Below are 72,089 nucleotides of genomic sequence, written 5' to 3' on the forward strand. Positions count from 1 at the left end.
TTTATGCAATTGCAACAGAAATTCTAAATTTTATTTTTCAGGTTGTTCACTGCAAGTGTATAAAAATACAATTATGTGTATTCATCATGTATCCTGCAAAAAAAAGAAGTATATAAAATCCAAATTCTAGTACCTAGAAGTAAAGTTTTATTGGAACACAGCCATGCTCATTCATTTACATATCATAGTTACTTCATGCTATAACATCAAAACTCAATGGTTGTTTGAAGTTCATACATTAGTGACTCTTTCATCTTCCTCTTGGGCATTAAAAATCATGGGGATGCACAAGAACAAAGTTGTAAATATTTGAAACGATATATAAACTAAACTTATTGTGGTAATCATTTTGAAATGTGTACATGTATTAAATTATTATGCTGTACACCTTAAACTTATATGTTATATGTCAATTATATCTCAGTAAAACTGGAAAAAAATTTCCAGGAGCTGGGAGGTGAACATAGGAGGGAAATGGTCACAGCTTAATTGGTCAGTTCTTTTTGTAGCTGTTTTCAAGTTATAAGAGTATGTTCACGGCCCTGTTTGCTGCTAAGAGTGGATTACTCTTGCAAAAAATAATTATGAGTTTAAAGGAAAAGCACATTGATGAGGTTACTGCTTGACATCTTGAGTGCCATGTGTATTTCTATACTGTAACATTTATTTTGTTACCAGTGCATAGACATCAAGTTAGAATGAGAAAAAAAGTTATCTCACATGTCACATTTTAAAGAGCAGAGGAGTGTAGAATATTCTGACATCAAATTAGATGGTAAATCATTGTATTTATAAGTAATAATATTCAGGCTTTGCCAAGCATAGACAATACATGTAGACACTACTACACCAAGTATTCACTGGAATATTCCCAACTTACAGAAAGCAACAGTCAGAGAAATTTGAAAACTCAGTGGAATATCTTATGGCAGAATGTCTTTACGAAAAAGAAAAAATTAAAGTGGGGCTTCAAGCAAAGCTTCCAAGTGGCTCATTTGTTAGCCAAACTAGGAAAGCCTTTTACCAATGATGAGTTGATTAAATTAAATTTGGGACAACCAAAGCAAACGTGTATAGAGAAAATAAACTTGCTTAAAACAATTATCATCTTGGTGAGAACTGATCCTTGAGGAATTGAAGACCTTGGGAGCAGTATCAGTACCAGTCAATTAAAAAGTAAAGCAAGTGATTATGAGTGGTTTCCTGTGGCTTTTGATGAATTCACTGATATTACTGGGACTGCTCATTTGTTGTTATTTATTCAGAGTTAATAATGAATTTAAACTGATTGAAGAATTAACATTTTCCCCCATTCTTCTTCTTTTTTATTTTATTTTTAAAAATTATTTATTTTTAAACTGAAGGATAATTGCTTTACAGAATTTTGTTGTTTTCTGTCAAACCTCAGCATGAATCAGCTATAGGTATATATATATATATCCCATCCCTTTTGAACCTCCCCCCATCCCACCCCTCTAGGTTGATATAGAGCCCCTTTTTGAGTTTCCTGAGCCATACAGCAAATTCCCATTGGCTATCTATTTTACATATGGTAATGGAAAAGGCAATGGCACCCCACTACAGTACTTCTGCCTGGAAAATCCCATGGACGGAGGAGCCTGGTAGGCTGCAGTCCATGGGGTTGCTAGAGTCGGAAACGACTGAGCGACTTCACTTTCACTTTTCACTTTCATGCATTGGAGAAGGAAATGGCAACCCACTCCAGCGTTCTTGCCTGGAGAATCCCAGGGACGGGGAAGCCTGGTGGGCTGCCGTCTATGGGGTCACACAGAGTCAGACATGACTGAAGCCACTCAGCAGCAGCAGCAATGTAAGTTTACATGTTACTCTTTCCATACATCTCACCCTCTCTTCCCTTCTCCCCATGTCCATGTCTATTCTCTACGTCTGTTTATCCATTGCTGCCCTGTAAATTCTTCAGTACCATTTTTCTAGATTCTGTATATATTCGTTGATGCTGCTGCTGCTGCTAAGTCGCTTCAGTCGTGTCCGACTCTGTGCGACCCCGGAGATGGCAGCCCACTAGGCTCCTCTGTCCCTGGGATTCTCCAGGCAAGAACACTGGAGTGGGTTGTCATTTTCTTTTCCAATGCATGAAAGTGAAAAGTGAAAGTGAAATCGCTCAGTCGTGGCCGACTCTTCGCGACCCCTTGGACTGCAGCCTACCAGGCTCCTCCGTCCATGGGATTTTCCAGGCAAGAGTACTGGAATGGTGTGCCATTGCCTTCCCCAGTACATATACATTAGAATATGATATTTATCTTTCTCTTTCTGACTTACTTCACTCTGTATAATAGGCTCTAGATTCATCCACTTCATTAGAACTGACTCAAATGCACTCCTTTTAATGGCTGAATGATATTCCATTGTGTATATGCACCACAACTTTTTTATCCATTCATCTGTTGATGAACATCTAGGTTGCTTCCATGTTCTAGCTATTGTAAATAAGGCTGCAATGAACAATGGGATACATGTGTCTTTTTGAATTTTGGTTTCCTCAGGGTATATGCCTAGGAGTGGGATTGCTGGGTCATATGGTGGTTTTATTCCTAGTTTTTTAAGGAATCTCCATACTGCCTTCCATAGTGGCTGTGTCAGCTTACATTCCTACCAACAGTGCAAGAGCATTCCCTTTTCCCCACATCCTCTCCAACATTTATTGTTTGTAGACTTTTTGATGATGGCCATTCTGACTGGTGTGAGGTGATATCTCATTGTAGTTTTGATTTGCATTTCTCTAATAATGAGCAATGTTGAGCATCTTTTCATGTGTTTCTTAGCCATTTGTATGCCTTCTTTGGAGAAATGTCTGTTTAGGTCTTTTTCCCACTTTTTGATTGGATTGTTTGTTTTTCTGGTATTGAATTGTATGAGGTGCTTGTATACTTTGGAAATTAATCATTTGTCAGTTGTTTCATTTGCTATTATTTTCTCCCATTCTGAGGGTTGTCTTCACCTTGCTTATAGTTTCCTTTGCTGTGCAAAAGATTTTAAGTTTAATCAGGTCCCACTTGTTTACTTTTGTTTTTATTTTCATTACTCTAGGAGGTAGGTCCTAGAGGATCTTGGTTTGATTTATGTCATCGAGTATTCTGCCTATGCTTTCCTCCAAGAGTTTTATAGTTTTTGGTCTTACATTTAGGTCTTTAATCCATTTTGAGTTTATCTTTGTGTATGGTGTTAAGAAGTGTTTTAATTGCATTCTTTTACATGTAGCTGTCCAGTTTCCCCAGCACCATTTATTGAAGAGGCTTTCTTTGCCCCATTGTATATTCTTGTCTCCTTTGTCAAAAATAAGGTACCCATAGGTGCATGGGTTTATTTTTGGGCTTTCTATCTTGTTCCATTGGTCTATATTTCTGTTTTTGTGCCAGTACCATACTGTCTTGATGACTGTAGCTTTGTAATATAATCTGAAGTCAGGAAGGGTGATTCCTCCAGCTCCATTCTTTTTTCTCAAGACTGCTTTGGCTATTCAGGGTCTTTTGTGTTTCCATATGAATTGTGAATTTTTTTGTTCTAGTTCTGTGAAAACTGCCATTGGTAATTTGATAGGGATCACACTGAATCTGTAGATTGCATTTGGGAGTATAGTCTTTTTCACAATATTGATTCTTCCTACTCAGGAACATGGAATATCTCTCCACCTGTTTATGTCATCTTTGATTTCTTTCATTAGTGTCTTAAAATTTTCTGTGTACAGTTCTTTTGTCTCCTTAGGTAAGTTTATTTCTAGATATTTAATTCTTTTTGTGGAGTGGTGCATGGGATTGATGCCTTAATTTCTCTTTCTGAGTTTTCTTTGTTAGTATATAGAAATGCAAGTGATTTCTGTGTATTGGTTTTGTATCCTGCAACTTTGCTAAATTTATTGATTAGCTTTAGTAATTTTCTGATACTATCTTTAGGGTTTTCTATGTACAGTATCATGTCATCTGCAAACAGTGAGAGCTTTACTTCTTCTTTTCTGATCTGGATTCCTTTTATTTCTTGTTCTTCTCTGATTGCTGTAGCTAGAACTTCCAGAACTATGTTGAATAATAGTGGTGAAACTGGACCCCTTGTCTTGTTCCTGATCTTAGGGGAATGCTTTTAATTTTTCACCATTGAGAATAATGCTTGCTGTAGGCTTATCATATATGGCCTTTACTATATTGAGGCAGGTTTTTTCTATGACAATTTTTTGAAGAGTTTTAATATAAATGGGTGCTGAATTTTGTTAAAGGCTTTTTCTGCTTCTATTGAGATAATCATATGGTTTTTATCTTTCAGTTTGTTAATATGGTGTATCACATTGATTGATTTGCATGTATTGAAGAACCCTTGCATTCCTGGAATAAAGCCAACTTGATCATGGTGTATGAGCTTTTTGATGTGCTGCTGACTTCTGTTTGCTAAAATTTTGTTGAGGATTTTTGCATCTATGTTCATCAGTGATATTGGCCTCTAGTTTTCTTTTAGTGTGTGTGTTGTCTTTGTCTGGCTTTAAAAATATGGAATGCTTCACGAATTTTCATGTCATCCTTGTGCAGTGGCCATGCTAATCTCTGTATCATTCTAATATTATTATATGTGCTGCCGAAGTGAGCACCCATTCTTATTTTTTAAAGTTTTCTTTTACTTTGAATCTGAGTTAATTACTTGCTTAATTAGCTATTCAGTGGTGGCAGTGGTTTAGTCTCTAAGTCATGTCTGACTCTTGTGACCCCATGGACTATAGCTCACAGGGCATGGTACTGAAAAAAAAGAGAGAATTGAGATTCAAGGCATCTGAATTTTGTTTAAACATATGTAATAAAATATCTCTGAACCTTGCTTTCCTTAGCTATAAGATGAGGGACTCAGATAAGGTACTTGCTAAGAGTAAATACCTAAATTTGGATCTACAATATGCTTGCTGCTGCTGCTAAGTCACTTCAGTCGTGTCCGACTCTGTGCGACCCCATAGATGGCAGCCCACCAGGCTCCCCTGTCCCTGGGATTCTCCAGGCAAGGACACTGGAGTGAGGAGCCATTTCCTTTTCCAATGCATGAAAGTGAAAAGTGAAAAGTGAAATCGCTCAGTCGTGTCTGACTCTTCATGACCCCATGGACTGCAGCCTACCAGGCTCCTCCGTCCATGGGATTTTCCAGGCAAGAGTACTGGAGTGGGGTGCCATTGCCTTCTCTGACAATATACTTAGTGCTATCATAAATGCTTTATATGTAATATTTACTCTTAAAAACACACCTATCATATAGACACTATTACTAAATGCATCATTTTACAGATGAGGAAAGAGGCATAAAGAATTTGATTTACTTTCCCATGGTCACCAACCTAGTAAATGACAGAATACGATATAGGCCCCTTTATGTAAAGTAATATTCCCTTATTTTAGCGATTTATGGTTTTTCTTTTATAATTTCTATTGTTGATTAAATTATAAAGTTCTGAAGGCAGAAATTATGTTTTATGGTCTTTCGTATTTTTACATAAACAAACACAAATTTTTAAAATTGAAAAGCACTAGGCAAAACATAGGGGATTCCCTGGGGGTTCAGGCAGTAAAGTATCTGCCTGCAATCCAGGAGACCTGGGTTTGATCCCTGGGTTGTGAAGGTCCCATGGACAAGGGAATGGCTATCCACTCCAGTATTCTTGCCTGGAGAATTCCATGGGCAGAGGAGCCTGGCAAGCTACAGTCCATGGGATTGCAAAGAGTTGGACAAGACTGAATAAATAACACTTTCACTTTTCAGGCAAAACATAACAATTGTTAATAAGGCCTATATTGGAGTAGGTAGGATCCATTATAAGCCTTGAAGAAAAAAGCATCATGATTGAAATTATGTTTGTGAAAATTTGAAATTACTTCAACAATGCCTATAAACTTGGAAAAGAACTCAGAGAGAAAATCGGAAATTCCAATCATTCTACCTGGGAAAAATAGCCTGAAAAGGGTTGGTTAAGGATATTGGGGTTATAAAGGAAAAGTCATTGGAAAGATTGATACTGAAGCTGAAACTCCAATACTTTGGCCACCTGATGCAAAGAACTGACTCAGGAAAAGACCCGATGCTAGGAAAGATTGAAGGCTGGAGGAGAAGGGGACAACAGAGGATAAGATGGTTGGATGGCATCACCGACTCGATGGTCATGAGTTTGAGCAAGGTCCAGGAGTTGGTGATGGACAAGGAAGCCTGGTGTACTGCAGTCCATGGGGTCGCAAAGAGTTGGATACAACTGAGTGGCTGAACAGAACTGAAAGGCATAGTTACATGGATTAGTGATACACTTTTCTCTGTCCATGCTAAATACCAACAAATTTAGGAGCCAATACTGCCTTTGGGGCGTGCAAAATGAAGTGAATGAATGAGAAGCATTTTGTACTTAAGGGATCATAGACTTTTTTTTTCTATTAAATGGAGTTAGATTTGTCTTAACACAATAAATGCCAAGAGAACTTCCTGTCTACAAGTTCACATTTCAAACAGTTTCATACCGTTCCCAAAGTCAGTCACTTAGGCGCAAATTTACAGAGTAAATACGCCATGTATTTTACTCTTGAATGTATTGGCCACAGAAATGTCAAATGAGAAAAAAAATAAGTGCATAACAAGCAAGCAGAGGAATTTGATAAGTGTGATGATAGGACTAATCTATTTCTATATTGCTTTCTCTTTACTGTGCTTTTTAACAGCCCTTTCAATAGCTGGTTTTTGGCCTAATCGAGATGTGAATAGATGCAGAGAGGAATCCCAAACATGGAACTGATTGTTCCTCGCTTAATAAATTTAGTTATACCTCAAAATGTCTACAGAATGCAGTTCTGACACCCATAGCCTTGTGGAAGGTCCGACTAAGGGCATTCTTCATCTCATTATTTCTCAAGCTGTAGATGATGGGGTTCAACATGGGAGTTACAACTGTGTAGCACAGTGATAGCACTTTTTTGCTCTCAGGAGAATTATTGGACTTGGGCCGAAAGTAGGTGAGGCTTAAAGATACATAGAAGAGGGAGACAACAAGTAGGTGGGATGAGCAGGTAGAGAAGGCTTTATGCTTCCCCTTTGCCGATGGAATCTTCAGGATGGCAGCAGCGATGCGAGTGTAGGAACATAGGATCAGCAAGCAGGGTATCATGACAACCAGAATGGTTCCAATGATGGCATAGATCTCAAACAGTGCTGTGTCTGCACAGACCAGCCTCAGCACAGGAGGGCTGTCACAGAAGAAGTGGTTCACCTTGTTGATGCCACAGAATGGAAAGCTGAAGAGCCACGTGGTCTGCACAGTAGCCATGGCAATGCCTGGAAACCAGGAGACAGCTGCCAGTTTGGCACGTGTCCTTGGGTTCATGATGACTGGGTAGTGCAAGGGACTGCATATGGCTACATAGCGGTCATAGGCCATGGTGGCCAGGAGGAAGCATTCAGAAACCCCAAAGAAGAAGAGGAAATACATCTGAGTGGCACAGCCAAGAAAGGAGATGGTTGTGTCCTGGGCAATCAGGGTCCCCAGCATCTTGGGCACAATGACTAGGTTGAAGCCAATCTCTAAGAAGGACAAGTTCCTGAGGAAGAAGTACATGGGGCTGTGCAGCATGGGGTCAGCCAAGGTAACCAGAATGATGAGGCTGTTTCCCAGCAGAGTGACCAGGTAGATGACTAGAAATGTCAGGAAGAGCAGTGATTGTATTTCAGTAGGTAAGGAAGAGAAACTGATGAGGATAAACTCACTTACTCTTGTCCAGTTTCCTTCAACCATTGATATAGGGATGAACCCCCAGCTGTGGTCACAGAGAGAGGCTCTTGATTGGAAGAGTCAGATTCTAGATTTGTTGTTGGGATTCCTTTTAGTGTCAGGGAAATAAGCACAATCAGGATCTGAGTTATAAGAGAAAAGGCCTTGTGTTATCTGAGAATAAAGACACAAGGAAGAAAGACCAGAGCCTGGGTTCTGAAATGGGTGATGTCTCATCTTTCCCGTCTTACTCTTTATGATTCATTTCCCACTTTGTTACTGTATTTGCTAAAACAATTTGGATCATATCCACACACACTCATTTTCTGATGCACACTTAATACCCTCATAGTGTTGTTAAGTGAGAGGGGTCCGGAGGCAATTAGGTGGAGTCAGATGGAGAAACAGTAGAAAATTTCTATTTATACCTATTATGTCTCCCCCTTCTTCAAAGATTCATGATGTTTGACTTCTCCACCTATTACTAGAAATAATGCTAACTTTAAAAAAATTATTTATTTGTTTATTCATTTATTTGGTTGTGCTAGGTCTTATTTTCAGCATGAAGATGTAGTTCCCTGATCAGGGATCTAACTTGGCTGCCTGCATTGCGAGGGCAGATTCTTAGCCACTGGACCACCAGGAAGTCCCAGTAATTACTTTTTTGTACATATTTAAAGACTGTAATCCTAAAACAACTTGAGAGGGTATATAAATAGAAAAACTCAACTGTTTTATCATGTTTTGTTTTGAGGTGACTCAAAGGAGTAGAAAAAGTGGCAAGGAGATGCAAAGAAAGGATGTAGCAGTTTTAATGCAAGTTTCCCCCTTTTCAATGTACATAGAGTACCTGATGTCATACAATGCTTATTCTTTCTTGCCTAATCAGATTATGAGGTGACCCTCTTAGGATATTTCTCCTCAGTCCAGCAAAGTTATAATTGACAATTGATTGTCAGGACCCAGAATATCCACTGGCTTTCAAAATTAAAATCTGAGAGGAGTATTTTAATATACCTAAGTAGGTAGTGAGTGTGTCCCAAGAGTTCCAACTACTTCTCTTTCCAGACTGGACAAATCAAAAAAAGAAAAACAGATTCTCACAAAAATTCTGTAAAAATTATGAGGAACATTAGGGTCAATGTGCAAAGAAAAACTGTTCTGAGTAAACAACCTGGTTTATATGAATAAGAGACAGAGCCTTAAACGATATGAAAAAATTCAATGTATATTCTACTTCTTTTGAGGCACTGGTGATATGATGATTGATTGTCTCCTTTAACTTTAGAATCTAATGAAGGAGATATTCAAATAATCAATTATTAAATCACAATGAAGGGCATGATACAGGAAATACATGGTACCTTGGGTGGGATGTATGAGAAATAGGAGTACCTACTGCAGTCTATGAAGGCTTTTCTAGGCAACAGGCAACAGGCGTGAATATGAAGTTTGCTAAAAGACAGGCAAAATGTCTAGGGTGCTGTAGGAAATTATGAAGTTTAATCAAGAGTAAGTGACTAGGGAAAATATCAAAATAGCTAAGCTAACACTTGAACTGAAAGTATTCCTCAGTATACAACAAAATAAATGGAAATATACTCATACCAGTATGTCCTTATCTTTGTGCTATTTTTCTTTTAAGTTTGAGGATAGGGAAATTTTTCTTTAACCATTCAGATAGAAAACAAATAAAAATGAAAAAGTCAAATCACAAAAGCCACAACAAAAAGACCTTTTCCGCTACACACAAAAACACAAAACTATCTTACACAAATCAAAAAGTTAAATCTAAATGGATTAAGATTTAAATGTAAAGCCTGAAACTGTAAGAGTAGAATATTGACATCCAGGGAACTGAAGGAAGAAAAAAAGGGGCGTTTCTGTGTAAAGGGTATAAAGTTTCAGTTTTGTCAGATGAATTACTTTTAGAAATCTAATGTGCCTATAGTTAACAAATTGTATTGTATAAGTAAAATGTTTTAACAAGTTCTCATGTTAAGTGTTCTCACCACAATAAAAAAAATTCTTAAAAAAAAAAGACATTGGGAAAAGAAAAAAATCATGCAAAGACTATAATCATACATTTGAAATCAAAATGGCTATAAAACATGGGAAGATGTTCAAAGTTACTAAAAAGTAAGTACAAATTAAAAATAAGATTAGACAATTGTAGTACTCAGTTATCTTAAAAGTTAAGGGAAATAAACATGTTAAGTAAGAAATGACAAATAAATCTCCCAATACAAATCAAAGAAACTTTGAACTAACAATATCTTATCTGCAATTTTAGACTAAATTTGGGTGAAAATTATGTTTACCTGAATGTTTTTCTCAACCTTATTTGTGATAGTGTACTGCTAAGTCACTTCAGTTGTGTCCAACTCTGTGTGACCCCATAGACGTCAGCCCACCAGGCTCTCCTGCCCCGGGATTGTCCAGGGAAGAACACTGGAGTGGGGTGCCATTGCCTTCTCCGTATGATAGTGTAGTTGCAAACAAATAAACCAAAAGAACAAAAACAGCAAGTCGGTTAAATAAATTGTTATATCTCTGCTATGAATTTCTAAGCTGAAATTTAGAATTATGATATAAAAGAATATTTAAAATAACATGAAGGCATATACGTGAATGGAGTATGTTACAAAATAATATGTTTATTGTAAAGATACTTATTTTAAAATATAAACTAAATCCATAAATGTGTGCTCTGTGTATATGTGCTCAGTTGTGTCTGACTCTTTGCAACCCTTTGGACTATAACCTGCTAGGCTCCTCTGTCCATGTGCTTTTTCAGGCAAGAATACTGGAGTGGGTTATCAACTCCTTCTCTGGGGGATCTTTCCGACCAGGAATTGAACCCACATCTGTGTCTCCTGGATTGCAAGCAGGTTCTTTAGTGCCATCAGGGAAGTCGATATCCATAAATAGAAAAACTCAATTGCACTCATTTAAATGTTAAAATATTAATGCAGTGGTTATAAGTGTTAACTTTTTTCTTTTTGTTTCATGTATCTATATTATTTATCTTGATGTTGTAATCTTTGTATTTGAATAAACACAAATATTATAATGAAATATTCATGCTACCCAAAACAACACTTAACATTTTATTTTTTTTTTTTTTTTTTTTTTTTTAATTTTATTTTATTTTTAAACTTTACATAACTGTATTAGATTTGCCAAATATCAAAATGAATCCGCCACAGGTATACATGTGTTCCCCATCCTGAACCCTCCTCCCTCCTCCCTCCCCATTCCATCCCTCTGGGTCGTCCCAGTGCACCAGCCCCAAGCATCCAGTATCGTGCATCGAACCTGGACTGGCAACTCATTTCATACATGATATTTACATGTTTCAATGCCATTCTCACAAATCTTCCCACCCTCTCCCTCTCCCACAGAGTCCATAAGACTGTTCTATACATCAGTGTCTCTTTTGCTGTCTCGTACACAGGGTTATTGTTACCATCTTTCTAAATTCCATATATATGCGTTAGTATACTGTATTGGTGTTTTTCTTTCTGGCTTACTTCACTCTGTATAATAGGCTCCAGTTTCATCCACCTCATTAGAACTGATTCAAATGTATTCTTTTTAATGGCTGAATAATACTCCATTGTGTATATGTACCACAGCTTTCTTATCCATTCATCTGCTGATGGACATCTAGGTTGCTTCCATGTCCTGGCTATTATAAACAGTGCTGCGATGAACATTGGGGTACTCGTGTCTCTTTCCCTTCTGGTTTTCTCAGTGTGTATGCCCAGCAGTGGGATTGCTGGATCATAAGGCATGTCTATTTCCAGTTTTTTAAGGAATCTCCACACTGTTCTCCATAGTGGCTGCACTAGTTTGCATTCCCACCAACAGTGGAAGAGGGTTCCCTTTTCTCCACACCCTCTCCAGCATTTATTACTTGTAGACTTTTGGATCGCAGCCATTCTGACTGGTGTGAAATGGTACCTCATAGTGGTTTTGATTTGCATTTCTCTGATAATGAGTGATGTTGAGCATCTTTTCATGTGTTTGTTAGCCATCTTTATGTCTTCTTTGGAGAAATGTCTATTTAGTTCTTTGGCCCATTTTTTGATTGGGTCATTTATTTTTCTGGAGTTGAGCTGTAGGAGTTGCTTGTATATTCTCGAGATTAGTTGTTTGTCAGTTGCTTCATTTGCTATTATCTTCTCCCATTCTGAAGGCTGTCTTTTCACCTTGCTAATAGTTTCCTTTGATGTGCAGAAGCTTTTAAGGTTAATTAGGTCCCATTTGTTTATTTTTGCTTTTATTTCCAATATTCTGGGAGGTGGGTCATAGAGGATCCTGCTGTGATGTATGTCAGAGAGTGTTTTGCCTATGTTCTCCTCTAGGAGTTTTATAGTTTCTGGTCTTACGTTTAGATCTTTAATCCATTTTGAGTTTATTTTTGTGTATGGTGTTAGAAAGTGTTCTAGTTTCATTCTTTTACAAGTGGTTGACCAGAGTTCCCAGCACCACTTGTTAAAGAGATTGTCTTTAATCCATTGTATATTCTTGCCTCCTTTGTCGAAGATAAGGTGTCCATATGTGCGTGGATTTATCTCTGGGCTTTCTATTTTGTTCCATTGATCTATATTTCTGTCTTTGTGCCAGTACCATACTGTCTTGATAACTGTGGCTTTGTAGTAGAGCCTGAAGTCAGGTAGGTTGATTCCTCCAGTTCCATTCTTCTTTCTCAAGATCGCTTTGGCTATTCGAGGTTTTTTGTTTTTCCATACAAATTGTGAAATTATTTGTTCTAGCTCTGTGAAGAATGCTGTTGGTAGCTTGATAGGGATTGCATTGAATCTATAGATTGCTTTGGGTAGTATACTCATTTTCACTATATTGATTCTTCCAATCCATGAACATGGTATATTTCTCCATCTGTTAGTGTCCTCTTTGATTTCTTTCACCAGTGTTTTATAGTTTTCTATATATAGGTCTTTAGATTCTTTAGGTAGATATATTCCTAAGTATTTTATTCTTTCCGTTGCAATGGTGAATGGAATTGTTTCCTTAATTTCTCTTTCTGTTTTCTCATTATTAGTGTATAGGAATGCAAGGGATTTCTGTGTGTTGATTTTATATCCTGCAACTTTACTATAGTCATTGATTAGTTCTAGTAATTTTCTGGTGGAGTCTTTAGGGTTTTCTATGTAGAGGATCATGTCATCTGCAAACAGTGAGAGCTTTACTTCTTCTTTTCCAATTTGGATTCCTTTTATTTCTTTTTCTGCTCTGATTGCTGTGGCCAAAACTTCCAAAACTATGTTGAATAGTAATGGTGAAAGTGGGCACCCTTGTCTTGTTCCTGACTTTAGAGGAAATGCTTTCAATTTTTCACCATTGAGGATAATGTTTGCTGTGGGTTTGTCATATATAGCTTTGATTATGTTGAGGTAGGTTCCTTCTATTCCTGCTTTCTGGAGAGTTTTGATCATAAATGGATGTTGAATTTTGTCAAAGGCTTTCTCTGCATCTATTGAGATAATCATATGGTTTTTATTTTTCAATTTGTTAATGTGGTGTATTACATTGATTGATTTGCGGATATTGAAGAATCCTTGCATCCCTGGGATAAAGCCCACTTGGTCATGGTGTATGATCTTTTTAATGTGTTGTTGGATTCTGATTGCTAGAATTTTGTTAAGGATTTTTGCATCTATGTTCATCAGTGATATTGGCCTGTAGTTTTCTTTTTTTGTGGGATCTTTGTCAGGTTTTGGTATTAGGGTGATGGTGGCCTCATAGAATGAGTTTGGAAGTTTACCATCCTCTGCAATTTTCTGGAAGAGTTTGAGCAGGATAGGTGTTAGCTCTTCTCTAAATTTTTGGTAGAATTCAGCTGTGAAGCCGTCTGGACCTGGGCTTTTGTTTGCTGAAAGATTTTTGATTACAGTTTCAATTTCCGTGCTTGTGATGGGTCTGTTAAGATTTTCTATTTCTTCCTGATCGAGTTTTGGAAAGTTGTACTTTTCTAAGAATTTGTCCATTTCTTCCACGTTGTCCATTTTATTGGCATATAATTGTTGATAGTAGTCTCTTATGATCCTTTGTATTTCTGTGTTGTCTGTTGTGATCTCTCCATTTTCATTTCTAATTTTATTGATTTGATTTTTCTCCCTTTGTTTCTTGATGAGTCTGGCTAATGGTTTGTCAATTTTATTTATCCTTTCAAAGAACCAGCTTTTGGTTTTGTTGATTTTTGCTATGGTCTCTTTTGTTTCTTTTGCATTTATTTCTGCTCTAATTTTTAAGATTTCTTTCCTTCTACTAACCCTGGGGTTCTTCATTTCTTCCTTTTCTAGTTGCTTTAGGTGTAGAGTTAGGTTATTTATTTGACTTTTTTCTTGTTTCTTGAGGTGTGCCTGTATTGCTATGAACTTTCCCCTTAGGACTGCTTTTACCGTGTCCCACAGGTTTTGGGTTGTTGTGTTTTCATTTTCATTCGTTTCTATGCAAATTTTGATTTCTTTTTTGATTTCTTCTGTGATTTGTTGGTTATTCAGCAGCGTGTTGTTCAGCCTCCATATGTTGGATTTTTTAATAGTTTTTCTCCTGTAATTGAGATCTAATCTTACTGCATTGTGGTCAGAAAAGATGCTTGGAATGATTTCTATTTTTTTGAATTTACCAAGGCTAGCTTTATGGCCCAGGATGTGATCTATCCTGGAGAAGGTTCCATGTGCGCTTGAGAAGAAGGTGAAATTCATTGTTTTGGGATGAAATGTCCTATAGATATCAATTAGGTCTAACTGGTCTATTGTATCGTTTAAAGTTTGTGTTTCCTTGTTAATTTTCTGTTTAGTTGATCTATCCATAGGTGTGAGTGGGGTATTAAAGTCTCCCACTATTATTGTGTTATTGTTAATTTCTTCTTTCATACTTGTTAGCATTTGTCTTACATACTGCGGTGCTCCCGTGTTGGGTGCATATATATTTATAATTGTTATATCTTCTTCTTGGATTGATCCTTTGATCATTATGTAGTGACCATCTTTGTCTCTTTTCACAGTCTTTGTTTTAAAGTCTATTTTATCTGATATGAGTATTGCTACTCCTGCTTTCTTTTGGTCCCTATTCGCATGGAAAATCTTTTTCCAGCCCTTCACTTTCAGTCTGTATGTGTCCCCTGTTTTGAGGTGGGTCTCTTGTAGACAACATATGCAGGGGTCTTGTTTTTGTATCCATTCAGCCAGTCTTTGTCTTTTGGTTGGGGCATTCAACCCATTTACGTTTAAGGTAATTACTGATAAGTATGACCCCGTTGCCATTTACTTTATTGTTTTGGGTTCGAATTTATACACAATTTTTGTGTTTCCTGTCTGGAGAATATCCTTTAGTATTTGTTGGAGAGCTGGTTTGGTGGTGCAGAATTCTCTCAGCTTTTGCTTGTCTGAAAAGCTTTTGATTTCTCCTTCATACTTGAATGAGATCCTTGCTGGGTACAATAATCTGGGCTGTAGATTATTTTCTTTCATCATTTTAAGTATGTCTTGCCATTCCCTCCTGGCTTGAAGAGTTTCTATTGAAAGATCAGCTGTTATCCTTATGGGAATTCCCTTGTGTGTTATTTGTTGTTTTTCCCTTGCTGCTTTTAATATTTGTTCTTTGTGTTTGATCTTTGTTAATTTGATTACTATGTGTCTTGGGGTGTTTCGCCTTGGGTTTATCTTATTTGGGACTCTCTGGGTTTCTTGGACTTGGGTGATTATTTCCTTCCCCATTTTAGGGAAGTTTTCAACTATTATCTCCTCAAGTATTTTCTCATGGTCTTTCTTTTTGTCTTCTTCTTCTGGGACCCCTATGATTCGAATGTTGTAGCGTTTAATATTGTCCTGGAGGTCTCTGAGATTGTCCTCATTTCTTTTAATTCGTTTTTCTTTTATCCTCTCTGATTCATTTATTTCTACCATTCTATCTTCTAATTCACTAATCCTATCTTCTGCCTCTGTTATTCTACTATTTGTTGCCTCCAGAGTGTTTTTAATTTCACTTATTGCATTATTCATTATATATTGACTCTTTTTTATTTCTTCTAAGTCCTTGTTAAACCTTTCTTGCATCTTCTCAATCCTTGCCTCCAGGCTATTTATCTGTGATTCCATTTTAATTTCAAGATTTTGGATCAATTTCACTATCATTATTCGGAATTCTTTATCAGGTAGATTCCCTATCTCTTCCTCTTTGGTTTGGTTTGGTGGGCATTTATCCTGTTCCTTTATCTGCTGGCTATTCCTCTGTCTCTTCATCTTGTTTAAATTGCTGAGTTTGGGGTGTCCTTTCTGTATTCTGGCAGTTTGTGGAGTTCTCTTTATTGTGGCGTTTCCTCGCTGTGTGTGGGTTTGTACAGGTGGCTTGTCAAGGTTTCCTGGTTAGGGAAGCTTGTGTCGATGTTCTGGTGGATGGAGCTGTATTTCTTCTCTCTGGAGTGTAATGAAATGTCCAGTAATGAGTTATGAGATGTCTATGGTTTTGGGGTGACTTTGGGCAGCCTGTATCTTGAAGCTCAGGGCTGTGTTCCTTTGTTGCTGGAGAATTTGCTTGTTATGTCTTTCCCTGGAACTTGTTGGCCCTTGTGTGGTGCTTGGTTTCAGTGTTGGTATGGAGGCGTTTGATGAGCTCCTGTCAATTAATGTTCCTTGGAGTCAGGAGTTCCCTGGAGTCAGGGATTGGACTTAAGCCTCCTACTTCCAGTTATCGGTCTTAATTTTACAGTAGTTTCAAAACTTCTCCTTCTATACAGCACCACTGATAAAACATCTACGTTAAAGATGAAAAGTTTCTCTACTGTGAGGGTCACTCAGAGAGGTTCACAGCGTTACATGGAGAAGAGAAGAGGGAGGAGGGAGTTAGAGGTGACCCAAATGAGATGAGGTGGAATCAATAGTGGAGAGAGTGGGCTAGCCAGTAGTCACTTCCTTATGTGCACTCCACAACTGGACCACTCAGAGATGTTCACGGAGTTATACAGGGAAGAGAAGAAGGAGGCAGGAGACAGAGGTGGCCAGAAGGATAAAAGGGGGAAATGAAAAGGCGGGAGACAGATCCAGCCAGTAATCAGTTCCTTAAGTGTTCTCCACCGTCTGGAACACACAGAAATTCACAGAGTTGGGTAGAGTAGAGAGGGGTTAGGGAGGAGATACAGGTGACCTGGTGGAGAAAATGGAGAGTCCAAAGGGAGAGAGAGCAGTCAAGCCAGTAATCTCGTACACTAGTGAAAAATGGGTCCTGAAGATTGGGTTCTTAAAGGTACAAAATTGGTAACAAATACATAAAAACAAAAATTAGAAATTAGAGTAGAGTTTGGAATTTCAAAAATGCGATGTTAATGAAAAGGAGAAGGAAAAGAAAGAGAGAAAAAACGAACAAAGAAAAACAAACAAGGTCGTGAAAGTAATAAAGAAACTACAGGTACAAAATTGATAACTAATACCAAACAGCAAAAATTAAAAATCCAGAGTAGAGTTTGGAATTTCAAAAATACAACGTTAAAAAAAAAAAAAAAAAAAAAAAAAAAAAAAAAAGAAGAAGAAGAAGAAAAATAAAGAGAGAAAACAAACAAACCAACAAAAACAATGTCGCAAAAATTATAAAGAAAATACAGGTACAAAATTGATATCAAATACCAAAAAGCATAAATTAAAAATCTTGAGTAGAGTTTGGAATTGCAGATATACGATGTTATATAAAAGAAGAAGAGAAAGAAACAGAGGAAAAAAAAAAAAGTCACAGCAATTATGAAAAAAACTATAGGTACAAAATTGATAACATATATCAAAAGGCTAAAATTAAAAATCTAGAGTAGAGTTTGGAATTTCAAAAATGCAATGTTAAAGAAAAGAAGAAAAAGAAAAAAGAAAAAGAAAAAAAAAAAAAAAAAAAACCACGGTCAAAAAATTATAAAATATATATATGAAGTTTGCTGAAGAAGAAAAAAAAAAAAATAGGGTCTTTTTTTTTTTTTTTGCAAAGTAATAGTTATAAAAGTGAAAATTAAAGGACAATAGAGGACTTAAAAAAATTTTTTTTTTAATTAAAAAAAAAAAGAAAGAAAGAAAGATTGATCGTAAAAATAGTAAAAATATATCTAGGTCTTTCTCTGGTTTTGTTGTGAGTATTGTGGGTTCAGTTCATTTTTGGCAGTTCCTTAGTCCGACTTATATTTCTCAAGATCTATAGGCCCCTTCCTATGTAATCCGTAGTAACCACAGGGTTTTAATCTATGGCCTGTAGCTTCCAAGGCGTTTCCCTCTGTTAGAGCTTCTTCTGTTTGCTGGTCTCTTCAGTGTCTGGTTCCCGCCCTGACACAAAGGGGACGGTGGAGGACCCTATTTTTTTTTTTTTTTTTTAATTTAGGCTCACTTGTTCAGCCGCGCTGTGGGGAGGGAGGGAGGGATGCTGCAAACAGATAACACTGGTGTGCGCTCGAAGTGCCTCAGCCACACTGGGTCTGCCCCCGCTCACCGCTCACGGCGCGTGTAACCTCCCTGCCCACACTGCTTGGGCTCTAGGTTGTTCCGCCGGGAACAATCAGAGGCCGGCCCTGGGCTGAGCTCCCAGGTCCAAGCCGCTCAGGTTCAGGCACTCGGGTAGTCCTCAGAGGCGCAGACTCGGTTGGGCCTGCGTTTTGTGTTCTTCCCAGGTCGAGCAGCTCAGGCGATGAGGTGCTTGGCGGGCGCCAATGCTGCGACTTATCGCCTCCCCGCCACTCGGTTATCTGGGTGTAAAACCGGCGCACCTTCTCAGGCAGATGTTGACCGTCCAGACCCCCAAGAAGTTTTAGTTAGCAAAGAAGCCTGCTTACAGTTTTATAGATAGTGTCTCTCTGGGGCTGCTATTGCCCCCTTCCGGCTCTGGTTGCCTGTCACCGGAGGGGGAGGTCTGCAGCCGGCTATCTCTGTTCAGTCCTTTGTTCTGTGCGCGGGCCTGGCGGTGTCTTAGGTTAGGGCTGGCTTTTCGCGTGGTAGATATCCCACAGTCTGGTTTGCTAGCCCAAATTATTTCGCTCAGATAGCGCTCAGGACATTCGGCCGATTCTTACTCTAAGGGACACAGCCCGCGCCGCACTTCCCTGCCCAGCCCCCGCTTGCTAATGCCGTGTGCAGGCGTCTGCGCTGCTTCTCCGCTGGGGGAGTTCCCGTAGGGCTCACAGTCCGCGATTTTTAATTGTTTATTTTTTTTTTTTTCCCCTCCCTTTTATGTTGCCCTCTGTGCTTCCAAAGCTCGGCACAGATTCGGCAGTGAGAGGGTTTCCTGGTGTTTGGAAACTTCTCTCTTTTTAAGACTCCCTTCCCGGGACGGAACTCCGTCCCTCCCTCTTTTGTCTCTTTTTTTGTCTTTTATATTTTTTCCTACCTCCTTTCGAAGAGTTGGGCTACTTTTCTGGGTGCCTGATGTCCTCTGCCGGCATTCGGAAGTTGTTTTGTGGAATTTACTCGATGTTTAAATGCTCTTTTGATGAATTTGTGGGGGAGAAAGTGTTCTCCCCGTCCTACTCCTCCGCCATCTTGGCTCCTCCCCCAACACTTAACATTTTAAAATACAATGATAAATTTGAAATTTTATCTGTAGTAACAGATAAAACAAATTATTATTATTCAACAAATTATTTCTATTTAACAAATAATAAAAACTGTCTATTGGTCTGTGGAGGAGTCACAAAAGCATTAAGGAAAACTGTTATCAATAAAAGCAAAAAAAAAATGGGACCTAATAAACATTAAATCCCTTGTAAAACAGAAGAAACCACCAATAAAACAAAAAGACAACACATAGAATGAAAGAAAATACCTGCAAATGTTATTAGGACCAACAAGGGGTTAACACCCCAAAATACATAAACAGCTTGTACAACTCAATATCAGAAAAACCAAACAACCCAATCAAAAACTGAGCAGAAGGCCTGAATAGACACTTTTTCCCAAAAATGTACATATGGCTAATGAGCACGTGAAAAGATGTTCAACATGGCTAATAATTGGGGGGATTCCCTGATAGTTCAGTTGGTAAAGAATCTCCCTGCAATGCAGGAGACCCTGGTTCAATTCCTGGGTTGGGAAGATCTGCTGGAGAAGGGATAAGCTACTCACTCCAGTATTCTTGGGCTAATAATCAGATAAATGCAAATCAAAACTATAGCGTGATATCACCTCACTCCTGTCAGAATACCTATCATCAAAGAGTCTACAAATAACAATAATTTGCTGGCAAAAATGTGGAGAAAAGGGAACTCTTGTACCCTGTTGGTGGGAATGTAAATTTGTGCAGCCACCATGGAAAACAGGATGGAGGTTACTCAAAAACTAAAAAGAGAACTACCATATGACCCAGCAGTCCCACTGCTGAGTATATATCCTAAGAATATAAAAACATTGATTCAAAAGTATTTGTGCACACACACACACACACACATATATGTAATGGACTATATTGCTCAGCCATAAAAAGAATGAAATTCTGCTATTTGAAACCATGTGCATGGACCTAGAAAACATAATGATTAGTGAGATGTCAGAGAAGGACAAATATTGTATGATATCACTATATAAGGAATCTAAAAAAATAAAACAAACTAATGAATATAACAAAAAAGAAACAACCTCACAGATACAGAAAACAAACTAGTAGTTACTAAAGAGAGGGGGAATAGGGAGGGGCAAACTAAGGGTATGAGACTAAGTGACACAAAAGTACTATGTATAAAATGGGTAAGAAACAAGGATGTATTACATAGTCTAAGAATTATAGCCATTAGCTTGTGACTTTGAATGGAATATAATCTATAAAAATATAGATTATATATATGGAATTTAGAAAGACTTTAAGGATGACCCTATATGCAAGACAGCAAAAGAGACACAGATGTAAAGAACAGACTTCTGGACTATGTGGGAGACGGCAAGGGTGGGATGATGTGGGAGAATGGCATTGAAACATGTATATTACCATATATAAAACAGAATGACCAGTGCAGTTTCCATGCATGAAGCAGGGCACTCAAAGCTGGTGCTCTGGGACAACTAGGAGGGATGGGTAGGGAGGGATGTAGGAGGGGGGTTGGGATGGTGGAACACATGTACACCCATGGCTGATTCATGTCGATGTGTGGCAAAAACCACCACGATATTGTAAAATAATTCGCCTCCAATTAAAATAAACAATAAACTTTTTTTAAAATAAAAAAGTTACTATGTATAAAATAGATAAGAGACAAGGATATATTATATAGTACTGAGCGTTATAGCCATTAGCTTGTAATGACTTTGAATAAAATATAATCTATAAAAGTACTAAATAAATTACTATGCTCTACATCTGAAACTAATAAAACCTTTTAAATCAACTATACTTCAATTAAAAATGATCTCTCTCCCTCAAAAACACAGGGAATGAAGATTCAATTCACCAAAAATATCAATAAGAAATGAACATGTAAAACTACTCTATTTTCCCAGTACTAAAAATAAATACAAATCAGATAAATCAATTTTAGTGTTATTATAACACTAGAATTCAATTTTGCTCATCAAACTTGGAAAAGTGAAAATAATCATAATGCTCAGTGCTAATAAGGGAGGTAGTATAGTAGAAAATATCTTTGATTTTGGTGTAAAAAATAGTATAATTTTTCTGAAGAGTAATTTAGAAAATTTAAATGAAATCTCTTAAAGTGGCCGTACATTTTGTCTCAAGAACTCAGTGTTTCTAATTTAAACCAATAATCAGAGCCTCAGACAAAGATTTCACTTATAAACATATTCAATGTTGTATCTCTATAGTGTCAGAACCGGAAACAATCACTAATGAATAACTGACTAGGTCAATTATGACCTAAGACTTCAGAAAATATCATGTAATCATAACTAAGCCTTTTTTGAAGAAATGCTATTGAATAACATCCATGACATAATATGAAAATTAAAAAACAAGAATAAATATGAACATGTAAATTCCAACTTTGTAAATAAGAAAAAATAGGAAAAACAACTGAAAGAATATGCTAGTTTCAGCAAAAATCACCTTTAAGTGGTGGGGAATGAGTTACTTTCTAATTTTATTTTCTGATTATTCAAGTACTCAACAGTGAGCTACATTTTGTTATATAACAGCAACAAAGCAGTAATGATAAAAATGAAAATGATGACTGTATGTTGTTACTATTTGCTGAATATATAATAGAATTACGCTAGTATTTTTACTTTTTTAATAGTCTTCTCCACAACAACTGTCTGATTTTGATGCTATTATTATCCTCCCTATGTTGCTAATGGATGGACTGAAGTTTGGAGAGGTTAAGTAATTTCCTAGTTAAGGAATTTGGTAAATTGTTTGCACAGCAGGAAAACGCAGGTCCTACAATTAGAATTATAATGAAAAAAAAATAATAAAAGCAATACGGGTTTTCAACAAGGCCTACATTTTGAACACAGAATACATTTTAGGTCTCATCTTTTGTCTTTCATCATCAGCTGTTTTGCATTTATTGGATGAATTACTTCCCTTCATGATTCTGTACAGAGGTTGGTGATGTTTTTTTCCTATAAAAGGACAGACATAAAATATTTTAGGCTATATGGACCATATGATCTCTGTTGCAACTACACAACATCTAAACTAATGCACACATACACAATACTGAATCTATATTATAATGTGCTGTGCTTAGTCACTCAGTTGTGTCTGAGTCTTTGTGACCCTAGGGCCTGTAGCCTGCTAGGCTCCTCTGTGCATGGGATTCACCAGGCAAGAATACTGGAGCAGGTTGCCACACCCTTCTCCAGAGGACCTTCCCCATCCAGGGATCAAATCCAGGTCTCTACCACTAGCCCCACCTGGGAAGCCCATACAAGTGGCAGGTACACAAATATATACAAAACCTAAACAAATGAGCATATCCGAATACCGATTTTATCAAAATTTGAATTTCATATAATTTTCAGATGCCATGAACTATTGTTCTTTTGATTTTTTTAGTCATTTAAAAAATTTAAAAGCCATTTTTAGCCCATGGGCCATATGAAACAGGAGGCTAGCTGGAAGTTTGCCAGTCCTGCTCTGTATCTTTTCACACAACTTCACTTGTTGGCACACCTGCCTCCTTTATCATGTTGACCTCTTCCTTCTCTTTTTTAAAACTCAGGTATGTTTTCCCTGTGATAATTATCTTTACTTTTCTATGTTAATTATCTATTGAATCGGAATTTCCTAGTTTAACTTGCAAACTCTTTCAGACAAGGAACTGCTTACTACTTAGAACAAGCCCAATGCAAATCCATATTGAGCTATTTATGATAAATGACTATAAGAATTTCAGAAAGTTCATCATTCCTTGAGTTTTCATTAGATTTCACATTCTTCTACTGAAAGCGACTTTCAGTAGAAGTTTCATTTCATGACAAAACATGCTGAGTGGTTCTGGTGGAGAAGGATCAGGAAGGAGGAGGGAGTAGAGATGAAATGGACTATTGGCTTTCCCATAGAATTTCTGGAAACTGCTGGGCAGGAGAGATGGCAGACTGTCTTGATGGAAGACACTGCAGAACCTTCTGGTCCATGGTCAATGCACAGACTCCTTGCCAAACCCTCCACAACTTCCATAGGAACATTCTTCTTTCTTTCCTTATTTTTTTTTTTATTGTCGTGTAGTTCCTTTACAATGTTGTATTAGTTTCTGCTGTGCAGCAAAGTGAATCAGTCACATAGATCCCCTCTTCCTTGCATTTCCTTCCCATTTAGGTCACCTCAGAGCATTGAGTTCCCTGTGCTATACAGTTAGTTCTTATTAGCTATATGTTTTATAAATAGTAGTGTATACATGCTAATCCCAACCTCCCAATCCATTCCATTCCCCTTCCCCCTTGGTATCCATATGTTTGTTCTTTACATCTCTGTCTCTATTTTTGCTTTGCAGATAAGTTCATCTATACCATATTCTAGATTCCACATATATGCGTTAATATACAACATTTGCTTTTCTCTTTCTTGCTTACTTCACTCTGTATGACAGTCTCTAGGCCTTCTGTTAATCATTGACTGACTGTCCTGGGAGGAGGAACTCACTTTTCTGGACTTTCTGCACTCACAGAATTGTGCTAAAGAATAGTGCGCTCTGCCTCATGAATGTTCCACAGAGGCAAGTCTTCCTTGAGTTAATTAGAGGAAAGTCCAGAGTTGGAGGAGGTGTATGTCCTGTCAAAGCTTCAGAGACTGGAATTTTTCTGAACCAGAAAGATTTGGAGTCACAGCTGGACAATAACTTGGGTAATCTGAATCTTCTTGTGGTCTCAGATCTTACTTTCTGACCAAAAATGGGAAATCAAGGCTCAGGGAGGCAAAACACACATATGATTTTTCCGGTGTGGACACAGGAATAGAATCCTGGCATTCCACCAAACCTTGTCTAGTTGAGCAGCTGAACCTTGAGATGGGCCTGAGTTGATTTGGCCCTTGATGAGATCCTTACCTGTGCCCAGTAGGGAGATCTGCCTTGTTCAGCTCTACCTGATACCTATGATTCATGCAGCTCCTGAGAGTTTGACGAACTCTGGCTCTGCTGTCAGAAGAACCAGAAAAAGTACCAGGGAGGTCCTACTCCCTTTCCTGGATGAGCCATTAATGACTAGACCTGAAGCCAGATCACTGCTGCCTTCTCTGTGTCAGATGTGAGTGAGCAGACTAGATGGGTTGGCCCTGCTCCCAGTCCTGACTTAGGAGATCTGTTCCCAGATGTGCCTCTTTTGTCCTCAGAGCCAGATGAAGGGCTGGCACCTGCATTTCCCCCAGGTGTTTCTGGTATCAGCTTAGCTCCTCTTCCGGCCCTTCCTCAAGCGTGCCTGACCTTTCTTGACTTTACTGTCCTTTGGGACCCTAAGGAATGTCAGATGCCAATAGGATGAAGTTCAAGAAAGGAAAACCATTCTCTAGGAGTGTGATATTGTATAGAGAAAAGCATAAACATTTTGGATTCTAAGTGACCTAAATTTAATCCCAGCACTAGAAATCTCTGGTTTATGATGCCTAGCAATGTTATTAAACTCTCTTGAGTTTCCATGTCCATATTGCTGTGTGTGTGCATGCTAATCACTAAGTCATATCTGACTCTTTGCACTCCATGGACTGTAGTCCACCAGGTTCCTCTGTCCATGGGATTTTCCAGGCAAGAATACTGGAGTGGGTTTACATTTGCTCCTCCAGAAATCTGCCCAACCCAGGGATCAAACCTGGGTCTCCTGCATTCTAGGTGGATTCTTTACTACTGAGCCACCTAGGAAGCCCTATTATAACATATGTATTACTATATCATGTTATAATAAGCTTCCAACCTTCCCAATTGCCAGTACTTGTTCATCAACAAATATTGACTAATTACTACATGCCAGGCATTGTTCTAGACCCTTAGAAAGAGAAATGAACAAGAAATCCAGGCATTGAACAAATAAACAATTAAGCACTGAAGATTAAGTAGTTGCTATACACAAATTCAGGATGGAAGAAATAGAAAACTGCTGAAAGAAGGGACTTCTCTATCATAGGATCTTTTTGTCTTTTGGCTAATACTAGGTTAGTCATTGTTAAGGCAGTCATATAAGCAGATGATATAAGCCCTTGTCCAAAGGTTGATCAAGTTAATTGAGGCTACTGGTTTCGAAAAGTCTAGAGAGCAGTACAGGATACAGCTGGTGATTCAGGCTTTAAGAATCATACAGTTTTAGGTCACAGGAAAGATTAAATTATTTCTTATCATAGTACAATTATTATTTTTTTTCATAGTACAATTATTAACAATTAATTAGTATACAGACTATTTTAACTCCATCAATAGGGGATGGATTAAAAATTATAGATTTCCCATCGTAATACTATTTTTCTGTGAATATATTATGTTAATGAGGAATAAGCTCCAAGATAAAATTTTATTTGAAATAAAGCAATTTCAAATAAAGGACATGATATAAACATTACAAAAATTATAAAATATAATTACATATATTTCATAGAACTAACATTATACATATATACATATAAAATATGTAAGTAGTAAATTGCTAGAAAGATACACAAGGAATTAATTATAATTGTTTCCTTGGTGCAGAAAAGTGGGAAAGCACAGAGGTGAACCCTGAGAAGGAAATCTTTTGATTATATATTATTTTGTACTTAATTTTATCATGTACATTTATTAAAATTTGAATAAAAAATTCTTGAAATAATACTCTAGTTTTATCTCATCCCTCCACTATTAATTGCTAGTCTTATGATCTAGAGAAAGATACTAAAATCACTCAATGTCCCAATACCTGTTGTGAAGAGGAAATAAGTTTAAATACAGAAAACTTGATAAACCTAGGTGAATGTTATGTTAGGCAAGTTTCATCAAGATACTACCTGATCTGAGACTTGAAAGTTTCCATTAGGGTGAGGAAGGAGCATTCCAGTTGACTATATGATGCTGCTGCTGCTAAGTCACTTCAGTCGTGTCTGACTCTGTGTGACCCCAGAGACGGCAGCCCACCAGGCTCCCCGGTCCCTGGGATTCTCCAGGCAAGAACACTGGAGTGGGTTGCCATGTCCTCCAATGCATGAAAGTGAAAAGTGAAAGTGAAGTTGCTCAGTGGTGTCCAACTCTTCACGACCCCATGGACTGCAGCCCACCAGGCTCCTCCATCCATGGGATTTGCCAGGCAAGAGTACTGGAGTGGGGTGCCATTGCCTTCTCCGCACTATATGATGAGCCAACATCATTATCATTCCACAATACTATTTCTGCAATCATTGATTTAGAATCTTTATACTAATTCTTTTGCTTTGAGTATTTTTCCTTTTTATTTTTACTTGGTTAATTCCTGCATGATTTTCTCATATCACTCTAAATATTACTTCCTCAGTGAAGTCTTCTCTGAATCATGCTTATAAATTATGACTCTCTGCTTTTATTCTTTCTCCAGAGCATTATACCTTTTCCTTGATAACAATGATATCAATTTGTAATTATAATTATTTGTACAGTCTTTCCTCTCCACTGGACTGTAATGTCCCTGAGGCAAGGACTCTGTTTTGCTCATCCATGTAAATTAAGTACTTATTAGTGAGCGTAAAGCAGGAATGGGAAGTGCTCAGAAGCAATGAGAACACTGAGGAAACTCATGATAATAATTTAGAAACGATGGCCTGGCTAGTGTCATATAATAGTGTACAATGGCATTGGCAATGAAAATGTGAATTGAGTCAAGGTTTGAGCAAGAAGACTTTTGCCAAGGAAGAATGAGCAGGATTAGGAGACTATGATAGCCTTTATTGAAGTGCAGAATTACAACATGGTACTGCACTCCGCATGGCACTTTTTAATTCTGTAGCTGTTTGTGTGTTTGTCTGTCTCACAACCAGGAGCTCTGAGAGGGCAGCACCTGGTTTACTGTTACACCAAGATTCAGTCTGTGAATATCCACTGATTAAATGAAGAAAATGTCAGCAAATGATGAGGTCAAAAAGAGGGATCATTAAAAAGAAAACGTTTTTTAAGATTTGGAAATTCTCTGGGAAGATGGTGCTAGATATATGCTTTGACACCCAAGCAGAGATGTCTTGGATTTAGCTGCAAACCTGGAATTCACATTTCAGTGAGAGGCCAGAGCTAGGGAAACAATTTAGGATTTATACATTTAATCATTGATTTATTAACCAAGTGCCTATTGTATTCCAGGCATTGGACTAGGCCTCAGTAATACAAGCATGTATGATGAACTGTCCTTACTGTGTCCTCTATGCATATGAAAAATACAATTGTGATATCTTTAATGCTTAACAGTGCTAACTTATTAACTTAGTGCTAACCGAGCTTAACACATGCTAGATGCCACATGTGTTCAAAGGAGAGTGAATTTGGATTTGCTTGGAGGAATCTAAGAGAGATTGATAGAAAACACTGGAGTTTACTCTTAAATGATACGTAGACACTAACTTGGTATGAGATGTATGGGATGGTGTCTTTTAATATCATTTTGGACTAGTTTATTTTAGAGTTGCTCAGTTGTTTTATGTTCTTACTGATTTTCTTTCTACTTGTCCTACTCATTAATGAGAAATGAGTATAGAAATCTCCCACTGTATATGGATTTATCTATTTTTCATTTCACCTTTACCATTTTTTTCCTCCATATTTTGAAGCACTTATCAGGTGATTACACATTTAGGCTGATTATGGTTACTTGATGAATTGTCCTCTTTGCCATTAAAACTTATGCCTACTTATCACTGGAAATACTAATGAACACAATGCTTGAATCACAGGAATAGATCAATAATTACAGGAAAAATAAACAAACAAAATTTCAGGGACTTTGACCCACTATTCTACTGTTGGAATTTTATCTCAATATGGTAGCTGAAGAAGACTTAAAAAAAAACTTAAAACATTAAAATGTTCACTACATTACTGCTTATACTGGAATACAAGAAACAATGAATTATGGAGAATATAAATCATATAAAGTAATGGAACTTACACATGGTGACATGTTTTCTAGCCTTCAAATATTATTCTTACAAATAATTGTCACAGCGTGAAAATAAATGTTTATGATTGGTATCAGGAGCTTTATATTCATTACCCAGTTGAAGTTTCAAATTAACCACGATTACCTGTTTTTAGATAAGAAAACTGCTTTATCTACCCTAATAACTTGTTGGGTGCCTAATCTGTTAACCTCGGTTATGACATTAAGTGATAAAAATAATTATAAAAATGTGCATGCAGTATGTCTATAATTGTCAGAGATTATTAGAAGTAAGTTCATAAAGGTATTCAGATGAGGTAATTGCTAAGAACCAAAACCTATATATGAATCTGCAATATGCTTGGGCTGTCATAAATACATTATTAATAGCAAGTCTTAAGAAACCTATAGGATAGATATGATTATTATTTGCATAATTTTACAGATGAGGAAAAAGGTATGAAGAGTTATTGACTTTCCTCTATTCACCCAAAAAATAAATGGCAGAGTAGAATATGAACACAGGCAAGGCCCCTTTATATTGTATAATATTTCATCATTTCAGGAGTTCATAGTTTTTCTTTCATAATTTCAAATGTTGATGAAATGATAAACTTCTGAATGCAGTAATTGTGTTTTATGGTCTTTTGTACTTTCACAGCAACATACACAAAGGTTGAAAACTAAAAGGCACTAAAGTAAGCAAAGCATAACAGAGTTGTTAATAAGACATAGAGGAACAGCTAGGATCCATTGCAAGCTTGAAAGCAGCACCATGCCTGAAATTAAGTTTGTGAAAATTTGGAATTACTTCAACAAAGCTTAAAAACCTCAATATAAAACAAGAGTGAAAAGTAGAAGCTCTGACCATTCTATCTCAGAAAAATAGTCTGAAAGGAGGTGATTAAGGATATTGGAGTTATGAAAGGATAGTTGTGGGGATTAGTGATCCACTTTTCTCTACCGTACTAAATACAAACAAATTTAAAGCCAAAACTGCCTCACGTATCTGAAATGAAATGAATAAACGGGACAAATAATGCATGGGGGATTTATGCCTTTATTTCTCCTGATGGAGTCAGTCTTGCAGAACACAAAGTAAAGTATCAAGAAGACTCTTAGTCCCCAAGTTCGCATCAGAAGAAATTTCACATTGTCCCCAGTGTATGCCACATTAGCAAAGCAAATGCTTAGAATACATCGGTCGTTGAAGTTTCAAAATAGCATTTGTACCAGTAAGATAAGGAAGGTTAAGTCCATATTGGGCAAACAGAGGAAAATGGCACATAATAATGATAGGTGGAATATACCTCTGTGCTCCTTCCCCCCACTGGTCTTTTCAACAACCATTTCAGCAGCTGGGTTTTGTCCCAGAAAAGATGAAAACAGAGGCTGAGAGGAATTCCAAACATGGAACTGATTGTTCCTCACTTAATAAACTTTAGTTTCACCTCAAAATGTCTACAGAAAGCAGTTTCTGACACCCATAGCCTTGTGGAAGGTCCGACCAAGGGCATTCTTCACCTCGTTATTTCTTAAGCTGTAGATGATGGGGTTCAACATGGGAGTTACAATAGTGTAGGACAGTGATAGCACTTTCTTGCTCTCAGGAGAATTATTGGACTTTGGACGGAAGTAGGTGAGGCTTGAAGATACATAGAAGAGGGAGACAACAAGTAGGTGGGATGAGCAGGTAGAGAAGGCCTTATGCTTCCCCTTAGCCGATGGAATCTTCAGGATGGCAGCAGCGATGCGAGTGTAGGAACATAGGATCAGCAAGCAGGGAATCATGACAACCAGAATGGTTCCAATGATGGCATAGATCTCAAACAGTGCTGTGTCTGCACAGACCAGACTCAGCACAGGAGGGCTGTCACAGAAGAAGTGGTTCACCTTGTTGATGCCACAGAATGGAAAGCTGAAGAGCCACGTGGTCTGCACAGTAGCCATGGGAATGCCTGGAAACCAGGAGACAGCTGCCAGTTTGGCACGTGTCCTTGGGTTCATGATGACTGGGTAGTGCAAGGGACTGCAGATGGCTACATAGCGGTCATAGGCCATGGTGGCCAGGAGGAAGCATTCAGAAACCCCAAAGAAGAAGAGGAAATACATCTGAGTGGCACAGCCAAGAAAGGAGATGTTTGTGTCCTGGGCAATCAGGGTCCCCAGCATCTTGGGCACAATGACTAGGTTGAAGCCAATCTCTAAGAAGGACAAGTTCCTGAGGAAGAAGTACATGGGGCTGTGCAGCATGGGGTCAGCCAAGGTAACCAGAATGATGAGGCTGTTTCCCAGCAGAGTGACCAGGTAGATGACTAGAAATGTCAGGAAGAGCAGTGATTGTATTTCAGTAGGTAAGGAAGAGAAACTGATGAGGATAAACTCACTTACTCTTGTCCAGTTTCCTTCAGCCATTGATAAATGAATGAAGGTGTGGTCATGGAGAGAGACTCTTGATTGGAAGAGTCAGATTCTGGATTTGTTTTCAGACTCTTAGTATCAGGAAAGAAGTGCAATCAGGATCTCAGTTGTAACAGAAAGTGTCTTGTATTATCTAAGAATCAACACAAGGAAGAAAGAATGGAGTCTGAGTTCTGAAATGGGCAATGCTCATCCTTCCCCACTCTTATTCTTTATGATCCATTTTCTACTTTGTTACCATATTTACTAAAACAACTTGGATCAGATCTATATACATCATTTTCTGCTGCACATTTAATCCCTTTGTAGCGGGGTTAAGTGAGATGGGTCCTGAGGCAATGGAGTGGAGTCAGATGGAAAAACAGTAGAAATTTTCCATTTGTACCTATTATATATCTCCCCTTCTTTAAAGAATTATGGTGTTTATATTCTCCATCTACTACCCAAGTAGGATTTACCTTTATGTGCGCATTTAAGGTCTGCAAACATTAAGCATATTCGAGAGGGTATAGAGTAGAAAAAGTCAACTGTTTTATCATGCTTTGTTTTGACGTGACTCAAAGTAGTAGAAAAAGTGGCAGTGAGATGCAAAGGAAGGGTATCTACAGACTAGTAGTTTTAATGCACTTTCTCTCGCCTTTCAATATAAGAACTATAGAGTACTTCTAGTCATGTCATGTTTATTCCTTCTTGCCTAATTAGATTATGAGGTAACAACCTTAGGATCTTTCTCCTCATTCCAGCAAAGCTATAATTGACAATTGATTGTAAGAATTCAGAATATCCACTGGCTTTCAACATTAAGATAGGAGAGGAGAATTGTCGTACACCTAAGTAGATAAACAGTGTGTTCCAGGAGAGTCCAACCACTTATCTTTCAAGAGTGCACAAATTGGAAAAAAGAGACAGATCCTCAGAAAAATTTTGTAAAAAATATGAGGAAGATTAGAGGGAATGTTCAAAAGATAATATTTGTAAAAAATTAACCTGGAATATATTAAATAAGAGACTCTTAAATCATATGAAAAAATTCAATATCTATTACACTTCTACTGAGGTACTGGTGATGTGAAGCTTTCTTCCTCCATGAAGCTTAGAATCTAATGGAGGATATATTTAAATAATCAGTTATATTAAAATCACAGAGAAGGTCTTGACACGGTAAATATACAGCATCTTGGTGGGGGTAATGTGTAAGGAGAAGGGATCCCTAGTAAAGCCTTTGATGGCTTTCTAAGAAATGAGGATGAAAATGAAGTTGGCTGAAGGTGTGCAGAACACCGAGGGCGCACTTTATTGTGACAATATTATAAAAGTAAAGAATTAGGAAAAAGTGAAAATCACGGAGCTAACTTTTTTAACTGAAAGCATTCCTTAATACACACAGACACAGGTGTGTATTAAGACACACAAATGGAAATATACCAATATGCCTTGATCTTTGTCATTTATTTTTAAGAAAAATCTTAGAATAGGGAAACTATTTTTTAAACAGTCAGACAGGTAATAAATAAAAACAAAAAGACAAGACCACATATCACACTCAAAAGACCTTTCAGGCTCCTGCCAGTCCCTCCAGAACTTCCAGAAAAACATTCTTCTTCTAATCATTCACTGACTGTCCTAGGAAGAGGAACCCACTCTTCTAGCCTTTCTGCACCCACAGAACTGACCTAAGGAAATAGTGTACTTGATGTGATCTGTCTTGTTCCACTGAAGCAAGTCTTCCCTGAGTTAATTAGAGGACAGTCAAGACTTCAGGAGATATATGTTCTGTCAAAGCTACAGTGACTGGAAGTTTTCTGACCCAGAAAGATTTACAGGACAGAATTGGAGAAAAGAAAAACAAAACCCTGGGTAAGCTCAATCTGCTTGTTGTCTTAGACATAACTTATGACAAAGAAAGGGGTAAGTGTGGCTCAGGAAGGGGGAAAACTGATAAGATTGTCCCAGTGTGGACAGAGGAATGGAATTAGGTGTATCACCAAACCTTGCCTAGCTGAACACCTGGACCTTGAGAGGGGCCTGGGTTGATTTGGCCCTTGATGAGATCCTTACCTGTGCCCAGTAGGGAGATCTGCCTTGTTCAGCTCTACCTGATACCTATGCTTCATGCAGGCCCCTGAGTGTTTGACAAACTCTGGCTCTGCTGTCAGAAGAACCAGAAAAAGTACCAGGGAGTCTTACTCCCTTTCCTGGACGAGTTGTCAATGATTGGACCTGAAACCAGGTCACTGCAGCTTGTGTCTGGTGTGAGTGAGCAGACTAGAAGGGTTGGCCCTGCACCCAGTCGTGACAGGAGATCTATTCCCAGCTGTGCCTCTTTGGTCCTCAGGGCCACATAAAGGGCTGGCACCTGTATTTTCCCCCAAGTGTCTGGGCTCAACTTTGCTCCTATTTCTGTCCTTCCTCAAGGGTACCTGACCTTTCTTGATTCCACTACTCTTTGAGTCCCTAAGAAATGTCAAATGCCAATAGGATGAAGTTCAAGAAAGGAAAACCATACTCGAGGAGTGTGATATTGTGTAGAGAAAAGCACAAGTGTTTTGAATTCTGAGTGACCTCAGTTTAATCCCAGCACGGGAACTCTCTAGTTGCTGATGCCTTGCAATTTTATTAAACGCTTTGAGTTTCCATTTCCATATTGCTTAGACAAATACGCTTATTTTACAGGATTGGTATGAACAGGATGGGATATATTAACAAGGATGTTAATATATTCTATTATAGCATATATGGGGCTTCCCTTGTGGCTCAGATGGTAAAGAATCTGCCTGCAATGCAGGGGACCTGGGCTCGACCCCTGGCTTGGGAAGATCCCGCAGAGAAGGGAATGGCTACCCACTCCAGTACCCTTGCTTGGAGAATTCCAAAGACAGAGGAGCCTGGCGAGTTACAGTCCAAGGGTTCACAAAGAGTCAGACACAATTGAGAGATTAACATACACACACAGCATATATATTACTGTATCATGAATATCATAATAACCTTCTCAATAATTAGTAATTGTTCATTAACAAATATTGAGTAATTACTCTATACCAGGCATTGTTATAGACCCTCAAAGAGAGAAATAAGCAAAACAAAGTCCCTGTGCTCTTAAAGCGTATGTTTGATTGAGGGAAGCTAGGCATTGAACAAATAAACAATTAAGCATTTAAGACTAAGTAGTTGCTATGGACAAACGTCACTGGTTCCTGGCTTTGGCTCAGAAGCCTCTTAATATCTATTTTTTTGTAGATTAATCAGGCAATAAAACCTCACTGGAAAAGATAGTGGGTCCTATGCGACTTTTAAAATTTGGCCATAGAGATCTGTAACCTATAATATTCATCCATCCTGTCCATGTTTGTGTTGAACACTGGGGCTTGTGAAAAGAGCTTAAGAATGCTTGGAATGAATGAATCTGAACTCCTAGCAAAGCGATTGAACAATAATACAGGACAAAAAAAATTGAAGAAGAAAGGAAATGGAGGCCAAATGGAGCCTTTAGAAGCAAATCTGGAAAGAGGAAAAGGGGGCAGAGGAAAGCTAAATTATCTTTGAGGCCAAGCTGTGTGTCACGGGACCTGAACTAGTCTTACTGCAGGAAGAAGGTGGACTGCGGTGATTTCTTTCAACTATTGTCACACTGTTGCCTTCTGTTACAATCATAGAGAAGATTACCTGCATAATGAAATTTGTATTGCTCTGCATTCTTTTTAAACTGCATTTATATAATTATTGTGGCTTCCAAGGAGGCTCAGTGGTAAAGAATCCACCTGTCAAGCAGAAGACAAAGGTTTGACCTCTGATTCGGGAAGGTCCCATGGAAAAGGAAATGGCAATCCACTTCAGTATTCTTCCCTGGGAAATTCCATGAACAGAGGAGCCTGGAGGGCTACAGTCCATGGGGTCGCAAAGAATTAGACACCACGGTCTATGGGGTCGTACAGAGTCGGACGCGACTGAAGCGACTTAGCAGTAGCAGCAGCAGCAGCAGTAGTAACTAAACAACATACACAAAATCCAGGATGGAAGAAAAAGAAAACTGCTGAAAAGACTCAAACAGGCTTCCTCTCTTATAGGATCTTTTTATTTTTTTGCTAATAGTAGGCTGGCCATTGTTATAATGACCAACCCAGAGGTTGATCAAGTGAATTGAGGCTACTGGCTTTTGAAAAGCCTAGAGAGCAGTACTGGAGAAGGAAATGGCAGCCCATTCCAGTATTCTTGCCTAGAGAATCCTGTGGACAGAGGAGCCTGGTGGGCTGCTGTCCATAGCGTTGCACAGAGTTGGACATGACTGAAGCGACTTAGCAGCAGCAGCAGCAGAGAGCAGTACAAGATAGAGCTAGTGATTCAGGCTTTAAGAGTCACAGAATTTTAAACACAGGAAAAGTTAAACTCTTTCTTATTATAGCACATTTTTTAATAGTAGAGTAATATAAAAATTATCTTAATTCTATCAATAGACATCTGATTAAAAATTGTAGATCTCCATTGAATACTGTTAATGCAAGTTCATGTGCCTGATGCACAATGAGGCCAAACAAACTGAAACGCTGGAGTTTGGGGTAGAGAAAGGTTTATTGCAAGGCCATGCAAGGAGATGGGAGGTTTATGCCCTGAAAAGCCCTGAACTCCCCGCAAGGTTGTGGCAAGGTACTTTTAAAAGCCAGGTAAGGGAGGGCTGTCGCAGTGTCTGTGATCAACTTGTGCACAGTTCTCTGAATGGCTGATGGTAAGGTAACAGAGTAGTGTCACAGGGGTTAGCATTATTGGTCCTTAGGCTCCAGGAGGAGTCAAGTAGTTAACATCTTCCATCTGTTGAAGAGAGGGAAGTTTTTTCACATCTGCAAAACAACTCAGGAAATGTTGATCAAATACTATTATCTAGGTACTTCAGGGAGGAGCTAAAGCAGGAGATATGGGGGAAGGCCTGTCCCTGGGAAAGCCCAATGGAGTCCTGTCTCCCTTACAATACTATGTAACTGTGAATATATTAACGTGGAATAAACTTCAAGATAAAATTTTATTTGAAAAAAAGCAAGATGAAAGAAACTGTATACAGAGTATACAAATTAAATATATTTTATAGACCTAAATACTACACACATAGATATAAAATGTGTAAACAGTAAATTTTTTGAAAGATACACAAAGAACTGATAATAGTCATTGCCTTTGGGCCAGGAAAGTGGGGAAGAATGAGAGAGTCAGTTCCTAGGCAGGTTGATAGGGAGTCTAGGGGTCCCCAAGGACAGAGGGGTCTGGAATTCTCAAGGAGGAAGAAAGGACAAACTTTTTTTTCTTTCTCCACATTCCTTAGGATTATATAACAATAATGTATCCTGCCTAAGGACAGTCTTTGGATTCAACCTTCTGTTATCTTAAAATGTTAATTATGGGAGTAGGTCTGATGAGGTCTTTACAACCTCCAGATATTCTTTGGATTATATAACTTCATTGTTAACACTAGCAAGTGGGTACTCTTTCTGCCCCCTTCTGATGCCTATGTCAGAAGCTTTCTCTATCTCCTTTATACTTTAATAAAACTTTATTACACAAAAGCTCTGAGCGATCAAGCCTCGTCTCTGGCCCCGGATTGAATTCTTCTCCTCCGGGGGCCAAGAATCCCGGTGTATTCGTGTGATTCAACAACAACCTTTCAAGAACAGAGGTCAACCCTGAGAGGGAGATATTTTGATAGTATATTCTTTTGTTCTTAATTAATTTTATCATGCAAATTTATTAAATTTTTAATAAAAATAAGATACTTGAAACAAAATAATACTTTCATTCTGGTTCCTCCCCTATTAATTTCTAACCTTATAACCTAGAGAAAGATCTTAAAATTACTCCATGTCTGATTACCTGTTGTGAAAAGGAAAAGGGATGAAGTATAGAAAATATACCAAGTCATATAAAGCTGGTTTTATCAAGACACTATTTGAGTGGAGACGTGCAGGTTTCCATCAGGGACAGGAAGCGGCTTTCCAGTTGAGTGTATGCTGGCAGCATCACTTTGATTGCTTCCACCATCGCTGTTTCTGCAACTACACTTAGTATTTGTCAGATTGACTTCTTTATTTTCCACTAATTCATTAAACTTTCCTTCATTAGGATCTTTGCATAGGTTAATTCATTTGTTTCTAATGTTTTTCCTACTAATTTTTGCCTGGTTAACTCCTACTCGATTTTCTGAAATGACTTTCAGATTTTTTGTCATTACTTTCTAAGAAAAGAGTTTCCTGCCTCCCTTATGTTTAAAGTCTCACTTAACCTTCTTCAGAGAATTTTATGATTTTACTTAATAGCTATGGTAGCACTGTATAATTATATATTTATTTATAAATTCTGCAAATCAGTTCTTAGCCATGAGTGTAAAGGATGATTGGAAAGAAAGAATGAACAGTAATATTTCAGCAACAAAGGCCTGGCTAGGCAGGTCAGGAAGCAACAGTTAGAACTAGACAGGGAACAACAGACTGGTTCCAAATAGGAAAAGGAGTACGGCAAGGCTGTATATTGTCACCCTGCTTATTTAACTTATATGCAGAGTACATCATGAGAAACGCTGGGTTGGAAGAAGCACAAGCTGGAATCAAGATTGCCAGGAGATATATCAATAACCTCAGATATACAGATGACACCACCCTTATGGCAGAAAGTGAAGAGGAACCAAAAAGCCTCTTGATGAAAGTGAAGGAGGAGAGTGAAAAAGTTGGCTTAAAGCTCAACATTGAGAAAATGAAGATCGTGGCATCTGTTCTCATCACTTCACAGGAAATAGATGGGGAAACAGTGGAAACAGTGTCAGACTTTATTTTTTTGGGCTCCAAAATCACTGCAAATGGTGATTGCAGCCATGAAATTAGAAGACACTTACTCCTTGTAAGGAAAGTTATGACCAACCTAGATAGCATTTTCAAAAGCAGAGACATTACTTTGCCAACAAAAGTTCATCTAGTCAAGGCTATGGTTTTTCCTGTGGTCATGTATGGATGTGAGAGCTGGACTGTGAAGAAAGCTGAGCGCCAAAGAATTGATGCTTTTGAACAGTGGTATTGGGGAAGACTCTTGAGAGTCCCTTGGACTGCAAGGAGATCCAACCAGTCCATCTTAAAGGAGATCAGTCTTTGGTGTTCGTTGGAAAGACTGATGCTAAAGCTGAAACTCCAGTACTTTGGCCACCTCATGCGAAGAGTTGACTCATTGGAAAAGACTGTGATGCTGGGAGGGATTGGGGGCAGGAGGAGAAGGGGATGACAGAGGATGAGATGGCTGGATGGCATCACCGACTCGATGGATGTGAGTCTCAGTGAACTCCGGGAGTTGGTGATGGACAGGGAGGCCTGGCATGCTGCAATTCATGGGGATGCAAAGAGTCGGACATGACTGAGGGACTGAACTGAACTGAGGCCATTGACAGAGGCAATGTCAATGAGAATTCAAACAAAAGATGTGTAACAGTTTTGCCAAGGAAGAATTAGCAGGATTTAGAGACTGGTTGAATAGTCCCATTGTAGCACTTACCAATGTGTAGAATTATTGCACAGTAAGGCATTATGTGTAGGAGCTCTTAGAGGGCAGTGTCTTGATCATTTTTTTGTTGTACCTTCAGGACTCAGTCTGTAAATAGTCACTGATTTTTTTAAAATGTTAATCATATATATTTTAATTTTATTTTATTTTTAAACTTTACAATATTGTATTGGTTTTGCCAAATATCAAAATGAATCCATCACAGGTATACATGTGTTCCCCATCCTGAACCCTCCTCCCTCCTCCCTCCCCATACCATCCCTCTGGATCGTCCCAGTGCACCAGCCCCAAGTATCCAGTATCGTGCATCGAACCTGGATTGGTGACCCGTTTCATATATGATATTATACGTATTTCAATGCCATTCTCCCATATCATCCCACCCTCTCCCTCTCCCACAGAGTCCAAAAGACTGTTCTATACATCAGTGTCTCTTTTGCTGTCTCGTATACAGGGTTATTGTTACCATCTTTCTAAATTCCATATATATGCATTAGTATACTGTATTGGTGTTTTTCTTTCTGGCTTACTTCACTCTGTATAATAGGCTCCAGTGTCATCCACCTCATTATTACTGATTCAAATGTATTCTTTTTAATGGCTGAGTAATACTCCGTTGTGTATATGTACCACAGCTTTCTTATCCATTCATCTGCTGATGGACATCTAGGTTGCTTCCATGTTCTGGCTATTATAAACAGTGCTGCGATGAACATTGGAGTACACGTGTCTCTTTCCCTTCTGGTTTCCTCAGTGTGTATGCCCAGCAGTGGGATTGCTGGATCATAAGGCAGTTCTATTTCCAGTTTTTTAAGCAATCTCCACATTGTTCTCCATAGTGGCTGTACTAGTTTGCATTCCCACCAACAGTGGAAGAGGGTTCCCTTTTCTCCACACCCTCTCCAGCATTTATTGCTTGTAGACTTTTGGATCGCAGCCATTCTGACTGGTGTGAAATGGTACCTCATAGTGGTTTTGATTTGCATTTCTCTGATAATGAGTGATGTTGAGCATCTTTTCATGTGTTTGTTAGCCATCTGTATGTCTTCTTTGGAGAAATGTCTATTTAGTTCTTTGGCCCATTTTTTGATTGGGTCATTTATTTTTCTGGAGTTGAGCTGTAGGAGTTGCTTGTATATTTTTGAGATTAGTTGTTTGTCAGTTGCTTCATTTGCTATTATCTTCTCCCATTCTGAAGGCTGTCTTTTCACCTTGCTTATAGTTTCCTTTGTTGTGCAGAAGTGTTTAAGTTTAATTAGGTCCCATTTGTTTATTTTTGCTTTTATTTCCAATATTCTGGGAGGTGGGTCATAGAGAGGATCCTGCTGTGATGTATGTTGGAGAGTGTTTTGCCTATGTTCTCCTCTAGGAGTTTTATAGTTTCTGGTCTTACGTTTAGATCTTTAACCCATTTTGAGTTTATTTTTGTGTATGGTGTTAGAAAGTGCTCTAGTTTCATTCTTTTACAAGTGGTTGACCAGTTTTCCCAGCACCACTTGTTAAAGAGATTGTCTTTAATCCATTGTATATTCTTGCCTCCTTTGTCAAAGATAAGGTGTCCATATGTGTGTGGATTTATCTCTGGGCTTTCTATTTTGTTCCATTGATCTGTATTTCTGTCTTTGTGCCAATACCATACTGTCTTGATGACTGTGGCTTTGTAGTAGAGCCTGAAGTCAGGTAGGTTGATTCCTCCAGTTGCATTCTTCTTTCTCAAGATAGCTTTGGCTATTCGAGGTTTTTTGTATTTCCATACAAATTGTGAATATAAAATCAACACACAGAAATCCCTTGCATTCCTATACACTAATAATGAGAAAACAGAAAGAGAAATTAAGGAAACAATTCCATTCACCATTGCAACGGAAAGAATAAAATACTTAGGAATATATCTACCTAAAGAAACTAAAGACCTATATATAGAAAACTATAAAACACTGGTGAAAGAAATAAAAGAGGACACTAATAGATGGAGAAATATACCATGTTCATGGATTGGAAGGATCAATATAGTGAAAATGAGTATACTATCCAAAGCAATTTATAGATTCAATGCAATCCCTATCAAGCTACCAACGGTATTCTTCACAGAGCTAGAACAAATAAATATTCACTGATTAAGTGAAAGGATATGGCAACAAAAAAGGGAATCAAAAAGAGGAATAAATAACCAGCTTTGGCAATGGGAATGTGAACTAACAGAGATGAATAAAAACTGTCTCCAAGGAAGAATTTTCAGGAGTTGAAGACTTGTTGTATACTCCTATAATAGCAATTATCAAGTTGTGGCATATTAATGGCAGAATAAAGTACATTGAATGATGTTTTAATTTTACTTCTCTGATCCATTTACTGGATAAGCACCACCTGAACAGCAGTGCATTTGTTCACCATTGTACTCTGAGAATTTGGTACACGTGTTTCCTGATGGAATGTAAACATAAATCAATGAAAATTTAAATTAAAAAGAAGGGTAAATAATAAGAAATAATTGTCTAGATATAATGACTGGAAAATGAGACTGTGCTTTATTCTAAGTAATCATGAATTCATAATTTCATCATGTAGGCATATCACACAGGGGTTGGAGTTGTCTTATGAACTGTGCATAACCCTTAGCTCACCAGTTCAGCATGTCTTTAACAAGCTCTGATCTTTGCTCCATGTTCTGTATGGTTTGGACATTTGTATTGAGTAGGGTGGTTGGGTGCTCAAGTACACCTCTTTCTCTTTATATGGATCATAGTTGCATTCATGTTTGATTGTTGGTATTCATATGTTTTGTTATGGGTTTCATTATGGGTAATGTAAGTTGTTTTAAACAACTTGCTGTACATTGGAGTACAGCAGATGGTTATCACTTTTGGGTGAGTTGTTTTTATCAGTGTATGCAAATAAACCCTCACAAGCTATTAAAACTGCTTACCAGTAAAGGCATTTCCATGTTCACATTCTTTACTGGACATTTTGGATAACAATTCTTGTGGGTTTGGGTGGTTAAAACTGGAGGGGACCTTTTGAAGAAAGCGTATTTAAAGAACATTTTGGGGACGAAATTACTGGAAACTTCTCTGCTGTGTTTATTGGTACTATTATCAGGGAGAAGGAAGCATCTTCATAAAATTTATTTCACAGATTATAGTTTGAGAGCATTGTGCTAGACAGATGCTATGCTATGCTAAGTCACTTCAGTCATTTCTGACTGTGTGACCCCAGAGATGGCAGCCCACCAGGCTCTCCCATCCCTGGGATTCTCCAGGCAAGAATACTGGAGTGGGTTGCCATTTCCTTCTCCAATGTGCTAGATAGATACTTTGTTATATAAGCAGAAATGTCTTGGAGACACCTGGAAAACATGAAAAACCTTTGGCTGAGAGGTCACTGCTAGAGGTAATGATTTGGAACTTAATCACTCAACATTTATGAGTATTACTGAGTGTCAGGCAAAGGAATATAAACGTGAGAGATTGTCCGTATACTCATCTATTAGATGTGCATGTAAAATACAATTAACTATATTTTCTTAAATGCTTTAGCAGCGATATATGCCCAAGATATGCGTGACAAAGGCTAGTGAACTTAGCTTTGTCTACGGGAATCAGAGAGGGTTTCTAGAAGGAAAACATTAGCATTGTATTCCAGAGAACAAAACTAGAGCTGAATCTTGAAAGATAAGTTGAAATTAACTTAGTATAGGGAGGAAGCTATGAGATGGAGGAATTTTAGACAGAAAAATTGTGTAAAGACACAAGGCTTAATCATAAATTCTGCCATTTATTGAACATTTATCTGTGCCAGGTATCTTTTTCACTCAGAAAATAAAAGTAATTTTACAAGTGCTTTTAATTCTCCCAGAGAAATCGTTCATCACCAAATAGATCACATAATTTCCATTTAAGTTGATTTCAACATTGTTTTTTGTTGTGTTTTATTTTCTTTGCTCATTATCCCTCTCCTAGGAACTATTTTAATCTCTGTGCTAAACATTATTTTTTTAAATTTACTTATTTTATATAACTCTTTTCAAGTTCTACCTTTATATTTTAGAGAAGTAATATGCAGTATTTTTAAACTTCTTGATATTTTGGATTCATACCGAGATTAAAAACTTACAGTCTGATACTTAAATAGTTGTGACAATGGAACAAGTTACTTGCTTTTTTTTGAAACAAGTATCCTATTTTAAAAACTGTGATGAAACCAGAGAGGAATAACTGATACTGTATTTTAAAATGTGTAACTCATATTTGCCTATCAATAAATGTTAGTTACTTAATTCACCCTGCTTCTTGGGAGGAGATAGCATTTATTAGATTTCTCATGTTACAATTATAGCAAACATCCTTGAGAATTCTATACAACCCATCCTCCACTTTGAATCGAAAGAGATACTATAGAAAAATCAAACAGTTCCCAGAATGGGAATAATTGGCTCATATAATTTTAATTCTATTGCATATCAAAATACATTAAATCTGGTTGTGCATATGTTATATTATCATATTGTATCCCATTTACAGATTATTAAATATAAGGATAGATATTTAAAGCTGTTCAGTAGCAGGCACAGGATTTGCATACAGGTTTTTCAGATTCGAAATTGTTGAAGAGAATGAAAAAAGACTACGCTTAGAAAAACTAGAAATGCATGATGTAAGGAGAAAGAAAATAGACCAGTGTGACAACTGTTGGATATGCACTCAACTGCTGGAGTATGGCAAGATGGAGACTGCAAAGATAAGCTTGAGCTGGGTTACACACAGGCTTGCATGACATGCTAAGAACATACTTTCATTCTGTAGATGAGGGTGAATTGTAAGGATTTAGGACATCATTTTGATGGATCATTACATGGGTATTTAGGAAGAACTCTGGAGACGGTGAGAAGGATGAATGAGGGTGGAGCCTGTATAGAAGTCTTTGTAGTGTGACTGGCTTCCCAGGTGGCACTAGTGGTAAAGAACCCACCTCCCAGTGCAGGAGACGCAAGAGACGTAGGTTTGATCCTGGGTTAGAAAGATTCCCTGGAGGAGAAAATGGCAACCCATTCCAATATTCTTGCCTGAAGAATCCCGTGGACAGAGGAGCCTGGTGGGATACAGTCCATAGGGTCGCACAGAGTTGGACACGACTGAAGCAACTTAGCACACACACTTAGTATGACCAAAGGCTGGGAGACCAGTTAGGAGGCCAATTATTACTAGTAATAATTCTCATGGGAGATATAAGCCAACACTCAGGTTTCATTGCCACAGGAGTGATTTGTTGAAACCTTGACAATGGTGGAATCTCTAAGAGATAGTACACAAGAAAAATAGAAGAGGACCAACTACTGAACTCCCAGGACAAGTACAGTTTAAATGAACTTGGTAAATAGCACAAAGAATCTCCACTTTGACATGTAGGGAGATAGCAAAGGAATCCATGATTATGTAAGGCAAGATGATAAAAAGTTTCAAGAGCAAAATTCCTTTTACGCAAGCATCAAAGAAAATCTGAGGAGCATTTGATTCCTCAAGAGTCTCTAGAGACCAAGAGCTGGTCCAAGTCTGGGATTACTGGCTTCTGTTGGAACTCCTCCCACCCTCTGTCCAGACCTCATTTTGCAGAATCGTAGTCACTGAGAGCTCGAAGGGACCCTGGAGACCCCTGAGTAAAAGCTTGGAATCTCTGCTAAAAGGAAGTTAGTTCTCTCTCCCTATCCTCAGCTCTCCATAGGCTGAGCTCTGTTCTCACTGGCTTCTATCTTCAGTCTCTTCCACCCCTGGGGTTGCAGACTAACCAGCCTATTAATGAGCAGTCACAGGCTGTGACCTCATTAAAAAGTTGTTAATGAGACATACTGCTGCTCAGGGAGTACAGCTGAGGGAGGCTCCCAGTGGCCTCTCTGGGGGCCGGAAAGGAGAGCTTAGATGAAGAGACAGGATCAGATCTGGGGCGAGGGTAACGAACTCAGGCTGCAGATTCACACCTAATGAAATCCAAGCAGGCCAGCTCTGAAGCTCAAGCCCCTGATAGCCTGCAGGCTTACAGGGTAGGGTGGGATCCAGGGCAGCAGTGATTTTCCTCTATCAGTCAGGTCTGCTTAATGCTTCCTCTGCTGACTCATTTTGATAGAGGGCTTCAAAATCTGAGATTAAGAAGTAATTTTGTGTTGCCCTGAGTTTACAGCTCATGGATAATTGTATCTGTCTCATAGGCTTGGTTCCTTTGCCACCCATTCTCCACAACTAGGACAATCTTTCCAAACACATAGCCGATTGTTACTTCATACTCAAAACTTTTTAGTGGAGATGGTTCACAGAGTAAGATTCAAAGTCCTAGCAAAGAAAACTTGAATATTTGATCTCCCCACCCTAATCTCCTCTAGACTTCTCTCCTATGTTATCATTTTCATTATTATTACTGCTGGTATCACCATCATCTGAGCACCGAAGAATTGATGCTCTTGAACTGTGGTGTTGGAGAAGACTCTTGAGAGTCCCTTGGACTGCAAGGAGATCCAACCAGTCCATTCTGAAGGAGATCAGCCCTGGGATTTCTTTGGAAGGAATGATGCTAAAGCTGAAACTCCAGTACTTTGGCCACCTCATGCGAAGAGTTGATTCATTGGAAAAGACCCTGATGCTGGGAGGGATTGGGGGCAGGAGGAGAAGGGGACGCCAGAGGATGAGATGGCTGGATGGCAACACTGACTCGATGGACGTGAGTCTCAGTGAACTCTGGGAGTTGGTGATGGACAGGGAGGCCTGGCCTGCTGCGATTCATGGGGTCACAAAGAGTCGGACACGACTGAGCGACTGATCTGATCTGATCTGATCACCATCATTGTCAGGATTATACCAGCATACTTAACATTTCCATAGCACTTTTTAGTCTTCAACAGTGTTTTATTATTATTATTATTATTTTTGCCGGGAAAATAGGGCGACTTTATTTGCTACATGGACAGCGGCTCTGCCTGGGACGGTGGCTGTCGTCTACATGGAATGTCCGGAGTGGGGGATGTGGATAGCTAGCGTCTCCCTGCGGGAGGCGGGAAGGTGCGGCCTCGGGGCTGCGGGGGGAATGGCGGAGCGGGTCTGGGGTCCAGCGGAGGCTCAGAGGCAACAGGTCCAGTGTGCAGGGCGCGGGCCGGCGGGCGGCGCTACCTGATGGGGCCAGCAGGGGGCGCTTCCTCACGGGGCCGGCACCTCACAGGCCCGGCTGGCGGCGCTACCTCACGTGGCGGGCAGGGGGCGCTATCTCAAGGGCCCGGCAGGGGTTCAACAGTGTTTTATACATATTGATTCATTTAAATCTCACAGCAATGCAAGGCAATAGGTGCTGTGATTATCTGCATTTTTTTAGATCAAATTGCCAACATCCATTGGCTCGTAGAAAAAGCAAGAAAATTACAGAAAAACATCTACTTTTGCTTCATTGACTACGCTAAGCCTTTGACTGCGTGGATCACAAAAAGCTATGGAAAAATCTTAAGGAGATGGGAATACCAGACCACCTTACCTGCTTCCTGGGAAACCTGTATACAGGTCAAGAAGCAACAGTTAGAACCGGATATGGAACACTGGACTAATTCAAAATTGGGGAAGGAGTACGTCACGGCTGTATATTGTTACCCTGCTTATTTAACTTACACACAGAGTACCTCATGTGAAATGCCAGGTTGGGTGAGGCATAAGATGGAATCAAGATTGCTAGGAGAAATATCAAGATTGCTAGGAGAAATATCAATAGCCTCAGATACGCAGATGACACACCACCCTTATGGCGGAAAGCGAAGAGCAACTAAAGAGTCTCTTGATGAAGGTGAAAGAGGAGAGTGAAAAAGCTGGCTTAAAACTCAACATTCAAAAAACTAAGATCACGGCATCTGGTTCCATCACTTCATGGCAAATAGATGGGGAAACAATGGAAACAGTGACCGAATTTATTTTCTTGGGCTCCAAAATCACTGCAGACAGTGACTACAGCCATGAAATTGAAAGATGCTTTCTCCTTGGAAGAAAAGCTATGAAAAACCTAGACAGAATATTAAAAAATAGAGAAATTTCTTTGCCAACAAAGGTCCATCTAGTCAAAGCTACGATTTTTCCAGTAATCGTGAACAGATGTGAGAGTTGGACCATAAAGAAGGCTGTGTGCTGAAGAATTGGTGCTTCTGAAATGTGATATTTCAGAAAAGAGACGAGTCTTGAGAGTACCTTGGACTGCAAGGAGATCAAACCAGTCAATTGTAATGGAAATCAGTCCTGAATTTTCATTGGAAGGACTGATGCTGAAGCTCCAATACTTTGGCCATCTGATGCGATGAGCCAACTCACTAGAAAAGACACTGATGCTGCGAAAGATTGAAGGCAGGAGAAGGGGACAACAGAGAATGAGATGGTCGGATGGCATCACTTACTCGACGGACATGAGTTGAGCAAGCTCCGGGAGCTGGTGATGGACAGGGAAGCCTGGTGTGCTGCTGTCCATGGGGTCACAAAGGGTTGGACATAAAAGCGACTAAACAGCAACAATAGATGACACGGAGTCAAGATATGCAGTGTAACTTGTCCAATATCTTACAGCTACTCAGGAAGAGAGGCAGGATTACAATCCAGACATTTAGGCTTCTGAGTTTATGCTTTTACACACTAGGGATACTTGCTTCTGTTACTTTTGCACTTACTACTTATTTGTCTTCGAATGCCTGTCTCGCATACAATTTTAAACCTTGACTCCTTCTTACACTTCTTACATTGCTACTACTTCTACTCGTTATGCATGTGTTATTACCTATTGTCCTAATGTTTATATGTCAGCCTGCTCCCCTTTGGACTGAAAGTTCTTGCACTTGGATTGAGCTGGGCTCAGTAATCATTACTGGGAAAGTGTTAGTCGCTAAGTCGTGTCCTTTTTGACCCTATGGACTGTAGTCTGCCAGGCTCCTCTGTCCATGGAATTCTCCAGGCAAGAATACTGGAGTGGGTTGCCATTTCCTTCTCCAGGGGATTTTCCCAACCCAAGGATGGAACCTGGGTCTCCTGTATTACAGGCAAATTCTTTACCATCTGAGCCACCAAGGAAGCCAAACATTACTGTGGTCTTAACTGAATCTTTTAGTATTTATTATATTATTTTAAATACATACTGTATTGTATTCTCTCTGAGAAATTAGAAACTAAATTCTTGACCTTTCTCCCACAGCCATATCCCTGTAGCCGTACATGCTCTTTCTCTTTACTTTCCCATTTCAATAAAAAGTATCTCTATCAATATGATTCATTATGTAAGAAATTTGAGTATAGTCATTGGCACCTTCCCAATACTAAATCATTATCAGCTCTGTTCTACTGCCATTTCATACTAGTCTCTCTCTTTACATTCTTGCTACCTACAATAAATTCTCCACCCAAGAGACATAATTATCTTTTTAAAATAATTGTCCCTTGCTTAATATGCTTCAATGGTGGTCCATGTCATTTAGATTAATGTTTAAACTCTATAACATGATCAAAAAGAAGTTCTGAATGGTCTGACCTTTTCTTGCCTGTACAGGTAATTTTTACTTCTCTTGTCCTTATTCAGAAACTGATTTTTTTTTTTTTTCTTCTGGTTTTGGTGTCAGGGTAACATTGACCTCACATAATGAGTTGGGATGTGTTCCCTCCTCATATATTTTGGAAGAGGCTGAGAAGGATTGGTATTGATTCTTTTTTAAATGTTTGGTAGAATTCACCAGTGAAGCTGTCTGGTCCTGAACTTTGGTTTTTTGAGATTTTGATTAGTGCTTCTAGCTCCTAGCTGGAAACTGGTCTGTTCAGATTTTCTGCAACTTCATTACTCAATCTTAATTGTATGTTTCTGGAAATGTATCTATTTCTTCTAGATTGTCCAGTTTGTTGATATGTGATTATTTGTAGTTATCCCTTAAGAGCCTTTGTATTTCTATAATATCAGTTAGAATGTTTCCTCTTTCATTTCTGATTTTATTTGAGTCTCTTTTTTCCCTTGGGTTCTTTAAAGATTTACTTAGTTCTTCTTTTCAAGAAAACAGTTCATAGTTGTTTTTTTTAATTTTTTATATTTTCTATTGTCTTTCTGTCTCTATTTCATTTATTTCTACTCTGATCTTTGTTATTTCCCTACTTCTACTAACTCTGTGCTTCGTTTATTTTTCTTTTTCTGGTTTCTAGAAATTTAAAGTTAGTTTAAATTTAAAGTTAGGTTATTTACCTCAAATAAATAACTTAGGTCAATAAGAAATCTTTTTTTTTATTATCGCTATTTATTGCTATGAACTTCCCACTTAGAACTCCTTTTGCTGCATTTCATAAGTTTTTTTATGTTGTATTTCCATTTCCACTTGTATCAAGGTATTTTTTTTCCTTTATATTTCTTTTTTGACCCATTCAGTAGGATGATGTTTGTTTAATCTCCATAGATTTGTGAATTTTCCAGTTTTCCTCTTGTAGTTGGTTTTTAGTTTCATACTATTGTGGTCAGAAAGATGCTTGATATAATCTCAGTCTTATATTTATTAAGACTTGTTTTGTGCTCTAACCTATGAAGTATCCTGGAGAATGTTCCTTGTGCACTTAAGAAGTCTGTGTATTTTGTTGTTTTTGAATAGAATGTTCTCTATATGTTTGTTAAGGCAATCTGGTCTTTCATGTTATTTGAGGGCAATGTTCCTTATTGATTTTTCTGAGTGATATATCCATTGATGAAATTGTGGTATTAAAGTCCCCTAGAAATAGAGGAAAACAACAGAATGGGAAAGACTAAAGATCTCTTCAAGAAAATTAGAGATACCAAGGGAACATTTCATGCAAAAATGGGCTCAATAAAGGACAGAAATGGTGTGGACCTAACAGAAGCAGAAGATATTAAGAAGAGGTGGCAAGAATACACAGAAGAACTGTACAAAAAAGATCTTCACGACTCAGATAATCATGATGGTGTGATCACTGACCTAGAGCCAGACATCCTGGAATGTGAAGTCAAGTGGGCCTTAGAAAGCATCACTATGAACAAAGCTAGTGGAGGTGATGGAATTCCAGTTGAGCTCTTTCAAATCCTGAAAGATGATGCTGTGAAAGTGCTGCACTCAATATGCCAGCAAATTTGGAAACCTCAGCAGTGGCCACAGGACTGGAAAAGGTCAGTTTTCATTCCAATCCCAAAGAAAGGCAATGCCAAAGAATGCTCAAACTACCACACAATTGCACTCATCTCACATGCTAGTAAAGTAATGCTCAAAATTCTCCAAGCCAGGCTTCAGCAATACATGAACTGTGAACTTCCTGGTGTTCAAGCTGGATTTAGAACAGGCAGAGGAACCAGAGATCAAGTTGCCAACATCCGCCGGATCATGGAAAAAGCAACAGAGTTCCATGAAAACATATATTTCTGCTTTATTGACTATGCCAAAGCCTTTGACTGTGTGGATCACAATAAACTGTGGAAAATTCTGAAAGAGATGGGAATACCAGACCACCTGACCTGCCTCTTGAGAAATCTGTATGCAGGTCAGGAAGCAACAGTTAGAACTGGACATGGAACAACAGACTGGTTCCGAATAGGAAAAGGAGGACATCAAGGCTGTATATTGTCACCCTGCTTATTTAACTTATATGCAGAGTACATCATGAGAAACGCTGGGCTGGAAGAAACACAAGCTGGAATCAAGATTGCCGGGAGAAATATTAATAACCTCAGATATGCAGATGACACCACCCTTATGGCAGAAAGTGAAGAGGAACTGAAAAGCCACTTGATGAAAGTGAAAGTGGAGAGTGAAAAAGTTGGCTTAAAGCTCAACATTCAGAAAACGAAGATCATGGCATCTGGTCCCTTCACTTCATGGGAATTAGATGGGGAAACAAACAGTGTCAGACTTTATTTTGGGGGGCTCCAAAATCACTGCAGATGGGTACTGCAGCCTTGAAATGAAAAGATGCTTACTCCTTGGAAGGAAAGTTATGACCAACATAGATAGCATATTCAAAAGCAGAGACATTACTTTGCCAGCAAAGGTATGTCTAGTCAAGGCTATGGTTTTTCCTGTGGTCATGTATGGATGTGAGAGTTGGACTGTGAAGAAGGCTGAGCGCCGAAGAATTGATGCTTTTGAAATGTGGTGTTGGAGAAGACTCTTGAGAGTCCCTTGGACTGCAAGGAGATCCAACCAGTCCATTCTGAAGGAGATCAGCCTTGGGATTTCTTTGCAGGGAATGATGCTGAAGCTGAAACTCCAGTACTTTGGCCACCTCATGTGAAGGGTTGACTCATTGGAAAAGACTCTGATGCTGGGAGGGATTGGGGGCAGGAGGAGAAGGGGACACCAGAGGATGAGATGGCTGGATGGCATCACTGACTTGATTGACATGAGTCTGAGTGAACTCTGGGAGTTGGTGATGGCCAGGGAGGGCTGGTGTGCTGCGATTCATGGGGTTGCAAAGAGTCAGACACGACTGAGCGAGTGAACTGAACTGAAGCATTATTGTATAGCCATTTATTTCTCTCTTAAGGTCTTTTAATTTTTGCTTTATATATTCTGGTGGTCCTATTTGAGTACATAAATATTTACAAATGCTATTGGATTTGACCCTTTCATCATTATATGATAACTTTTTTAATGTCTCATTATATTCATACCTCTTTCTCTCTCTCCTGGGGGATTCCTTTAATGTAAATGTTATTCTGCTCGATGTGTTCTGTAAGTTCCTTAACCTATCTCCATTCTTTTTCATTCTCTTTTCTTTTTGCTGCTGTAATTAGATGAGTTCCACTAACCTATCTTTGAGCTCACTGATCCTTTTTACAGTTCATCTAGTCTGTTTTTGAACCCCTCTAGTATATTTTTCACTTCAGTTATTGTATTCTTCAGTTCTGACGTTTGTTTGCTACTTTCTTATATTGTCTCTTTATTAAAATTCTCACTTTGCTCATCCATTGTTCTCCTGAACTTAGTGAGCATCTTTATGAGTATTATTTTTAACTTCATTAGGTAAATAACATCTCATTTCATAAGTTTTTTTTTTTTTCTGAGGTTTTAGCTTGCTCTTCATTTGGAACATATCCCTCTGTTTCATTTTCCTTGACTCTGTGCAGGTTTTTTAACACTAGATAAAACAGCCACCTTGCTCAGTCTTCAGGGAATGGCCCCGTATATGAGATAAAACTTCTTGTTCAGTGTTGCCCTAGCCCTTGGTTGTCTCTCAGACTCGTGTGATTGCCCAAGTAACCTGCTTTATTGTTAGTGGGCTCCCAGTAGTTAAGGGTATGCCAAGAGTTATCAGTGTCCCAAAGGGCAAGATCCCTGTTAGCACCTAGATTCAGGTTAATTGGAAGTCAGACCCATAGGCAGCAAAGTTTGAAGTATTCAAATATACCTCTTTCAGGAGATGACTGGGAATGAACATTTCTATCTGTTCCTTCTGCACTGTTTGAGGCTATAATCAATTCAGAGCTGTTTTTGTTTACTACCATCCCATGAACCCATGTATACAAATCTCACTGGCCACCAGAGCAAGGTTATCAAGGGTGGCAGTCACAATGTCAATGCATGAGCTTTATATACAGGTTCTTTTCTCGGAGACTCTGATACCTGGGGGAGGGACAAAGGGGGAAGGCAAAGATGGCACCCACTAGCTCCCTTAATCTCTGGAGAGAATTATATACATTTCAATATATATTTACTTAGAATCTTGTCCCTTAAGCCACAGCTACGAAAATAAGTTTATTGGTCTCTTTCCCAGAAAGACAGAGGTATATTTCAGCCTGCTATCTTTATGCTATGTTCTAGGGGCAATATCTAGTTAAATAATGTTTCTCTATTTGTGTAGTCCTAGGGGACTCATGAACATAAGAACTATCAGCTACCAGAGCCAGGCAATCCAGGGGCATTCCATGGGTGGCAGCCACAGAAACTGGGTGGGACACAAGACTTTCACACAGACTCCTGTCAACTTAAAAAAACACTAAAAGTTGAGAGCTATGTTTTATTTGGTGGGACTTCAAGCCCAGGAGACAGCATCTCAAATGACCCTGAGAGAAGGGGAGGGTAGGAGAGGAGCCAGGTTATATAGAAGCTTTGCACAAAGGCAGGTTGTCTGAACATCAAAAGATTATTGTTAATGAAAGAAATCCAGATATCCTAAGCTATGGAATTTAGCACTTTTCTATGTATGGAAAGGTACAAGAGTCTGGGATCAGTGAAATCATTCCGTTCATATGCATCTCAGCTATCCTGGGCCAGTATCCTGTGTTTTTTTTTCACATTCTGAGCTTCCTTGGAGCTCATCCTAGGGAGTGACTAGTATGAGAGTCTAATGGCTATCAGATAGCAGGTATTCTTCTCCTTCTTGATTGCCCTGAGTGTTCTGGAGCTCACATTGGAAGGCTGCAATCCCTGATGACTGTGACATCCTTGTTTGCTGATATGGCAGGAAGTAGTCCATTTCTCAATCCTTTCTGGGAGATACTGGCCATCTGGAGTGTGGTGGATGGAGAGTGTGAGGATAGTGCCTGCCCTCAAAGGTCTCTGAAGAGGATCACAGTTGGACCTGAAATTTGTATTTCATTAGAAGCCTGCCCTTTAGGTCAAAGCTTTGTGCTGTGCTGTGCTTAGTCTCTCAGTTGTGTCTGACTGTGACCCCATGGACTGTAGCCTGCCAGTCTCTTCTGTCCATAGGGATTCTCTTTCTCCAGGAAAGAATCCTGGAGAGGGTTGCCATGCCCTTGTCCAGGGCATCTTACCTAGCCAGGGATCAGACCCAGGTCTCCTGCATTGCAGGCGGATTCTTTACTGTCCTTAAAGATAAGCTAATAAAAAGCTGAGCACTGAAGAACTGATGCTTTTGAACTGTGGTGTTGGAGAAGACTCTTGAGAGTCCCTTGGACTGCAAGGAGATCCAACCAGTCCATTCTAAAGGAGATCAGTCCTGGGTGTTCTTTGGAAGGAATGATGCTAAACCTGAAACTCCAATACTTTGGCCACCTCATGTGAAGAGTTGACTCATTGGAAAAGACTCTGATGCTGGGAGGGATTGGGGGCAGGGGGACAAGGGGATGACAGAGGATGAGATGGCTGGATGGGATCACTGACTCGATGGACATGGGTTTGGGTGAACTCCGGGAGTTGCTGATGGAGAGGGAGGCCTGGCGTGCTGCAGTTCATGGGATCGCAAATAGTCGGACACGACTGAGTGACTGAACTGAACTGAACTGAACTGAATAGGCTTCTTTCACAGAAAGGCTGGGTGTCATAGTCTGTTGACTTTTTTCTGCTGTGCCCTAAGGTGCAGCTGGTTAAGAACTATTTCTCTGTTTGTTATGGTCCTATGGGGCCCATGAAACTAAGCCCCATTTGTCATTGTGTAATCTAGGGGCATCCACTGGGCATTAGTCACAAAAACCAGGGCACAGGACATGTGCACTCCATCCTGGGAGATACTGGCAATCTGCAGTGCAGCAGAGGGAGCGCTTGAAGATAAGTGCCTACCCTCTGAAGTCTCTGGAGAGGGTCACAGGGGGCCTTTAGATGTGTGTTTAATATGAAGCCTGCCCCCAAGGCTGCACCTATGAAGATAAGCTAATAGGCCTCTTTTACAGAAAGACTGGGCACCTTAGTCTATTGCCTTTCTGCTGTGCCTTGGGATGTGGCCAGTGAAGAACTCTTTCTCTGTTTATTACAGTCCTAAGGGACCTGAGAATATAAACCTAGCTGGCCACCAGAACCAGGTGACCAAGAGGTGTCCCCTGGGCGACACCCACACAAATCGGGTTACCAGACAAATGCACAAGCTCCTTCTCAAGAGATACGTAGGAGCTGGAGTGAGGCTGAGAGAGAGTGCAAAGATAGTGCCCACTGGCCTCCATTTTTGGAGAGTATTTCAGGAAGTCTCTAGGTGTGTGTTAAATTAGACGCTTGCCCCTCAGGCTGATGTTTTAAGATAAGCAAATAGGTCTGCCTCATGGAAAGTCTGAGCACTCTTCAGTTGGCTGCCTCTGCTGAGCCCTGGGGCCCTGGGGTGGGAGGTTCTGTGTGAGCCATTTAAGAACTGTTTCTCAGGTTGCTATAGCCTTGTGGGCCTCATGGACACAAGTTCTGTTGACATTTGCAGCTATATGTTTTGAGGGCTTGTCTCTTAGGTGCAAGACTTAAAATTGGGGTACCATGTATAGCGTTTAAACTCTTCACTCCTAAGGGAAGTGAAGGATTGTGAGTTCCCTCCCAACTGTGTCCATAGTGCTGGGGTTGGGTTATGATAAGATTGTGTCTCAGTCTCTCCTAGCTGGTTTTTTGTTTTTACCTCATTATTCCAATGTATGGGGATCACTTATCTAATTTTGGGGTTTCTTTCAAAGGAAACTTCCATATGTGGCTGTAGAGTTAGTGCATCTGTGGGAGGACGTGAGTTCAGGATCCTGTCTATATGGCCATCTTGAACCAGAGCTCCCATAAGTCTCTTTCTTTAGATTCAACTGGAAGTATTGCTCATGGTCACCTATTGAAGACCTGCATCTATGTTATCTTTCCAGAGACATTTTGTCCCAAAGGAGAGAATTTTCAGAGTATTTCTTATGGAAGCATCAACTGAAAAGAAAATGCACAACCTAAAAGTTTAGAAATATGCTTTGTTCAGTACATTACTGAGGACTATAGCTCAGGTTGCAGCCTCACGGATACCGCTGAGGAACTGTTCCAAAGAGGTAAGGGAGGAGCTAGGAAATACAGGAGTTTTTCATGGGAAAAAAACAAAACAAAACAAACAATAACAAAAACCCCACCATGTAGTTGAAGATAAACATTATTACTAATCATAAGAAATAGACATTTCAAGTTAATGATTTTAGTGTTTTTCTATGTATGAGAAGATGCAAGAGTCTGGGCTCATTGAAATTATTCCTTTGATATGCATTTACCAGCTGAGCTATGAGGGGAGCTCATCAAAGGCCAATATCCTGCTTTTCTCTACCCTGAACTCTCCTCACTGTCAGGTTTGGCTGGAGTGGCTGGTGGCTTGATAGCAGGCAACATCTTTTGTTTACTGAAGTGGCAGGCAACACGTTTGTCCATAGGAGTATCTGTCATCTAGCTGTAAGTCAGGATAGTAGTGATAGCGTAGGTGGTGATGTACTTCATCCTTTAAAATCTCAGTGACTTTCATCAACATTAACTTATATTTTACTTATGCTACATTTTCAGTGTGGGTTTACTGCAGTCTTACTCCATGTTCTTTTCACAGGAGGACCTGTGTGAATGGAGCATTCTCTATCTCAAATATTGTTTCAAAAGAATACAGAGTTGGTAAACCACAAAATAACTGTTAAAAGTTTCAGCTCTGAAAGGACACACAATTCAAACCCACATTCACAAAACAAAGGAGGTCACATGGGCAAAATTTAGCAGAGAGAGATGTAGAATTCTTGCACAGAGGAGAGGTACAGCAAGTCACATGGTCAAGTTGGACCCTTGCAGTGCAGGAATATATAAATGGTCCACAGAGAAAAGAACTGTACATTGTAATGTAATGTGTCCTACTCTCTGTATTGTCTTCTAGAAAGTTAAAATTTCTTGATTGAAATGGTATTTTTTAACAAATGTCCTGTTGTTTAGTATATGGATAATATAGTCATGTAACTAGTTTGGCAGAAAGTACGTTCATTTGTAATAGATTTCTGAGTTTGTTTCACTTGTCTTTGTTGTTGCATCAGTATGATTTTACTGAGAGGTAGGAAGTACTATTACATCAATGATATATTTGTGCTACGTTCATTGAAATTAAGAGCTCTGTATTTCTTTTCTTTTTTTAAACACTGCATCTATTTTCTCTAAAAATATATTTGATAAGCCAATAGCTTTTCATTTTCTCCTGTAAATATTTCTTTTTATTCAAATATTGATACTTTACTAAAATTTATATCTAACATCTGGAAATAAATTTAACCTCTTAATATTTTATATCTGAAGTTACAACACATTCAAATAATGTGTATGTAACAAATCACAAATTGTAACAAAAGTTGGTTTTTTTACTTACATTATTTCACAAAAATAAATAATTATTATCTCATAATTAGGGAATAATTGTGTAATATCTTCTTGTCTACAAAATTTGCTCTGTGCATTATTGATGATAAATGAATGAATAGTATGATATTATGATGCCTATCAAGATAGAAATACTTGTAGATTAAAATTGGGAACTCAGAAATTCTATTCTTAAACAAAATGAAAATAATATGAACTATAACATGAAATGTTAAATTTGACTGGCCAGACAATGATGATAGAGATTTAGATTTTTTATTTTAACATACTCACTTATCTCTATATAGAAAAAATGCACATTATGCTCAAATCTTTTGTGTCCTTACTGAATTTTTCTAGCTACTATAACAATTACTGAGAGAGAATTAGAAAAATTTCCTCTTAGGATTCTAAGAGTTTTCTATTTATCTTTTAAATTCTGTCATTTTGGATTCATGTATCCTGAAGCTGTGATATTAGAGGCACTTGAATTTAGGGTTGGTCATCAGTCAGTTGAGTTGCTCAATCGTGTCCCACTCTTTGCAACCCCATGGACTGCAGCACGCCAGGCTTCCCTGTCCATCACCAACTCCCCAAGCTTGCTCAAACTCATGTCCATTGAGTCGGTGATGCCATCCAACAATCTTATCCTCTGTTGTCCCCTTCTCCTACTGCTTTCAATCTTTCCCAGCATCAGAATCATTTCTAATGAGTCAGTTCTTCCCATCAGGTGGCCAAAGTACTGGAGCTTCAGCTTCAGTATCAGTCCTTCCAGTTAATATTCAGGACTAATTTCCTTTAGGATGGACTGGTTTGATCTTGCTGTCCAAGGACTCTCAAGAGTCGTCTCCAAAACCACAGTTCAAAAGCATCAATTTTTCAGCACTCAACTTTCTTTATAACCCAACTCTCACATCCATACATGACTACTGGAAAAACCATAGCTTTGACTAGATGGTACTCTGTTGGCAAAGTGATGTCTCTCCTTTTTAATAAGCTGTCTAGGTTGGTCATAACTTTTCTTCCAAGGAGCAAACCCCTTTTAATTTCATGGCTGCAGTCACCATCTGCAATGATTTAGGAGCCCAAGAAAATAGAGTCTGTCACTGTTTCCACTGTTTCCCCATCTATTTGCCATGAAGTGATAGGACCAGATGCCATGATCTTAGTTTTCTGAATGCTGAAATTTAAGCCAACTCATTCACTCTCCTCTTTCACTTTCATCAAGAGGCTCTTTAGTTCTTCTTCACTTCCTGCCATAAGGGTGTCATCCTCATATCTGAGGTTATTGATATTTCTCCTGGCAATCCTGATTCCAGCTTGTGCTTCACCCAGTACAGCATTTCTCATGATGTACTCTGCTGCTGCTGCTAAGTCGCTTTAGTCCTGTCCAATTCTGTGCAACCCCATAGACAGCAGCCCACCAGGCTCCCCTGTCCCTGGAATTCTCAAGGCAAGAACACTGGAGTGGGCTGCTATTTCCTTCTCCAATGCATGAAAGTGAAAAGTGAAAGTGAAGTTGCTCAGTCGTGTCCGACTCTGTGCGACCCCATGGACTGCATCCTACCAGGCTCCTCCGCCCGTGGGATTTTCCAGGCAAGAGTACTGGAGTGGTGTGCCATTGCCTTCTCTGATGTACTCTGAGTATAAGTTAAATAAGCAGGAAAACAATATGCAACCTTGACTTACTCCTTTCCCAATTTGCAACCAGTGTGTTGTTTTATGTCCAGTTCTAACTGTTGCTTCTTGACCTGCATACAGATTTCTCAAGAGGCAGGTCAGGTGGTCTGGTATTCCCATCTCTTTAGGAATTTTCCAGAGTTTTTTGTGACCCACACAGTCAAAGGCTTTTGCATAGTCAAAAAAGCAGAAATAGATGATTTTCTGGATCTCTCTTGCTTTTTTGAGGATCCAACGGATGTTGGCAATTTGATCTTTGATTCCTCTGCCTTTGTAAACACAGTTTGAACATCTGGAAGTTCACAGTTCACATACTATTGAAGCCTGGCTTGGAGAATTTTTAGCATTACTTTGCTAGCATGTGAGATGTGTGCAATTGTGTGGTAGTTTGAGCATTCTTTGGCATTGCCTTTCTTTGGGATTGGAATGAAAACTGACCTTTTCCAGTCCTGTGGCCACTGCTGAGTATTTCACATTTGCTGGCATATTGAGTGAAGTACTTTCACAGCATCATCTTTTAGGATTTGAAATAGCTCAACTGGAATTCCATTACCTCCACCAGCTTTGTTCATAGTGATGGTTCCTAAGGCCCACTTGACTTTCCAATCCAGAATGACTGGCTCTAGGTGAATGATCACTGCATCATGATTATCTGGGTCATGAAGATCTTTTCTGTATAGTTCTTCTGTGTATTTTTGCCACCTCTTTTTAATATCTTCTGCTTCTGTTAGGTCCATCCTATTTCTGTCCTTTATTGTGCCCATCTTTACATGAAAATTTCCTTTGGTATCTCTAATTTTCTTGAAGAGATCTCTAGTCTTTCCCATTCTATTGTTTTCCTCTATTTCTTTTCACTGATCACTGAGGAAGACTTTCTTCTCTCTCCTTGCTATTCTTAGGAACTCTGCATTCAAATGGGTATATCTTTCCTTTTTTCCTTTGCCTTTCTCTTTTCTTCTTTCTCATAACTGTTTGTAAGTCCTCCTCAGACAACCATTTTGTCTTTTTGCATTTCTTTTTCTTGGGAATGGTCTTGATCCCTGCCTCCTGTACAATGTCATGAACCTCCATCCATAGTTCTTCAGGTACTCTGTCTTTCAGATCTAATCCCTTGAATCTATTTTTCCCTTGCACTGTATAGTTGTAAGGGATTTGATTTAGGTCATACCTGAATGGTCTAGTGGTTTCCCCTACTTTCTTCAATTTAAGTCTGAATTTGGCAGTAAGAAGTTCATGATCTGAACCACAGTCAGTTTCCAGTCTGCTCCAGTTCCAGCTGGAGTGGTGGCTGCGCGCCACTGGAGTGACTTTCAGGAGATACCCCACGTCCAAGGGCAAAGGAGAAGCCCCAGGAAGACAGTAGGTAAAATCTCATTTAGAATCAAACCCCATACCCTCCAGAGATGCCCAGAGGGCTCAAACATACCTTATGTGCACCAGGACCCAGAGATCCCACAGAGACTGAGACAGAACTGTGTTTGGGTGTCTCCTGAGAAGGTATTGGTCAGCAGTGGGCCGCTGTGGGGGCAGGGGCTCTGGGTGCAGCAGACCTGGGTATGGCATAAGCCCTCTTGGAGGAGGCCGCCATTAACCCACCATAGAGCCAGAAAAACCATATCTTTGACTATATGGACCTTTGTGGGTAAAGTAATGTCTCTGCTTTTTAATATGCTGTCTAGGTTAGTTATAGATTTTCTTCCGAGGAGCAAACAAGCGTCTTTTAATTTCAGGGCTGCAGTCACCATCTGCTGTGATTTTGGAGCCCAAGAAAATAAATTCTGTCACTGTTGCCATTGTTTCCCCATCTATTTGCCATGAACTGATAACCTCAGATATGCAGATGACACCACCCTTATGGCAGAAAGTTAAGAGGAACTAAAAAGCCTCTTGATGAAAGTGAAAGAGGAGAGTGAAAAAGTTGGCTTAAAGCTCAACATTCAGAAAATGAAGATCGTGGCATCCGGTCCCATCATTTCATGGGAAATAGATGGGGAAACAGTGGAAACAGTGTCAGACTTTATTTTTCTGGGCTCCAAAATCACTGCAGATGGTGACTGCAGCCATGAAATTAAAAGACGCTTCCTCCTTGGAAGGAAAGTTATGACCAACCTAAATAGCATATTCGAAAGCAGAGACATTACTTTGCCAACAAAGGTTCATCTAGTCAAGGATATGGTTTTTCCAGTGGTCATATATGGATGTGAGAGTTGGACTGTGAAGAAAGCTGAGTGCCGAAGAATTGACGCTTTTGAACTGTGGTATTGCAGAAGACTCCTGAGAATCCCTTGGACTGCAAGGAGAACCAACAAGTTCATTCTAAAGGAGATCAGCCCTGGGATTTGTTTGGAAGGAATGATGCTAAAGTTGAAACTCCAGTACTTTGGCCACCTCATGCAAAGAGTTGACTCATTGGAAAAGACTGATGCTGGGAGGGATTGGGGACAGAGGAAAAGGGGACAACAGAGGATGAGATGGCTGGATGTCATCACCGACTCGATGGACATGAGTTTTTGTGAACTCTGGGAGTTGGTGATGGACAGGGAGGCCTGGCGTGCTGCGATTCATGGGGTCGCAAAGAGTCGGACACGACTGAGCGACTGAACTGAACTGAACTGATGGGACCAGATGCCATGATCTTAGTTTTTTGAATGTTGATTTAAGCCAGCTTTTTCATTTTTTTCTTTCACTTTCATCAAGAGGCTCTTTAGTTCCTCTTTGCCTTCTACCATAATGGTTGCTGTGTCAATGTAATCAGGGCTTTACTGGTGGCTCTGACGGTAAAGAATCTGCCTGCAATCGAACCCTGGTTAGATCCCTGGGTCGGAAGATCCCCAGAAGAGGGAACGGCTACCCACTCCAGTGTTCATGCCTAAAGAATTCCATGCGCAGGGGAACCTGGCAGGCTACAGTCTGTGGGGTCCCAAAGAGTTGGACACTACTGAGGGACTTTCACTTTACCCCTTTTTTCACACACAAAAGCCCCAGCCAAAACGTGCTGTCTAGCCAAACGACCCAGCAACTTAGTAAGACAGAAATGTTTTAGATGCTAACTACTCTACTCATTCCAAACGCAATAGGAAAAACTGTGGTCAAAGGTGAGGGAGACCACTCTTGTCCTCACCATGGTGGGTAGGAGCCAGGAATTTCATCCCCCTGCCACCAGGTGTCAGTGGAGAGCCCAGACTTCCATACCCATTGAGCAGTGACAAGATGCCCTTTCTCTTTAATGGGCTTCCCTAGTGGCTTAATAGCAAAGAATCCACCTCCCAATGCAGGAGATGAGGGTTCCAGCCCTGGGTTGGGAAGATCCCCTGAAGAAGGAAATGGCAACCCCCTCCACTAATCTTGCTTGGGAAATCCTACACTAACTTTGTGTCAGAAAATGCAGAGAATCAAGACTTGGAAATAAGAATCAACAAAAAAGCTTAGACCTAGAAGTGGGTTCAAAAAGACCACAGGATACAAAATAAACATATAAAAATTAGGTGTGGGGACTTCCCTGGTGGTTCAGTGTTAAGACTCTGAGCCCCCAATGGAGAGAGCATGTGTTCAAGCCCTGGTTGGGGAACTAAGATCCCACATGCTGTGTGGGATCCAATAAATAAATAAAATAAAACATTTTAAAAAATCAAGTGTATTTCTATGCAATTGCATGAACACACAGACATTGAAATTAATAATAATATTTATAAATATTTAAGTTATATAAATATAAAAACATATTTACAAGACTTTTGTGCTGAAAAGTATAAAATACTGATGAAGGAAATGAATGAAGATCTAAATAAAAGGAGAAACATACTGTGTTCATGGACTGGAATATTGAAGTAGTATGATGCTCAATTCTCCCCAAATTGATATTCAAGTTTAATGCTATTTATCTCAAAATCAGAGTAAAATTTTTGTCCCATAAAAACTTCTACATAAATGTTTTTAGCAGCCTTATTCATAATAACATAAATTGGAAACAACCCAGATGTCTTCAACTGCTGCATGTTTAAACAAACTGAAGTATATACAGCATGTAGCACTACTCAGCAATTAAAAAAAAAAAAAGAATGAACTATGAATACACACAATCTGAATGAATCTCCAGAGAATTATGCTAAGGAAAAAAGTTCATTTCAAATAATTATATAATACATGAATCCATTTATATAATATTTATGAAATGATAAATTATAGAAATGGAGAACAGATAGCAGTTACCAGGGCTTAAGGAAGGAGTAGAGGTCAGAAGAGAAATGGGACTGCCTGCAAAGGGCAATAGGAAGACTCTTGTGATGAAGATATTCTGTATCCTACTTACAGTCAAAGCTAGGGTTTTTCCAGTAGTCATGTGTGGGTGTGAGAGTTGGACCGTAAAGAAGGCTGAATGCCAAAGAATTGATGCTTTCAAATTGTGGTGCTGGAGAAGACTCTTGAGAGTCCCTTGGAGTGCAAGGAGATCAAACCAGTCAATCTTAAGGGAAATTAATCCTAATTATTCACTGGAAGGAGTGACGCTGAAGCTGAAGCTCCAATAGTCTGGCTACCTGATGTGAAGATCCAACTCATTGGAAAAGATCCTGATGCTGGGAAAGATTGAAGGCAGGAGGAGAAGGGGCCGATCGAGGTCAAAATGATTGGACGGCATCCCTGACTCAATGAGCATGAGTTTGAGCAAGTTCTGGGAGTTAGTGAAGGACAGGGAAGCCTGGCATGCTGCAGTCCATGGGGACGCATAGAGTTGGACATGACTGAACGACTGAACAACGACAACAACCCTACATATTACCACGTGGATACCCTGTTTGTGATAATGTACTATAGTTTCAAATGAGAAAACAGGCAAAGGGTACATGGAATCTTTCTGTAGTATTTCTTACAATTATTTAATAGTTTTTCATTAAGTACTCTTATGTTTCTTAAGTATAATCATACATGCAAATAATATTTTATATCTCTCTTTTCAATATTTATTATTCACTTTTTTCAGGTTATATTTTATTACAAAAATTGCCAAAACAACATGAAATAATGGGCAATAAGAATATTTTTGCATCTTATTTTTTCATAAGAACATACCTGGCATTTTTCCACTTGGTACATACATTTGGTTATAAATAGGGATAGATTCCATAAGCCTTTATCTGCAATTCAAAAATCCAAGCAGCTTTGAAACTGAGCAGTTTTTCCTAAGTTTGGGGTCTTAAGACATTGGATTAAAAAATCTGTTATAAACTGATTATTTATTTATGTAATTCACATTGTATAGTCATATATTTTGCTGTAGATATATTAAAGTGAAGTGAAAGTCACTCAGTCATGTCTGACTCTTTGTGGCCCCATGGACTGTATAATCCATGGAATTCTCCAGGCCAGAATACTGGAGTGGGTAGCTGTTCTCTTCTCTAGGGGATCTTCCCAACCCAGGGATCGAATCCAGGTCTCCCGCATTGCAGGCAGACTCTCTACCAGCTGATCCACCAGCTGCTGCTGCTGCTTCAGTCGTGTCCAACTCTGTGCCACCCCATAGACGGCAGCCCACCAGGCTCCTCCATCCCTGGGATTCTCCAGGCAAGAACACTGGAGTGGGTTGCCATTTCCTTCTCCAATGCATAAAAGTGAAAAGCGAAAGTGAAGTCGCTCAGTCGTGTCCATCAGGGAAGTGTAGATATGTTGATGCATTTGATTATAGAACTCTTTGGAAGTGATAGGAAACATATGGTGTATGCAGCATATTATTTTTCTAAAACCTGAAAAGTTCAAGAGCCCCATTTGTTTTGAATTAAGAATTTTAAACCTGTACTTTTTTTTTTTAATCTTAAAGATGTATCCCCTTTATCCTCATGAGTGTTTATCAAATGGATTTCATAGTAAATATATATTGGGACTTCCCTGGTGGCTCAGAGGTAAAGAATATACTTGCCAGTGCAGGAGACATGAGTTTGATCCCTGATCCAGGAAGATTCCACTGGCCACAGAGCAACTAAGCCCCTGCACCACGACTATGGAGCCCATGCGCTACGAGAGAAGCCACTGCAGTGAAAGCCTGCGCACTGCAACTGGAGAGTAGCTCCCGCTCACCGCAACTAGAAGTCCACGCAGCAACGAAGACCCAACACAGTCAAAAATAAATCAATAAATAAAAGCATGTTTAAAAACAGTACATATATTGAAATGATTATGGCTGTTTTATTTAACCTGTTGGTGTGGTCTGTTGGCTGATAATAATCACCAAAGGCAAACTGACATCAACTTCTAAGTCTTTATGAGGTTTGCAAACATTTCTCATTTAAATAATACTACCATATCTACCAAATCAATGCTAATTCAAGCAGCTGTTGGTTTTGACAGTTTTTCAATTAACAGCATGGCAATAAGCATGGCAATAATATTTATGTGCATATATATTTTCCTTTATTCAAAATGGGGTTTAATACGATGTCTATGGCACTCAAAAGTAGGTTTTCATTTTAAGAGTATTTGTAGACGTTCTTTCTCTCCTCACTGCTGCATCATGTTCTTGTGATAACTTCCTCTTGACTTTCTCAGCATTTTTTCTGTTCCTGGAGAACGAGTCTTGTTCCTATCATGGACTTAGTCAGGCTTATGGATGGCACACTAAACTAGAAAATGATAACTGTCCAATCATACTTATTTTGTCCTGATTATTCAAACATTGGGAACTGCTTCCTCCCAATTACTTAAAAGAATTTCTCAAACTCAGAATCTCAAAGACCCTTCTCTTAATCTCAAATGTTCCCACTAATAATTCTTCTCTAGTTTCAACAGGCTGAAATTCAACAAATATTTCTTGAACCCTAGCTAACATTTTTTTGAGAAAAACTATGTTCCAGGTGTTCTAAGAAACTCCCATCCATATATTTAATCTTCACAATTCTGTGAGATGGATATTGGAATCATTTCCATTTTACAGGTAAGAAAAAAGAGGCAGAGAGATTTTTTTTTTTTTTCAGATGGGGGAAAGGGGCTTTAATGTTGTTCGTATCAAATGTCAAATCTACAAAAAAATTATGGTTACAAACAGGAAAACCAAGTCACTTCGACCAATGGAATTTGAAGTTACTGGGAAAAGAAAATGGAAATTCTGTTCCATGTGGAATGAGAAGGCTTATCTATAACACTTCAACGTTTTCGACGACTCTCAAATTTGTAAATAGCTGGGGAGTTCACTGTTTCTTTCTTCACTTTCACCTTCCGAGTTTTATCCAGAAGATCTTTACGAGTCTGAATTTTCTGTTCAATAACGAACAATTTCTTCTCTCGCTCAATCCGCTGCGTCAGGCAGTCATACTGCTTCTGCCTCTTTTTCGTTATCCGCTTAAGTCGAGCCTGATTGTTAGCTCCTTCCACTTTCTCCTTCTGTAAGTCTCTATCGTGGGTCTGTTAAAGACCCTGTCAACTAGTTCTGGGGCTGTTCGCAGGTGAGTGGCAATATCAAACTGTTCAACTTCCTTTTTGGTGTCAAAAAAAAAAGTTTATTCTTTTGCTTCCCCTGGATATCCAGCAGATGGAGCAATGCTTTTAATCTTTCAATTTTCTTTGCTTCTGCAACTTTTCATTTCTATTTATTTGATATCCTGAGTTCTCATTAGCTTCAGCTGTTCTGGAGTTACTTCTTCCTTCCTCTCCTTAATAACATGAACTGCATCCTGGAGTTTAACCCGGGTCATTTTATAGTAGAATTCATCTGGATTTTTTTCCAGAGCCTTTTTCCGGAGAGCTCTGAGGTATTCTTGCTTTTTCCGGTAGTCATCTGCACGAAGCTTGTAATCTTTCTTTTTCTCCAGCAGGCCCAGATATTTTCGAAAGCCGGGCTGGCTTCGCTCTCGGTGTTCCCGCTGCCGGGACTTAGCCGCCTTCCGAAATGCTGCCGCCATGCCTGCTCACTTCTGGAAAAGCTCTATACACAATGCCGGTTTCACACAGCTTCCCAGAGAGATGTTAAATAATTTTTTCAAGTCACATAGTTGAAAACAAGCAGTGTGATGATGGAGACCACATTATTAATCTCTACTTACACTGTTTCCTAGGGACTGAGATTATGACAAACCTTTTCACAAATTTTCTTTTATTTAATCCTCAAAACATCTGTAAAATATATTATCATTTTATGGCAAATCAACTGATATATAAAAAAATCCTTATTAAACAGAATATAAATTACAAACCTTGAACTAAAACCCAGAAACTCTTAATTCAGTGCTTGTTCTATGACATCATGGAATTATTAATAAGAGATGTCACCCATATGAGTTCAGAAGATAAAAGAAGAAATTTTGTAACATTGTTGAGACCCTATCATGTTCCAAGCATTGTCTGTATATCATGACCTTTATTTCTCTTAACAACTTTGTGAGGTGTATTATTCTCATTTTTTAGGTTAGGAATCTCAGGCTCACAAAGTTTAAGTAAATTGCCCAAGATTACATACTTGAGCTAGGATATAAGCCCAGACTGGCCTGGCCTAAAGCCAAAGCAGGAAGGTGGCAGGATAGCAAGAAGGAAGGGGAGGGCAAGGGGAGAAGCTTCGAGGTTGTAGGAGTATTGCGAACACTGTCTGCTATTCTGATAAACTTTTCTGATAAACTTCTATTTCTTGTTTCTTAAACACACCCTTTTCCTGTCTTCTATCCCAGTCTCTTTCTCTTTCACTTTTTTCCCCCCTTGTATCTCTACTGGTCTCTTGGGGTCTGGCTTTAAAGTCATCACAAACATCAGAAGGAGGAGGGCAAATGGAGACTACAGGAGGGAGGTGCAAGATAAAAGAACCTTTCCTGGTGTGGCAGTGCTCTCTGACCATGGGAGGAAGAGAAGGTGGAGTCTCTGTAGCATCTTTCTTTGTCCTGATGCTTTAATTTTCCTTCATATGTGCTCTTTAAGTGGTTTCCTAGCCAGCTGGTCATCTTGGGAAGACACTGAGTCAAAGACATCTGAATAAAGTAAGTGGATTTTGTTATCTCCTGATTCCTCTTTAGTGGTAAGTCTCCCATGTTTTCTTTCTACTCAATACATCCATCTTCCTAGTTGGCTCTACATCTAATAAAACCCAAACCCTTATCAGCATTTCTCACATCTGGTCCATTCTGATACTTAGACCAATGTAATTCTCTTTATCTTTTCCACACATAGGCTGTCTTTGTATTTATCCACACTCTGCCTAGCCTCCCTATAACTTTTATGATCTCTCATTCCCAATTCTTTCTATATTATACTTATCTTCACCTAATCTTCTCTCATTGGATCTGTTATCTATATAGCACATTTATTTTACCTAAATACCATCCTTTTTATCAACAGAAGGTCCAAGTTCTCTGCTCCTAATCTAACTTCCTTATATTCTATCTTGTCCCTGTAGATCTACTCACTCTTCTATATTCAATGTCTGTTTTCATTACATGTTATTCCAATTCTGTCAAATTTTCTGGTAATTCATTTAAATTCTCTATTCAACCATTTCCATCCATTTTGTTTCTTTATATTTGATTCCTATCATTTCCAATTCATCTGTTCCATCCATATCTTTCCTTTCTTCATTTTCCCCTCCATCCATGTGTCCATACAACCATTATAATACCTTTACTATTTAGTTCTTAAGCAGACCCTAAAATGAGAATCACTGTCAAAGGAAGAGACAAAAATACCTGTGAATTATCTTTATTTGTAGGAATATGGGCAGTTTTGGAAGATGACAATTGAGAAACTAAAACGTGACAAGTAAATAATGCCTAAGAACAGTTTTTTTTTTTCTTTCTTTCTTTCTTTTTTTGTTCCTGGGAGCAATTTTGACAGAGAAGAATATATGCAAATCACAGAATTAGAATAGCACAATATGTTTAGAAAAAGAAAAATAGTGTTCAGTGACATTACTGCAGGACAGTTAAAGGAAATACATTTTGACACACTGTTGAGGGATTTTGTATGTTTTCCCCCAAATCATATGCTCTTGGAATGAGATGTCTATATAAAGTTTCACTCTAGAAACAAGTACGGAGAAGGCAATGGCAACCCACTCCAGTACTCTTGCCTGGAAAATCCCATGGGCGGAGGAGCCTGGTGGGCTGCAGTCCATGGGGTCGCTGAGAGTTGGACACGACTGAGCGACTTCACTTTCACCTTTCACTTTCATGCATTGGAGAAGGACATGGCAACCCACTCCAGTGTTCTTGCCTGGAGAATCCCAGGGACGGGGGAGCCTGGTGGGCTGCCATCTATGGGGTTGCACAGAGTCGGACACGACTGAAGCGACTTAGCAGCAGCTGCAGAAACAAGTAGAAATTAGATTGATAAGAGCTGAGGTTGGAGGAAAAAAGACCAGGTAATAGGCTATTGAAAAATAAGTCAAGAAATAACAAGGACCTGATTGGTATAAAGGACTAAGGAGAAGACAGTAGAAATGGGACAAATTTAGGAGATTAATTAAAGAGGAAGTTTAGATAAAACTTGGATTAGTTGTGGGGTTGGGGTGGGTAGAATAGGTATAGAAGATATAAGAAACTTCCAGATCTCTGGTATGGTACATATTGCAGGGAAACTAATATCATTCATTGTGATAGAGGAAGAATAGACTTAGGAAAAATTTTCCAGACATGTTATGCTTGAGGGGCCTATGTGACATCAAGGGAATTATACCCACTCTTTGCTATACCATAAGGATATATATGGCCACTTTGGCATGTGGTTCCTCTTTTATTTTATATCTACCTAAGCAGTAGCAGCACTGACACCACTAGTAAAAGTGACATATGGGCTTTCCCAGGCTCTACTATTAGAGGAAGAGTAATGAGAGGAACCTTAACAAATCAGTGAAAAAGAAAAGAAAGGACAACTAACGGTTCTATGAGGAGATGCCACATGAGTCAATATTTGAAAGTTAAGTAGGAATTAGGTGATACATTAGGTGCTGGATGCCAAGAGCTGCAGGGTATAAACAATAGTGCAGGCCTGACAAGAGATAACACCTTGTTTGGTGACACCTTGTTAAATAGCTTGAACTCGATTGTGTAGACAGTGTGGTACCGGGCAAGGTTTTAAGCAGGGGGATGAAATGCTCAGATTTAAGCTTTAGGGGAGAGACTATAGGCAGTAAGGTCAATTAGGAGCCTAATCTTTTTAATTTATTTGCTTATTTTCAAATGTGCAGAGCATCAAAGGTGAAGGCAGAAGAGGTTAACAGATACACAGGAATATCTAAGGCCCAAAGGGTCAAATGCACAGTTAATTGCACGTGAGGTGGGTATTGAGAATAAAGGATCAAAGTTAAGGTTCTGATGACAATTATAATTTAGAAGTTCCCATTTATGAAACTAGTATATAGTACAAGAATAGGTGTGGCAGATTAAACTTTCAGGAATGAGAAGATGAAGACATGTCTCCACCACCAGATTATGAGCTCCCTGCAGACTAGGCACATGTCTTACTTACCTTTTCTCTACCTCACCTCAGCCTATAGTCTGGAATGTATCTGATCCACCAATACTTTTTTTTAAATTTAAATTTATTTATTTTAATTGGAGGCTAATTACTTTACAATATTGTATTGGTTTTGCCATACATCAACATGAATCCGCCACGGGTGTACACATGCTCCCCATCCTGAACCTCCCTCCCATCTCCCTCCCATCCCTCTGGGTCTTCCCAGTGCACCAGCCCCAAGCTTCCTGTATCCTGCATCGAACCTGGACTGGCGATTCGTTTCTTATATGATATTATATATGTTTCAATGCCATTCTCCCAAATCATCCCTGCCTCTCCCTCTCCCACAGAGTCCAAAAGTCTGTTCTATATATCTGTGTATCTTTTGCTGTCTCTCATACAGGGTTATCGTTAGCATCTTTCTAAATTCCATATTTATGCGTTAGTATACTGTATTTGATCCACCAATACTTTTGAAATAAATAAATGGTGGGAGTGGATGGTAAGAATGGGAGTGATGGGAAATGTAAGCCAGGGATATGACATTTTGTAATTGCATTAAAGCACCCATCCCAGTATTCTTGCCTGGAAAACTCCATGGACAGAGGAGCCTGACAAGTGGCTCAAATATTGAGAAATGCTCAAGTACTGCTCACAAAGCATAAAGAAAAGAGAAACTCGGGTATAAACTTATTAGCAGTTTTGATGTTTTCAGATTCCATATAAAACAGAGACACAGAGTATTTGTCTTTCTCTCTCTGGTTTATTTTACTTATCATAATGCCTTTAAGATATAAATTATGTCTTCAAAATGGAGTCATGATGCAGCTCATAGACAAACTCTCACTTCAGAGCAGCTAAGACTCTTAATATTTTTGGTTTTGATCTATGTTTTTCAGGGACCAACTGGTGCTTATCAATCCATGCTTCTCCAAGGGCCAGAATACACTCTCATCCTATTCCAGTACAAGGTAGTTTATTTTTGTCTACTTTTGTCTTAGCTCATTTCCAGATTACAGAAGAAAACAATGGCTTCAGTTCAGTGATGAATTACATGCACTACTCACATTGCCTTCTGCCACTATAAACCCAGCAAGAGAAAGACTGAGTTTCTGCTGCTGCCTCCTGAACACACTTTATTCTCCCCTGAACAGCAATGGGCATGACCGACACCACGGAGAGGAAGAACCAGAGTGGGAGAGTGAGTGAGTTTGTGTTGCTGGGCTTCCCAGCTCCAGTACCGCTGCGGGCACTATTATTTGCCCTTTCTCTGTTAGCCTATGTGTTGGTGCTGACTGAGAACATACTCATCATTGTGGCAATCAGGAGCCACCCCAGCCTCCACAAACCCATGTATTTCTTTCTGGCTAATATGTCCTTCCTAGAGATTTGGTACGTGACAGTCACTATTCCCAAGATGCTAGCTGGCTTTGTTGGGTCCAAACAGGGCCATGGACAGCTAATCTCCTTTGAGGGCTGCATGACGCAGCTCTGCTTTTTCCTGGGCCTGGGCTGCACTGAGTGTGTGCTCCTCGCAGTTATGGCTTACGATCGCTATGTGGCCATCTGCCATCCTCTCCACTACCCTGTCATTGTCAGTGGCCAGCTGTGTGTGCAGCTGGCAGCTGGCTCCTGGGCTGGAGGTTTTGGCATTTCCATGGTCAAAGTTTTTCTCATTTCTCGCCTCTCTTACTGTGGCCCCAACATCATCAACCACTTTTTCTGTGATGTCTCTCCATTGCTCAACCTTTCGTGCGCTGACATGTCCACGGCAGAGCTTACAGACTTTGTCCTGGCCATTTTTATCCTACTGGGGCCACTCTCTGTCACTGGAGCCTCCTACATGGCCATCACCAGTGCTGTGATGCGCATTCCCTCAGCTGCTGGGCGCCATAAAGCCTTTTCCACCTGTGCCTCTCACCTTACTGTGGTGGTCATCTTCTATGCAGCCAGTATCTTCATCTATGCCCGCCCAAAGGCACTCTCAGCTTTTGACACCAACAAGCTGGTGTCTGTACTTTATGCTGTCATTGTACCACTGCTCAACCCCATCATTTACTGCCTGCGCAACCAAGAAGTAAAGAGAGCCTTACGCCATACTCTACACCTGCACCAGGGTCATGACGCTAACTAAGCCTGGGAGAGCTAGCACAAGTAGAAGGGAGGTATTAAATCTTAGATAAATAACTGGGTTTCCCTGGTGGTTCAGCGGTAAACATTCCACCTACAGTGCAGGAGACCACCTGCAGAGCAGGAGAAGTGGTTTGATCCCTGGGTTGGGAAGATCCCCTGGAGGAGGAAATGGCAACCTTTCCAGTATTCTGCCTGGAGAATCCCATGGACAGAGAAGACTGGGGGGCTACAGTCCATGGGGTACAAGAGTGAGACAAGACTTAGTGACTAAACCACCACCACCAGTGCTCTTAAACTTAGGATCTGTGTCTTCTAAGAAGTGCAGAGGAGCTCTTAGAGCCTAAATTAGGGACTAGAGTTTCCAAGGCACCACCAAGGAACTAATTCAGGACAAGAAAGAGAGGTGAATTACAAGCTAGAAGTTGGATTTCTTCAAGACAAGTTCTTAGCATACAGGCTAGAACTTGATCTCATGTTGTCTGCTCTACTGTAATTTACATAGAACACGTCCGTGAAGATGTATCCTGGTGGGGTGGAAAGGGATGGCTATGAGCATAAAACAAGACTGAACTCCAATATTTAAGGCAAAAAAAAAAATGCAGAACTAGAATCTAAC

General features: G+C 39.2%; 3 protein-coding genes, 1 non-coding gene and 1 pseudogene across 4 annotated transcripts; 1 reads left to right on the forward strand and 4 right to left on the reverse strand.

Moving 5' to 3' along the window:
• Positions 1 to 4,511: 4,511 nt before the first annotated feature.
• Positions 4,512 to 4,615, reverse strand: LOC129629386 (U6 spliceosomal RNA). Its single transcript, XR_008703218.1, has one exon. It is a non-coding gene; the product is annotated as a U6 spliceosomal RNA (small nuclear RNA).
• Positions 4,616 to 6,764: 2,149 nt separating this feature from the next.
• LOC129628119 (olfactory receptor 10A5-like) lies at positions 6,765 to 7,774 on the reverse strand. The gene has a single exon (XM_055547552.1). The coding sequence runs from the start codon at positions 7,772 to 7,774 to the stop codon at positions 6,806 to 6,808; it is 969 nt and encodes a 322-aa protein (XP_055403527.1). The 3' UTR covers positions 6,765 to 6,805.
• A 21,953-nt stretch (positions 7,775 to 29,727) lies between these two features.
• On the reverse strand, positions 29,728 to 30,690 carry LOC129628121 (olfactory receptor 10A5). The gene has a single exon (XM_055547554.1). It carries the CDS (start codon positions 30,679 to 30,681, stop codon positions 29,728 to 29,730), a length of 954 nt encoding a protein of 317 aa, XP_055403529.1. The 5' UTR covers positions 30,682 to 30,690.
• Positions 30,691 to 65,044: 34,354 nt separating this feature from the next.
• Positions 65,045 to 65,854, reverse strand: LOC129628122 (probable U3 small nucleolar RNA-associated protein 11; annotated as a pseudogene).
• Positions 65,855 to 70,496: 4,642 nt separating this feature from the next.
• Positions 70,497 to 71,474, forward strand: LOC129628178 (olfactory receptor 226). The gene has a single exon (XM_055547608.1). It carries the CDS (start codon positions 70,497 to 70,499, stop codon positions 71,472 to 71,474), a length of 978 nt encoding a protein of 325 aa, XP_055403583.1.
• The last annotated feature ends 615 nt before the right edge of the window (positions 71,475 to 72,089 follow it).

The sequence above is a fragment of the Bubalus kerabau genome, chromosome 15 (assembly GCF_029407905.1).
Source record: "Bubalus kerabau isolate K-KA32 ecotype Philippines breed swamp buffalo chromosome 15, PCC_UOA_SB_1v2, whole genome shotgun sequence".
NCBI classification, from domain to species: Eukaryota; Metazoa; Chordata; class Mammalia; order Artiodactyla; family Bovidae; genus Bubalus; species Bubalus kerabau.

What these genes read in the sequence shown, in the direction of transcription:
- LOC129628178 (XM_055547608.1), top strand. Translation starts at nt 70,497, where the DNA reads ATGGGCATGACCGACACCACGGAGAGGAAGAACCAGAGTGGGAGAGTG.
- LOC129628121 (XM_055547554.1), bottom strand. Translation starts at nt 30,681, where the DNA reads ATGGCTGAAGGAAACTGGACAAGAGTAAGTGAGTTTATCCTCATCAGT.
- LOC129628119 (XM_055547552.1), bottom strand. Translation starts at nt 7,774, where the DNA reads ATGGTTGAAGGAAACTGGACAAGAGTAAGTGAGTTTATCCTCATCAGT.